General features: G+C 52.7%; 1 protein-coding gene across 2 annotated transcripts; it reads left to right on the top strand.

Moving 5' to 3' along the window:
• The first annotated feature begins 524 nt into the window (after nt 1-524).
• FGD1 (FYVE, RhoGEF and PH domain containing 1) lies at nt 525-53,367 on the top strand. Of its 2 annotated transcripts, XM_055003570.1 has the most exons (18): nt 525-654; nt 29,766-29,939; nt 31,538-31,712; nt 33,188-33,653; nt 36,164-36,253; nt 36,621-36,769; nt 39,162-39,318; nt 39,908-40,046; nt 40,664-40,722; nt 42,277-42,423; nt 42,533-42,625; nt 44,176-44,255; nt 46,299-46,329; nt 47,011-47,100; nt 48,067-48,192; nt 49,949-50,107; nt 52,086-52,229; nt 53,069-53,367. In XM_055003570.1, exons 1-18 carry the CDS (start codon nt 525-527, stop codon nt 53,318-53,320), a joined length of 2,661 nt encoding a protein of 886 aa, XP_054859545.1. In that variant the 3' UTR covers nt 53,321-53,367. The 2 variants fall into 2 exon arrangements, with proteins under 2 accessions (XP_054859545.1, XP_054859546.1); XM_055003571.1 differs by lacking the exons at nt 525-654; nt 29,766-29,939; nt 31,538-31,712 and adding an exon at nt 35,862-35,966 and having other exon boundaries at nt 33,590-33,653.
• Nucleotides 53,368-53,996: the final 629 nt, after the last annotated feature.

Here is a 53,996-nt window from a genome sequence, read left to right as displayed (position 1 = left end):
AGCCTATTATTCCGCTGAGAGCTGGGGGGGGGGGCACGGAGCCAGGCGCCCCCGGCCCGCCTTTGCGCCCACACCCGCCGCGGGGACACCGGGCCGCCGCCCGCTCCGCTCCGCTCCGCTCCCCTCCCCTCCCCGCGCCGCTGGAGCCAATCGGCGCTCGGGCTGTGCGCGGCCGTCCCGTCCCGGCCCGGCCGAAGGAGGCCGGCGAGCGCCCGGCCAGCCCGCGCCTCTTCGCTCCCGGCGGGCGCCCCGACGTGGCTCGGCCCCCCGGCCCGCTGCGCGGGACATGCCCGGCCCCGGCGCCGCCTCCTCAGTCTCCGCCTCCGCCGCCTCGGCGCGGGGCTGTGCCTGGAGGGCGGGCGCGCCGCGGAGCCTCTTGGCGGGCCGGGCCCGGCCGCTCCCCGCTGCCCGGCGGGCGTAGCCGCGCTCGGAGCCCCGGCGGGCGGATGGCGAGCCGCAGCGGCCCGGCGCCGGGCGGCCCCTCTCGGCGGGGCGCGGGCGGCCAGTGAGCGGCGGCGGCGGCCATGCAGCGGGCCGGCGTGCTGGGGGTGGCCGGCCCGGAGCCCGGCGGGCCTTACTCGCAGCAGTGCCGCGCCCTGCGCTTCTCCTACCACCTCGACGCCGGAGCGGCCGCCTCGCCCCCCAGCCGAGCCGGTGAGTGCGGGCGGGCCGGGAGGGGGCCCCGCCGGCGGGCGATGCCGCGGGCCGGCGTGGGGAGAGGCGGGGGCCGTGCGCGCCCGGAGCCCGGGGCTGCCCCGGACCGGAGGCCTCCGCGCGGGAGTGCCGGCCAGTGGTTAGAGGGGCGGGCGGCGAGAGCGCTCGGGGGCGCCTGGCGGCATCAGGCCCGGGGGGGGGGGGGTCCGGGGAGAGGCCCCCCCCCGTTGTTTTGCAGCAGGTTCAGTCCGTGAGGAGGAGCTGCCGCGCCGCCCTGCCCCCGCCGGCAGATGTTCTGCCCCCGAACCAGCAGAGAACAACAGGCCCCCCCCCACGCCCCCACCCCCGAGGGCCCGGGCGCCGGTCTCCTGCCCCAAAGGGCTGCCCGGGCTCTTGCCGCCTTCCCGGCGTTGCTGTCTTGTAATCCTGCCATTTTGATTCTTGGCTTTGCAAATCCCCAAATCTGTAACACGATCGGGAGGGCAGATGTGGAACAAAGAGAGAGGCGCTCCCGCCTCGGGGGCGGCGGTTCCGAGGGCATCTCGCCCCCCCCCCCCCGCGTCTTGTCTAACCATTCGGGTACCCCAGGAGGAAGCTTGAGACTTTCTGGCTTTGTCGGGGCAGGACACTTGGGGGTCCCCAGCCAGCACGTGTGGCTGACCCTCCCTTTCTTGGTCGTTGTCATTCAGCCGGCTGCTGTTGCCTTCCTTGCTCTACTCTGAATCTGCATCAACTGTCCCAGCGGAACTCATTGCCACTTGTTCATACTAAGGCTCAGAGCAGTGAACAGAATTAGTACCGAAGGGGTTGTTCTTTCAACCACGTGTTTTCAGAGATGTTGTGAAAATTCAGGCCAGGGTTTGGGCCTGGTACCCAAAATACATCCTCTCAGGATGCGGGGAGGAGAGAGGGGAGGAGTAAGCATGGGTGTTCCTGCCTGCTGCGAAGAAACCCTCGTGGAGACATTGGCACATTTGAGTCACTCTTGCAAGTCTGGTATTCTTAGAAACCTTGGCGAGAAAAGTGATGGCAGAAATGATCTGGGGGGGGGGGGGGGGAAGCAGAAGCGCCTTCCTTGACAAATGGATGAAACCGGGGGCCCTCTTCTCATCCCCTGTGGTAACAGGATACAGGCCACACCAAGCGCTAGGCCTTGGGTCTGGCGCTTCACAGGGCCCGTGATACCTGGTTCCTGCCTGGCCTTGGGCATCGGGGCAAGTGATGCTGTCTAAGTGGGTGGAACGGGATGAGGGTCTGGATAATTGGATTCTGCCTGTCGCTGCAGGAAGGGAGTTGCATCTGACGAAGAGAGCTGTGATTCTCGAAAGCTTATGCTGCAATAAAATTGGTTAGTCTTAAAGGTGCTACTGGACTCTTTTTGATTTTGCTGCCACAGACTAACACGGCTCACTCCTCTGCATCCAAACCGTGTGCTTTCCTGGGCCCGTTGCATTCCTTGATGCAGAGCAAGCCTTTCCCATCTCTGTCTCTTTCCTCTGTTGAGTCAGAGCGGGGTAAACTGCTGCCTTGCTCTGTGCCCAGGCCAACACCTGATGAGATCAGGGCTCTGTGTGCAGAGATGCTCTTGCCACAGTACGCAAAAACTGTGCCGGCGATGTGCTGATTTCCTTTTGCTGTTCTGCTGGTAGCAATTTCTGTTGTAGGGAACAACAGTTTCTGTTGTTTCTGTTGTGGGGAAGACCTACACGTCCTCTCGTTTTCCTCTTTTCTTCCCTCCAAAGTATGGTTTGGGATCAACTCCTGTCCTTGGCTAGCCTCCCCCCAGCTTTAATGTTACAGGGCCACACACTGCTTCCATGGGGCTACCACAGGGGTCCAGGCCAGGATGGCTGGGGGGCAGCTAGGGAGGCAAGTCAAAAGGGGGCAGTTACTGCTGGGGAGGGGAGGGACTCCTGCTTTGCTTTGCTTCTCCTGAGTCTGCCTGCCAAGCTCTGTGTATTTTATGCTCCTCGGCTAAAGAAACCCAGATGCGTCCAAATGCTTCGGCTGGAACATGCCTGTTCCTAAAGAGTGCACCTCCCTGGGCATGCAGTTGTGCTTCCATCTTGCGACAGATTTTTCAGCCAGAAAAGGGAGCCTTTTTTTATCGTTGCTGCTTGCAGTAGGAATTGGCTGACTTGCACTGCTTGAAAACAAAATGCCCTGCGTGAAAGGAAGCCTGCTGGAAATCCTGGCTTCTCTAGAAGGTAGAATAGACCACTGACTAGATGCTTTTGCTAGCCAGACGGGACTCCTGCGCCCTGCTTCTCTGGGGTCTGGTAGGTTATTGTGGAAGGATGCGGCTGACTCCCTGGAATGGTGTGGTTAGAGGAAAGAGGGTCAAGGGATGGGGCTCAGCCTGAAAGGAAGAGGGTAGGATCTAGGGAGTGTGTGTGTGTGTGTGGGGGGGAATCAGACATATTTCCAACTAATATTGTGATATTTTTCCACCCGTGCACGGCAGACGTGTGGGAGAGGAAGCGGGAGCTCTTTTGGACCAGGCACCAGCCATTTTTGTCGCTTGCCCATTTCCCGTGTTAGCGTGGGTCTCCCTCTCCCTCCCACCTTCCCTCATTCCAAAGCCCTGAGGAACGCTGCCGGGCTGACATACAAGCACAAGCCACATCCTGGCTCCGGGGAAAGCCACAGGGGGGCTCTCTGGGGGCCAGAGCCAAGCTTGCGATACGGCTGGAAGGCCACATCCTCCTCCTCAGCCTGGCCGTTGTGGGTGCAGGTGGTCCGAGGGGGCTAGAGGGACCCGAGTCACTCAGGTGCTGGAACAGGGGTGGGGGGGGCGCATGCATGCTGAAAAGCAATGCCCTAGCAAGGTGGGCATTCCAGAGGGTTAGCTACGGTAGTCTGGAGTAGCAAGATAAAGCCGAAGTCCAGTGGCACCTTAAAAGAGAGGGGGGATGAGTTCGGTTGTCTTTAAGGAGTCACTGAACTCCTGTTTTAATTTATTAATGTCCTAGCCGGCTTCTCTAGGTCCAGGGAATCACAGCTGAACAGAGCGGTTCCTTTGTAGCACTTGCGCTTCTCTTTAGATCAGGGCAAATAGCGAAGTCAAAGGGGTGCGAGCAAAGGACACAAAGGGGGGGCAGCTCCAGAAATGGCTTTCACTCTGTGAACAGTTCACAGGTGATTTTTATACTGATTTGGTAACTACATTGCAATAAATTTGTATGTTATTAAACATAAATAAATAAAACCTCCTTGCAATATCAAAGGAGATATAAATTAAGTTTTAACTAAAATAAAGCATGCTTTTTTGTTTTTTAGCAACGGCTAAATGTCTTTTTCCACTCCTTATAACAGTAACACACAAAGCCCCAAAAACACATCAGTTAACAAACTAAAGGCTTGCTTGCATTTGACTTAAAGATTCCCCATTCTTCTTGGGAGAATTTTGGAAATGGTTATGTTAATGAGAGAGTGCCGTTTGTGTGTGTGCGCGTGTGTGTGTGTGTGTCTGTGTGTGAATGGGTAGGAGGGAAATCCCAGCCTGGTGTAACAAAGAAAAAAGACAGAATGAGGGAAGGAAAGTAGTGGAATTTGGAACTGGGGACCCTCAGAAGATACAAGAGGAACTTGTGGCCAAAAGAGTTGTAGGTCCTATGTGTTCTGGGAGATCCATGTCTGGAAGTCCCTGCAGTTTATTAAAATAACAACAACAACATTCAATTTATATACCGCTGTTCAGGATGACCACCCACTCAGAGCAGTTTGCAAAGTATGTCATTATTATCCCCACAACAAAACACCCTGTGAGGTGGGTGGGGCTGAGAGAGCTCTGAGAGAGCTGTGACTGACCCAAGGTCACCCAGCTGGCTTCAAGCGGAGGAGTGGGGAATCAAGCCCGGCTCTCCAGATTAGAGTCCTGCCGCTCTTAACCACTACACCAGACTGGCTCTCAGTCCTCAGTCACAAGAGGGCCTGTATCCTTTCCCCAGTGGACAAAATACTGGAACCCGGAAGCTGTTTCAGGTTGGGAAGCAGTATGGGGGGAATCTCAGCTCCCCTCCCGTTGTGCCTTGGTCTCGATCTGAATCGAGCCTCTGTGTGCCTGAGGATTCAGTTTCCAAAATTGTTAAGAGCTCCATATATGGAATTCCTCGCACATGACGGGTTTGACTCTGAGGTAAAATGAGGTAGCTGCCTCAACGGGTAGAATTCAAGGCTTAATGGCGGGCAAAGCCTACCTAGTTTGGGTTTCATTTAAATTTTTATGCATGTTAGGTATAAAGAAATAGTCTAGAAAATTACATTTTTAAAAATGAATTCAAAAACTCCTGTTTGGTGCTTGTGGCATGTTATACTCTTCTGGATTATCCACGGGGGGCGGGGGGGGCGACATGCCCAGGATTCTGCCTTGGCATCTCGGTTTGGGGCATTATTCACGGTGGCAGAGCGGGAGCCTGATAACCTGACTGAGGGAGCGCCGCTCATCCCGAAGTTCTGCTGTGCAGGTTAACAGGAGCCCCCGGGTGGTTTGTACAGGATTTATTCAGGAGAACTTCCCTTTGTGATTTGCAATTCAATCCACTGCATGTTGACTCCAGTCTAAGCCCACTGGAGAGCCAGTTTGGTGTAGTGGTTAAGAGCGGCAGGACTCTAATCTGGAGAACCAGGTTTTACCCCCCCCCCCCCACTCCTCCGCTTGAAGCCAGCTGGGCGACCTTGGGCGAGTCACGGCTCTCTCAGAGCTCTCTCAGCCCCACCCACCTCACAGGGTAATTATTGTTGCGGGGATAATCATAACATACTTTGTAAACCGCTCTGAGTGGGCATTAAGTTGTCCTGAAGGGTGGTATATAAATCAAATGTTGTTGTTATTATTGATTTTAAAGGGTTTAGAATGAAGTCGCTGAGTGCAGGATTGCGGCATTTGTGCCGTGGTTTTTCTGCTTCAGATGCCAAAAGATTCTGGGCCTGCTTTGATGACAGCGGGGTCGGAAGCGACCCAAACCGGAGGGCACACCTGGGGGACTGCTGCTCCTTCTCCTCGCTTGCAGTCTTTTCAGGCAAGCCTCGCCATTTTTTCCATCCATCTGGGTGAGAAGAGCTATCTTTAGAAAGGGGCCGGGCTGGGGAGCTGTGGGGCGGCCGTAGTTCACTGTGTCAGCAGCAGCTGCCAGGCTGCGAGAGGGGAGGGGAGGGGAGGGGAGGGGAAAGCTTGGCTTGCAAACGGCCAAGGCTTGCAGGGTCAACGTTATTGGGAACGGGGCTGTGCCTACCACTGTGCCAAGGCTGCACCGTTGCCCTGGCAGGGCAGCACCCTTCCCAGCAGCCCTGGGACCACCTTTCTGCCTCTTAGTGTTTTCCCCTTTCCTGAATTTTCATGCTGTAGGAAGATTCAGAGCTGAGAAAAGAAAAGAGTTTGCCCATTACTTTTCAGAATTAACTAATAACTCATAGGGTGCAGTGATGGCTGCTGGTTTAGATGGTTTTAATAGGGAGAGGCAGTGTAGTGCAGTGGTTAGAGGGTTGTCTAGAATCTGGGATTTTGGACCCTGACCCAGTGTAGGTTGTTCCTATGAATTATTCCAGAATGCAGCCCTTATTGCGCTGCTGATAAGGCAGTGTTGGGCTATGAAGAATAATTTAAATGTTTTAGAGCTCAAGAGCTGGGCTCCGCACAGACTATTCAGACTCAGCCGTAAGTAAATGGCAGTCTTCTGTGTGTGTGTGTGTGTGATCTCTGCACCTGTATTATTTATCTCCTAATGAAATTATAATGCCACGCATACTTACTTTTAAGTTCCAGTGAATTCAGTGGGGACTTCCCCATTGCATAGGGTTGAATTGCAAATCGCGTTAAGTACAAACAAAATAAGTTGCATGTATAATACACATTATTTATTAGGAGCCTATAAATAGCTCGGTGCCGCACTGGAGTAAAATCAAAGACCAGCCACACCAACAGTCTAGCAGTCTGTGAAGACAGAAGATGAAAAAAACAATGGGGAAACTATCTCCATTGTTTGTATATAATTGTTTGCCCGGTTCTGGTCGTTGCGTATTTCTCCTATTACACTGTGTGCTAAGAGAATGGAAGGAGCGGAAGAGATGGAATTTGGGGGGGCTAGAGTGGGAGCCATCGTAGGGGTGGGGAAAAGGGTCACTGCAGATCCCACTCTGGAGTCCTTATCCCCAGCCCCAACTGCCGTGAAGCCACAAGTGTGTGTTGCTGCTAAGGCTGCTAGTCCCCCAGTGGGGGCAGGGGGTCCCCTGTTCCTAGCCCCTGCCCTCCACCGCCACTCATCTGGCCAGTGGGGGGTGGGAGGCCCCAGAGAATGGGCCTAGGAGGCAAGAAGCCTCCCAGGGCAGTGCGCAGCGGGTGTGCTCCCCATGGGTGCAATGATGTCACTTCCGGGTGTGATGTCATCACACCCAGCCGCAGCTGGCGCGCCCCCCGCCCATCGCAGGAGTCTGAAAAGGTCAGGGCCAGATGATCCCCCCCCCCTCTCCCACTAGGAGGGCAAGGGGGCTGGCCACCCTAGCGGCTGCGTTTTGCTCACGTTCATCCCAATTTTACTTCTCGTCCTTCCCCTCTCTCTCTTGTCCCTGGCTTCTGACCCCTTTCTCAATTTGGGCTGTAAGTTCCTTAGGGCAGAGGCCTGTTTTTCGCTTAAACTGCTCTGAGAAGGGTCCTGATGCCCTTGTCTAAACAATACTAGTCTTGCTTGGCCCATCTTTGTTGTGTTGAGATTTCATTGCTGGCTCATTGCCTCTATGTCTGCAGGACTTGGGGGGCCTGAAAAGCGCCGCGTCCGTTCTGCTCCTGTGGGGTGAGATCAGGCAGCGCAGGGGAGGGACCCAGAAATATGGTGTACTTAATGCTAAGCTAGGACTGTGGAGCTTAAGAAGTGGGGGGGGGGGCAGGCCTTTTTCTTACTAGGCCTGCTCTTCCAAGACTTTTGTGAGATGTTTTCCCCTCCTGCTGCTGCCTTCTGCTTCCTGTCCTGTGAGATGCCAAGAGTTAACACCCCCCCCCGCCCCACCCCCCATCACCTACTGCAGAGCAGGGTGAGGGCAGGATACATCCTTCCGCACCGCCCACCCTTGGCTTCTCTTCCCTCTTTGCAAGCTTTTTCTTTCTTGCCGATCCCTTAATACGTTCCATATGGGCCCGTGATGTGGACAGAAGCTTCCGATCCGCTCAGGGGCCGTAGATGCTGGTGGGATGGACAGGAAAGGTACCCAGAACCACCCCTTGCCCCCTTGGCTTCCACCCCCCGCCCCGCGTAGTGGGGCCTTCTTGTTTTTATGCTGAATTTCAGTTGCCTGGGGAGGGAGGGGTGCAACCTGGTCCATGAAGCTCTCTTTGTCCCCACCAAGGGCTGCTTATCCTGGGTGTGCTCCAGGACGGTTCTTGTGTGTTCAAATCCCTTTTCGTATTTTGACGGGAGATTGGGCACCAGAGGTCAGCATGTGCGTTCCCTCTCTCGTTCCCCTTTTAAGGGGGGGGGGCTTCTTGGAAAGCCTCCTGTGGGGCTGCTGCTCCAGGCTTCCCGCACAGAGTTAACGATCCTCTCGGCTGCAGCTGGGCTGGCCCGCTTCTAAGTCGTCTATCTGGTCCACTTTCCTCTTCCCGGCTCTTTGTGCATTCTGGACAGATGTTCTATGGCTGGGCCGCCGTCCTGTGTTAGTCCTGCTTGGATTTTGTGCTCTGTAATTTTTACAGGCGGGCCTTTAATTTGCTGGAGGCTGGACACAGTTGGAAAGCCAGAGAGAGACTGGCAGGGTGGAGTCCCCAGAGAGAGACTGCAACCTGAGGCGGTTTTTAAGTAAGAAGATTGCTGTGGCCTAATGGGCGGTGGGGGGAGCCTGCGCCAGCTAGACTCCTTGCCCTGGAGCCCAAATCCCATCCACTTTGGCTATTTTAGGGAGCCCCGTGGTGCAGAGTGGTAAGCGGCAGGACTGCAGCCCAAGCTCTGCTCACGACCTGAGTTCGATCCTGGCGGAAGCCGGGTTCAGGTAGCCGGCTCAAGGTTGACTCAGCCTTCCATCCTTCCAAGGTCGGTAAAATGAGTGCCCAGTTTCCTGGGGGTAAGGGGTAGAGGACTGGGGAAGGCAATGGCAAGCCACCCCGTAAAAAGTCTGCCAAGAAGACGTGATGCGACGTCCCCCCCATAGGTCAGTAATGACTCGGTGCTTGCACAGGGGACTCCCTCTACCTTCACCTTTTTTGGCTATTCTGGGTCCCCCAAAGTAAAGGAGTATTTTTTCTTGAGTTGGCTTAACCTATGAAGGTCTTGGAGAATAAATGAGGAATAACTTTTCCGCGCCTGTGCCTGGGGCTGGGTCCCCCAGTCCTGCACTCTGGCAGGAGAACAGCAGAGTCCATCCAGCTGCCCTCTGGCCAAAGACATCCTGGGGCGGTGGAGTTGGCCCCCATCAGGGCTGGGGAAGCACCAGACTTCTGTACCAATCAGGAGACAGCTGGAGGACGTGGACGCTCTGCAGCCAGCAGAGGAGGCAAGGGTGGGGCTGGCGGCAACAGGGCTCTTCTCCCTGGGCCCCCAATGGCCAACGGCCAGCCAGAGGAAGACCACCCAGAGATGGACTCCCGCCTGTCCCCAGAGCAGGTAGTGGAGGTGCAGCGGCTCCAGAGGAGGGCCCCTAGGGGGTTCTCCCCGTGGCTGGGGGAATCCAGTGTCATCAGCACGTCATACCCACTGGCCCCAGCCAGGTGGCGCAAGCGCAGTGCTGGCTCCCAAGCCTGCCGACAACATCTGGTTCTGTGCTGACTACCAAGAAGTAAACAAGGTTGCCTGCTTCGAGGCTTGCCCCGGCCTCAGGGCTGATGTGTTGATCGATCAGCTGCCTCCTGCCTGCCATTGACCTCATTAAGGGCTATTGGCAGGCCCCCCAGCGCCATGAAGATTGGGCAAAACTGGCACTCGCCATGCCCCAGGGCCTCTTCCAGTTCAGAAGCCTGCCTCTCAGCCTGCATGGGGCAGTGGCTGCCTTCCAACACCCCGTGGAGGCTGTCCTGGCCAGATGCCCCTCCTTCGCCCCAGCCTCTGTAGATGACGTGATTCTCTTCCGTCCTGGCTGGGCCACCCACCTGCCGCACTTAGAGGGTGCTGGACCATGCTGGGCTCAAAGCAAGCTCTGCCGAGAGCCATGTGGCTCTCAGGGAGCTCTGGCACTTGGTGTTTGTCGCAGGGATGGGTGCCTGAGACCCTGACTGGGAAAGGTGTCCTCCTTGACTGCATACCCCCGGCCACGGACCACGAAACGGCTCTGCTGGTTCTTAGGGCTGCTGGGATACTGACGTTGCTCTGTCTCCTGCTTTGCTTCCTGTGCCATGCCCCTCTCTTTCTGCCTGTGACGGGGCCAGCCAGGGCAGACACAGGGGTGACCAGACCAATGCAAGGCTTTCTGCTCCCTCAGAACAGTCTTCTCCTAAGCCGCAGACCTCTGGAACCGCGACTGCAACGAGCCATGCCTCTTGCGGGTGGAAGCTTCCAAGACAGGGCTCAGAGCGGTCCCGTCCCAAGGGTGGGAGGGCCCCGTACTGTATCCCGCAGACACCCACTGTTCTACGATTGAGAGGGAAGTCCGAGCCACCAAGTGGGTTTAGGGGGTGCTCCAGTACTACCTCACAAATAACCCCCCCTTTGTCCTCATAACTGACCACCCGCCCCTCCAGTGGTTTTCGAAGATGAAGGACTACAACAGCTGGGTCGTACGTTGGGATCTATAATAACTGTGCTTGTATACCACTCTTCTAGACAGAGTAGTGCTCCACTCAGAGCAGTGGACAAAGTCAGCATTATTATTATTATTATCCCCACAATGCAGCTGGAGAGCTGGGCTGAGGGGAGCGGCTGACCCAAGGCCACCTGCACTCACCAGTCTGACGGCAGGGCTCGTCTGGATGCCCCGTGGCCAAAGACAACCTGGTGGCATGAAGCTGGCCCCCAGGAGGGCTGTTGGAAGCGCCAGCCATTCCCCTTAGCGAGGAGGTGGTGGGATGGTGCCAATGCTCAGTAGCTGGCAGAGGAAGCGAGGACAGGGCTGGCAGCAAGGAAACTACCAATGTGCCCAACAGAGATCAACCCCTGGCAGCAAACAGGACGCTCGAGAGGCCCGTAGCCTGCCTCCCAGGGGCGGCCAGAGAGAGGCCTGCGGTGATGTGCTTGAGGGGTGGGACCGCAGGAGGCAGAGGCACCAGCAGACGCAGGTGAGGTGCAGCCCTGCCCCACGGCCTGTGAAGGAGCCCCGGGGAACGGTATGGAAGGTGGAGGGAACAGGATGCCCCATAGCCCCCAGCCCTGTTCTTCCCTGAGGAACGCTCCTGGGAAGGGGTAGATTTGTCTGTCTGTCTGTCTTTATTTCTCACCGAGATTCAAGGCAGATTTCAAAGTGCAAGTGAAATACAATCTCCATCCCATAACCTGGCCTAAAACCAAACTGAAAAGGGTCCAAAGCCCCAGACTTGTCCAAGAAGCTTGGAGTTGGTCAGCTCCTGCTCTCTCAGCCACGTTGCTCAGAAAAGGTGGGTTCGAGATTGGGCACATCATTTTTGTCTGCAGACGGTTTTTCCAGTAGTGGGTGGATGACCGCCTCTTTGAGAGGCTGAGGGAAGGTGCCTTGGGTTAGGGACATAGAAGGTGGATGGCCGTGTCTGGGGAGGCCCCTTCTTCTGGGGAACCCTTTGAAAGGCTGGGTGGGGAAAGGCCAGGGAGGAACGGCAAGACCATGCCCTCAAGCCCCGAGGGAGGGTGCAGCACTGGGGAGTGTGAGGGGCAGAAGTGCTGTAGGAACCCCCTCCTTCCTTCCCCATTTCTGAGGCCTGCTCCTTGCCCAAAGCTGGAGAAGGCGCCTCTGGGAGGGGGGAGGGCAGCAGCCCCAGACTCCAGCCCCAGTCCAAAGGAGCCCAACAACCTTGCTTACAGTTGTCGTGCAGAGGCTATATCCACTATGGATGGATCAACAAGCTGTGCATGTGTGCACACATACTTAGTCTGCCACAGAGGACGTACATGTATGCTGATTTAATTAATACGGACCGTTTCCATCCCAAAGCCCTTTGACCAGCATCTGATGCTTGCTTTCTGAATGGTTCGAGGATGGAATTCCCTCTCATCCCTTCAGCGTGTGCTTAGAAGCAGTGCCGAGAGTTCCACTCCATGCTTGTGTGGTGTGAACAGGGCCAGATTCGACTCCCAGTCGACAGAGGAGTGACGGGTGTTCTTTTATGTGGGTGGCACCCTGAAAGATGGGGCCTGAAGCAATCCCGGGCTGAGCCTGGGCACAGACTGAGCCCCGCCTACCTCAACCCACAACCAGAAAGCCACCATCTCTCCCCAGAGCTACTGTGCATAGACTTGGCTCCCCTTCACTCCCCTGGCCAGGCAGATTCTGGGCCCATAGAATTCCTCCCCGCCCCCTCGTATCCGTAGTCGCCACAACCGCCGCCTTACCTATCAGAGGTGGCGCTGAGGCAAGAAGGGCAGTGGATCCTACGAGGATGTTCCTTCTGCCCTGGCTGGCTGGCAAGGGGGCCTGAGGGGAAGGGCATTCCCTACCTGAATGGTGCCTGAAGGGAAAGCCAGCCAGGTTGGAGTCAGGCCTGGAGACAAGAAGGGACAGAGCTTTGCTATAGGATTCGTCAAGGAGCAGTTTTGCATCCAGGCAGGTGGGAGCCGTTCTGCCCCCAGCTGCGATGGCTCCAGTTTATGGTAAGGGATTAACAGGTCAAATAAGAAATCTTGCTTTGCTGGATCTCCTACCAAAGGACATGGTTGGCATGTTTGTTTTCAACCAGATTCCTTTGTATCTTCTCCCCCACCCCGCCCCGGGCAACCTGACGGCCTCATTTAGGTGGCTCCTGAACAGATTTTACACAAATCCTGCTTGACACGTGGCCTTGGGCGGGTAGGGAGACCCGTCGCCTTCTGAGATGCTTCTGCGCTTGGCTGGGAATTGTTTCGGGCTCCCTTTCCCTTCTTTGTGAGCCAAAGGCACTGTTACGCCTCTGATGTTCTTTAGGTGCCAGGCGACCTTGCAGCTTCGAATTCTGGTGTCCCTCTGTGGGGAACTCATTTCAGTCTTTAACCCCCAATGTTCCTTCTCCCTCCTCCATCTGTGTGTCCATTTGTGCTAACTGAGAATGGAGCTTGCTGTGCGATCACAGTACAAACACTCTCCTAGGCAGGCAGTCTCGGGATTTTCCTTGTGACCCTCGAGGACCCATGCTGGCCCCCTGGGGGCTTCTGAGTCCTTTTAGTACCTCCCCTCAAATGCTAGGCCTTTGGCGTATGCATAGCAAACTCTTACCCTTGCTTTGAAACTCATTGATCTGTTTGATTCTGTGCGGTTTGTGTTGCCACAAGGGGGCTGGGGGGCTGCTGAGTTGCGAAGGGGGATCCGAAAGCCCTGCAAACAGAGCCGCTGGCTGAGCGTGGTGGGGAGGGGAGGGCAGTGAGCGAGCCGAGACCCCCCACCGCCTGTTCCTTTCCATCCACCATGCAGATGGCATTAGCACTTTATGGGGCAGGCAGCCCATGGGGCATTGAGCTAGCTGAGGGAGGAAGGAGGGGGCTGCCATTTGCCCCTGGGATTAGCCGCTCCCATCGCCAGTGGTTAGATTGGCATGGGGGAAAGTACAGTGATTTCCCCCTTTCAAACTCTCATCCCCCCCCCCCCCAATAGTGCTTATCTTCCACCATAACACCAGTCAGAAGCAATGCACCTTCCACTTTGCATAGCCATAGAAGCTCAAAGAAAGTCTGGTCCCCTGTCACAAAGATTATAGATTTGGGGGTGGGGTGGGATGAGCCGGTGCAGCTGTGTGTACTTGCCATTCATTTCAGATGGAGGCGGCCCTTAAAACAAGAGGCATCTGGTCTGAATCTTGCCTAAAAGTCCTGGAAGCCTGTCCCTCCTCCCAGGTGGCGTGTGATTCCTCGGTGCTGGAGGGAAGAGGGCCCTTACCTTGTTCCAGGGTTCAGGGACTCCTGCCGTGGCCCAGGCTGGTCCGAGGCTCAGCCCCAGTGAACCCCGCCCTGTTCCTGCCAGCGTGCAAACGGAACGGCCCCGCAGGGTGGTGTGTCAGTGCAGGCAGGGCCCTGCCCACCGCGTTCACCAGCAGCATGGCCGAGTTAGGGTGGAACGAGGCGCCTTGGGACCGAGGAGGGAAGACCCTGTTGCCAATGGCTGGCAAAGGGGACAAGCCCCGTGCCGCGTACCCCGCAGGCCGTGCTGAAAGGCAAGCAACCAAGGAGAGGCACAGAAGTTTTGTTGAAGGGCTGTGAAAAAGATTTATAAATCAGGCATGAAGTGGAGAAAGTGGATCGAAGAAAGTTCTTTGACTCACCATCGTTTAGGGGAGGAGGTTGCTCATGAATCTTGGTGCTCCTTGGCTCCTCCCAAGTGGGTTTCTTTCGGAGCTGGATACTTAATGCTTAATTAGCAGGGTATAGCAAAATTGTGCATTGGATTTAATGACAACAGACACACACACATTCCAGTTTAGCTCTATAAAAATGCTTTACTACATAAGGATAAAAATAGGGTTACATTGTTAGAAAATAAGAAAATTGCTAGCTGACTGCATCTTGCTAAGGGAAATTAAACTTAAGACTGAGGACACTGAGACAAAGAGCAATAAAACTTCAGTATGTATCTTCACTTAATTCCCCCCCCCCCAAAACAGGTTGCCCAGTAGAGAATCCCAAGTCCATTAAGCGGGAATCCTTACTCCAGGCCTAAGTGGTTGCATGCAAATATGTTTACTAACTAAGTAACACAAACAGTTTAACTCTTTCGTGACTGAAACGTTTGCTAAATCCCAACAGTTGCTCCTATTGAGGGAGAGGAGCTGCGTGGTGGAGAACGGGGCCTCTGCATCCTTAGGTGGGGCAACCAAGAGTTTCCCAAGGAAAAGTGGCTTTCGTGGGGCCTTCTGTTCTCGTTCTTGAAGAGATTTTTGATGCATTTTAGTTCCAGAGTGTAAGATGGTTTTAGGGGGTTGTAGTGCCTTCACAATGGCTCCCTAAGGACAGTCCCCATTGTCTCAATTTACCCCTGGGCTCAGGATGGTGGCCAACCCATCTGTGAGAACGTACCAAGTGACGAGTGCGCAGAGGGCGACTGGAGCATGGATCATCTTGAATTCATGTCAAGTGATTTAAAGTGGAGATGGTAGCAAGCGCTGTGGGAGTGCGGAACCCTTCCCCTTTACCCAGCCACAGCGGCTCATTCGCCTGGCAAAAAATGCCCAGGGAGGTGCAGTGTGAGAAGAGGGGAAAAGATTCTGGCGATGTTGGTGTAGGAGTTCAGAGACCTCAGTGAGGTGTTCTTTGTTTCTCACTGGGAAATGAATCATCTTGGGGCCTGCCAAGAGGAGAAATACCTCCCCCCCCACCCCACCCCCCCGCAACGATGCGTCTGTATCTCAGGTTCCTCCACCTTAAAGGGGCAGGTAGGTTCCTGTTTGCGCAGTGTTGTTTGAAACTCTTTTTCCTGGCATTGCTAGGAACGGTCACTCAACAGGAAGAAAGTATTTTAAAGTCCTCAGGAGCTGCGAAAAGGGTAAGTGGGTTGCAAACCCTTTTGTACCGTGATCTACGGGCTGAGTGACACCTTGGCTTCTGCTCTTTGCTTGAGGGGGGGGGGAGAGGGGGGGAGAGACGGTCTGCCGTGCTCGGAGGCAGAAACAACTTTAATATGAGGGGGCAGATCGTGGCATCACTGAGGGTGGCAGAGTGAAGCCAGATAGGTGGGATCCAGGGGATTCAACCTGTGGTTCTCCATTGCAAGCCCCACCGAAGAGACTGGGAGCTGGGGAAGAACGGCAGTTAAATTTAGTGGTGTAGCAGACGTTCCTAGGAGATTGCATCCCATGCACGTGAAAGAAAACTGGGTGCTGCGGGGGTGGGGGGTGGGGTTGCCCAAAGCACCTCTGCTTAGCTTTGCGTGAAGGGTTTGGGATCCCAGTTCTGTCTCCTAGTTTTGTGCATGGTTTTGGGCTGGAGGCAGGATCCTAAACTTGCATTACTAAAAAAAAAAAAGGTCCAGCTCACCGCGTTTCATTCTCTCTCCGCCTTACCCTGAGGCTATTTCAATGCACTGCTGACTTGAGTTTAATAATGAGATTTGTCAGATAGCTGTGTAGAGCAAGTAAGAAAAAAATAGGATAATCATTGCTGAGAATTACAGTTCATAATCTTCTTAAATACAGACCTTTAAGCACTTGGATCCTTAAAACAATCTGCAGTTCCCTGCTGGTTGCACTTTGTGTTGCTCTAAATCTTGTTGCATTAACAATGGACCCTATGCACAAAGAACGTTGTTTTCTGGATTGGGGCCTAGAAGCGCATGAGCAGGTCCACTGTCGGTATAACATGCCTCTGTACGTTTGTGACAGAAACTAAAAACGTGTGTGCCGCCCACTCTCTTTGGCGGAGAATTAGTTGTGCTCCCATGACTCCAAGCAGAGCGCTGCATACTCTCTGGTTACGTTTGAAAGAGAGGGGCGCTTGCTCTGAGAGACCCTCTCCCCTTTAACCCCTGGACATTTGTGGGAAGGTTATGGTTACTCAGTGAAGGGAGGGGCCGTGACTCTGTAGCAGTGCGCCTGCTTTGGGTGCTGAAGGTCCCCAGTAGGTGATATGCACAGAAATCACTCTTTCAAGTCATTACCATGATTTGCTAGCATGGTAACACAAATCCGAGATGCTGGGGAATAGCAAAAACCTCTCCCCAGTCCTGATGCCTACCAACACTGCAGCACGAGCTCGTGGCTTTCTTTGATCCTGCTGATTTCCTGGGTCGCGGCATGTCTCCCTGCCAGTCGGATTCTTGCAAGGGAGGAGCACAGAACTCTCCCAGGAGACATCTGCAGGTAGCTGGCCTTCCCTCTTGCCTTCTCCCTTGTTGGGGGCGGAGCCTTTTTCTCTCTGCGAGTAGCAGCTGGGGGCGTCTTGTTCAGGGGCCTGTAGAATTGGATCCCTTGGTCCCATTCATTTGAAACTTGGGTTTTTTTAGTGGACAGGCAGCACTTCCCCCCAAAAGTCCCCTGTAGGAAATAATAGCGGACCTATGGGGCAGGGGGCGGGGGATGTGCAAAGGAAGCGTTTCGCACTTTGTGAAAAGAAAAAAAACATCAGACCACAAGAAGGGAGGATGTTTTCAGAGGAAAGATAAACATCAGGTAGGGAAATGAATGCAGAATGTTGTTGTTGTTTTTTTTTATGTTGGAGGCCAGCTAGAGCTCTCCCGCTGGGCTGCTGCTTGACTGCCATTTTAGGAATCAGTAGAGAGAAGTGTGGCCGCAAAGAGAGTCGTCTGCTTTGGGGGTCTGTAAAATCTAACCCCTTGAACCGTAGGGAGTCTTTAGAGGGAAGGGCAAATTTGGTGCCATTATCTTTATGAACAGCTGTCCCACATCCACTAATAGGTTCTCCATTGAAAATACCAGAACCTGAAAAACCACATGGATTTGAACCCCAAACCGGCAATATCTTACGTGAATATAAACAGAAAAGTCCAGTTCTTGGTTGCTATAGTCTAACAATAGTGATGTGTGGCAGCAGTTCCTGTCCCATTATTTGTGTGATCTTTTTGCCTCTTTGTGACTCTGGATATCAAAGGAAGGTCCAAAGAGTGTCTTAGATAATTCCTTACTTCTCTAATGAATTTCTGTGCATGCAGGCTCTTGGTTTTTTTCTCACTGGGGTGGGAAGGGGGGGGGGGCGCTACATGAACGGAGCATATTACAGTGGTGAGCCAGGATGTGTGTGTTTGAGTAGCTGCGGATGGGATTGTGTGTTGGAATTATCCTCCCAGTAAAATCAGCTGATTTTAAGCAGAATAGACCTGCGAGAGGGCCTTCACTTCCTTCGTTGACGTCACTCCTGGTGCGACAAGGAAAGCTCCGGAACATGTGGGAGCACTCTCTGGAGCTCCCGGGCCCATTCCCCGTGGATGCCCCCCCCCCCCACTGGCTGTGAGTGGTGGGGGGTAGAGGCTGGGAACGGGGGGCGGGATCCTCTGCCCCCACCAGGGGAGTGGCCGCCCTCCTCCTCAAAGCATCCAGAGGAAGGACATTTTCAGTGCTTCTCTTTAGAGGTTCTTGCTGTTCAGATGTTCTTAGTAGTTCACTCATATCTAAGTGGGGCTTAAGAGCAACCCCCCCCCCCAAATCACAGCCCCACTTTCTTCTCTCCTTGTTAATGGAACGCTGTTCTCCCTCTTTTGTTCTTGAATGACAGAGTCTTCTCCCATATCTTAGGGGTGCTGTTAGGGTGCATCTCTTGCCTTTCTTGGTCTGTGTAATATTTGATCCCTGGCCTTAAATGTCTTGTATCTAAACTGTTTCGTTTGTTCGTTTGTTTATGCTGTTTGCAGCCCCTGTTCCTCACTGAGACTCACAGTGGATTACACAGTGCAGGTCAACACACTCAACAGCCGGGACGTCCAATACACGTTCAATAATAGGTTAAGGATTGCACAAATTTGAAAACAATCAGAAATCCGATACAGAGCTGAAAACAAAACGTAAGCGAGCTGACATGACGTTACAAGGCGTGGAACCATGCAGTAGGAGCGTACTTGCAGCAACGCAGAGAATGTCCTGGGTCCCCATCCCCTTTCAGTGCTGCTCTGAACTATTTCCTTACAGCACAGTCTTATTGCCTGTGTAAAAAAGCCCTCCTGAATAATTCAGTTTTGCAAATTTTGTGGCATGCCAGGAGTGTGGGAGCTTTCCTGACCTCTTCAGGCAGGCCGTTCCATATGGTGGGGGCCACCACTGAGAATGTGCACGTACGGCAGCAGCCAATTTTGCCCGTGTGCACGTGCAGAGGGCCTTGTTCAGTTGCGCGGAGCTGCTGTGGTGGGGCATAGGAACAGAGGCAGTCCTGTACCCCTGAGGGACTATGAAGGGCTTGGAATGTGATAACCAAAACCTTGATTAAAAAAAAAATTACTTCATCTATACCCTGCCTTTCTCCCCTTTGGGGACGCACAGCAGCTTACACGGTTGTCCTCTCCTCCACTTGGTTCTCACGAGTCCGAGAGTGCGCATCCGGTCCAAGGACTCCCAGACAGCTTCAGTGGCAGAGCGGGGACTCCTGCTTGGGCCATCCAGATCCTAGTCTGTCACCACATTGGCTCACTGATTTGAGCTTGGCAACTGGTGGGAAGCCACGGGAGTGACTGCAGAACGGGAGTTGATTTTGAGGGAAGACCTGTGTAGAGTGTTACAGTCATCCAGTCTAGCACCGCGGTGTGTGTAATGAAAATCCCAAGCTGCAAAAATCATGAAAATAACTGTTTTTGGTGTCTGTACTTGTGACTGACTCTCGGGAATGGAAATGCCGGTCCAGGTTGCTTGGTAGTTACGGAAACTCCTCCCCCGAACATTCTGTGATATTTTTCGATTTCCAGGGCTTTCGAGTGCCACTTCGTCACAGCAGCGCGCAGGCACTTCTTGGTTATTGTGGGTTTCCTTTTTCTAATCCTCCCAGGCAACAGCCTGCATTTATTCTGTCCAATCAGAGAAATCAGCACAGAGCTGTAGCAGCCAATCACTGCAGCCTCAGGTGGGTATGGCGGGCAAAGCACACCTTGTTTTTCTGTTCTGGTTTCTCAGGCAACCAGGGGGATGTTTGTTTTGGGGGGACACCCAGGCATGCTGGAGAGTCCGCAGCTGAGTGGCAAATGGCAAGAACAGAGAACAGGTGCCCCCCATTTGGTGCAGAAAATAGAGCTTCAAATGTAATTGGACATTTTGCATCATCACGTGCAAGAACCACACGTGGCAACTTTTCTGCCTTCCTAAAGGGACTTCAGCTACAGGATACTACTAATTAACCATTTTATGGCCACTGTGACAGTACAAGAGGAAGGAAAAGGGTGACCTGGACCCCACTGAAAGCGGGGAGCAGAGCGTCCCTCGGGATCTCTGCCTTCCCAGCCAGCATCGCTTCCATCTGGTCTGGTTCAGTGTCACTGTGTTCACTTTCAGCCATTTGCCCACAGCTGCCAGCTAGTGGCTTGAGGCCTGTGCTGCCTGGCCAGGGGGCTGCTGTCGTCTGCTCTGGATTATTAGAATCATCCTTGAAGTGGGATGCTCGGCTTTGTGAGTGAGACAGAGAGAGAGACTCGGTGTTCAGTTGTGGCCCAAAGTCCCTTATGTGAAGTCTGTATGTGAGTGCCAGTTCCATTTTGTTGAGTAAAGGAGGGTCACTGTATAAGCAGAAGTTTTCTTTGGTAATGGTTTTCCATAGATGCCAGTAACTAATCCTAGTGTAGTATGAGCACATGTGCAGCATGTGGAAGCGAGCATTGTCACATGTCCCTTCTGTATGCGTGCTTCAGTGTCTTTATCCCAACTTGATGTTTCTGTAATTGCTGGAGTAGTTGCTCTCTGCCAAGCGTCCGGGAGACGTTCCACTGCCGCCTCCATAATGCCTCCCTCGCGCTCTTTTGAACAGGAGTGGCCACCACAGAATGGAAATGGATGGCAGGACCTCCCTGAACTGTGTTCTGGCTACTGGTTTAAACATCACAGGAAAGGTTTCCCTCCTAGCCACCAGGCAGGGCCTCCTAATCCCTAAGCAGGTGTCTGGGCAAGAGCTTGGAAACGGTGGCAGAACAGCCCTACTGGCGTGTGAGCACTGCCTCTTCTTGCCCTCCAGGGTAAACAAGTGGCTGTCGAAGTCTCTGCCTGGCATGTGCCACCCATGTGGTGCCCCCCAACCCCCAGAGGGGCTTTTGCTCCGTGTCTCTTGCACCCACTCCCACCACTTGGCTTTTGTGGGATCGAGGGCCAAGATGCCCCACTCCCCTGGGCAGGTTTGCTGTTCTGAGCCCTGCCTTTTGCCTCTCTCCGGTGACCCTGCACCTGGTTACCGCAGTGCTTACTGCACCACTGGGAATCAGCAGGTTGCCCACAGACCACCGTGGCACCTGTTTTAAAGAGCACAGTTGAGCTGTGGAAGTCTGTGTGGTGCAGAGAACAGCTACCAGCATTTAGGAATTAAAAAAGCATTTATTAAAAAAAAGAAGAAAATGTCCCCGTCCATACTTTTAGGCAACAAATGCAATTCCTCTGTCCCTCCAGCTGTTCTTGCTACCTTAGGTCTTCGGTTAAGTCAGGTGCTCTCTCTTAGAAAGCGCCGCCTTACAGAGAAGTCTTCACGCCTTCCACGGTCCAGGCCTTCAGCCTCCACGTGGCCGATGGCGCCGCCTGCAAGGGGCTTCTTCAGCTCCCAGCTCCGACCAGCCAAAGAGAGACTTCCTCCCTGGGCCAGGAGGATTTATTCTCTCCCGTTGACCAGCCCCTGGGCACGTCAAAGGGGCAGGTCAGAGAGGCTTTTCCTCTCTGGCATTTTAGTCCTACAAACCTTGTCCCCACCCCTCACATTCTGGTAAGCTTCGAGCAGAAAGCCTTCTGGCCTCTTCTGCATCACTAAAGCCCAACGCTACGTAGGGTAGGTGCCGCTTAGGATGCACCTGGCGTTCCCTCCCCCTTCCTCCCTGTTCTCAGCTAAGAGACACCTTCTTAAACGGGGTGGGGTGGTGGTTTTGATACCCTTCACACCTATAAATAAAAAAGCATTTCTCCGCAGAGACTCAACGGGCCTCCTGAGTGGGGCTGAAGTTCTTTCCCTGCACGTGGAAAACTAGCATGTCGGCAAGAAGGCCAGGCCTTTGCTTGGTGTTTTTAAACATTTGGGGGTTCATGCAGTTCCTCACCCCTCATGCTTAAGTGGGGCCACTCAGGAAAAGCTCTGCTACTTTTGCAGGTTACATGAGATGGCATGTGTGTGTGCAAAGTGCCATCAAGTCCCAGGGGACCCCTGCTGGGATTTCCAAGGCAGGAGAAGCTGTTGCCTGCCTCTGTGCGGTGCCCTCGGACTTCCTTGGTGGTCGCCTGTCCAAGTAACAACCAGAGCCGTCCCTACTTAGTTTCCAGGATTTAACTAGCCTGCACCAACCGGGTCAGGGCCTGGCCCTTTTAGGGTGACAAATTATTACATTTACTCACTGGTGCTGCAGAAAATTTAATGTTTTAAAATGAGTGTCTTCGGTTCTAAGGCAGTGATCTTTCCAAATGCGAGCCCTGCCTGTAACCCCAAGGCAGCAGTACGGGACCCAAAGAACTGCAAGCACGCTTACTTCATTTATACCCCTCCTTTCTCCCCAAGGGGGACCCAAAGCAGCAAGCCTCTCCGTTTTTATCTTCCCAACAACCCTGTGAGATAGATAGACTGTGTGACCAGGCCCAAAATCCACCTAGCCTCGGCAGAGTGAGGATTTGAACCCAGGCCTCCTAGGCCCTAGTCTGGCACTCTAACCACTGTACCACACAGGCTTGCATGTGGTTCACAGATCATCATAATGCTGGACTGGAAACCGGTCTCCGTGTGATAACCCTTCTACAAGTGGCAGAGAACTTATCAGGCCTTTTGGATTCTCACACTGGTTGTGGTCCATTTCACCACCTGTTCTATACCAGTGAAAATGCACTTAACGTGTTGATCTCTGGTTTTATTTATTGCTTGTTTAACCTAATTCTTCACTGTTCCCCCCCACCACCTCTATGTAGGGATCCCAGGTCCCCTGGTGGGAGTGGGGGAGCCCCTCTTCTCCATCCCGCCACCACTCACCTGGTTGGCAGGGGGGAAAGGTGGGGGAATAGCCCTCCTGGGCATGCTTCTGGGGTGGTGCGACAATGTGATGTCATTGTGTCACCCTAAGAGCTCATGCACACTTCGCAGTAGCCGATTTGGGCTGAATCGGGCCTGTTTGTGGCCCAAATTGGTCCACTGTGAAGCACGGGAGCGCTCCCAGGCCCTGCGCAACAGGGCTCCCAGGCTTCCCGGAAGTGACATTGCTTCCTGGAAGTGACATCATCACCCCACCCCCAGGAGCACGTGTGTTTTGCACCCATGCAAAGACATCACAAAAGGTAAATGCCGGGGCCCCCCTCCTTCCCACCAGGTGGGTAACGAAACCTGGCAACTTTATCTCTAGGAATTCTCGTCTTATTTTCTATAACTGTGTCACATGGATTCTGTCTACGGTCTTCAAAACAAATTGAACTTGGATTTAAAGTAGGGTTCGATAGAGTCATGGAGGAGAGATGGGTGGCTCGAGAGTGCCACCGCCAGAGGCCGTGAACCTCTGCATCCCAGTGCTGGGGGGGGGGGGTCGATGCCAGGGGAGGGTGTGGGCCTCTGTGCTCTCTTCTGTTGGCCCTGCAGGGCAACTAGTGGGCCACTTTGTGAAGCTGAATGCGGGGTTGTCAAGAGACATTCTCTTGCTTTCTCTTTACACAGTTTCTCCCTGGGATCCAACAATCCATTTCTTTTTCGGAATGTTTAGGAATTTGGAGTGTGTTTCTAATCAATTTTGTTTGATCTTTGAGAAATTTGAACAGAGGAGGGGGCAGGAAGGGAGGTTCTGAACAATTTCAGAATGTGGGCTAGGGCGCCCCTCCTGGGTGCTGGAGAGACAAGGTGGCTCCCTGGTTGGCCAGGCAGTCCAAAGTCATACACATGCGAGGCAGTCCAAGAGGAAGTCGACAATCACGGTCAGAGCACAGGTAAATCAGTCCAACAGAGAGGTAGGCAGGCCTACGAGGGTCCGAAAGCTAAGCCGAGGTCAGAAACCGTGAGTTCAGTCCAAGGAGGAGCGAGGTACAAGGCAGGGCCACGAGCTTCCAGGCACAAGGGAGCGGCGAGCTAGGTTGCTTCCAAACCGAGCCCTGCTGGGCGTCCTCCTTATATATTCAGTCCTGGTTGAGAGGGCCAGGGCCGGATGTTTCCTTCTTCCCCTGAGTGCTGCGCCTCGCTCTCCGAGATCATCTCCGCCCGGTGCCGCGCTTGCAGGCGCGCACTCCTTGTGTCTTTCCCACGCATCCTCCCTCACCCGGTCCCTCCATCTTGAGGCTGGCTCAGGTGGCTCAGGCCTGCCAGGTGCCAGTGTCTCCTCTGCCCTGCACACACCCTTGCCCCCAACGGCTTCTCCCGAGGACCCTGGCTGCGTTCCCTGCCGCCTCATTGCAAGCTCTCCTGGGGCCACGGCTGGATCCGGTGTTGGCTCATCTGGCCTCGGGGCCGGCTCCCCTGGCTCCTCGTCCTCTGAAGAGGACTCGCTGGCAGGCGGTAAGGTGATGGGCCGAGGCTGGCCCGTGACGTTGATTCTGTAGATGCTCAGAGGCCGCAACGTCTTCCTAACCCTTCCTACCTTTCTTCAAGAGCACCACCACAACTGCAAGGACTGAAGTGACAACGTGGCGCCTTGAGTTCTCTTTGAAGAGAGACAAAACGAGAACTCCTGCTCTTAGAAGAGGAAAAAGTGAATAAAAGGAACCAATGGCTATATCTAAAAAAGGAATTTCCTATCCCATCATTAACACAGGACTACACGGATCTCTAGTCTCATTTATTTAAAATATTCACATCCCACCTTTCCACAATGCCTGGGGCTGTTCTTACATCTTTAACTCTCGAGCCAGGAGGTCTGTTCATATAGACGCTTTGTGATTGCTTTTTCGGCCAGTAGCAAACTCTGATACTGATTCCTGTAAGCTAGTACCTAGGGGTGTTATATTGGGCCATGCCAAACATCTTGCTGAATTAAAAATAAAGAAAAATAAGAGTACGTCTCCCACTTTCTGGCAAATAGATTCATTATCTTAAACACAAAGCTAGTTACTTCATTAAAGAAGGAAATTAGACCGTGTGATAATTCAACACTAGCAGCCAGCAAGCGTGAAGGTTTCCTCATGGTGTCTGCAAACTTTTTTGAAACTTGTTTCCATGGATTCCTAGTCTGCCATGATTTCATTCTCCCCATCTAAAAAGCCCTGGTTTTATTCTTTTGTTGTGAGTAGGGTGTGGTGTGTGTGCCCTGGCTCCCACAGGAATAGTCTGAGCCCCTTCCCTGAATGTAGTTCTGCCAGAGATTACCATCCTAAGCAGAGTTATACCCATCTCAGTGCGGTGAAGTCAGTGGGTGTGGAATGGTTTAACTCTTCTGCCTAGGAATGAACTGTTAAGTTTCCAGCCTGCTTATGCAGGGTGCGCTCGGGCAGAGCCTCCGGCCGCGCCTGCACTTACCTGGGGCCATGACTGCCCCGGGCAGAGGTGGTGTAGGGTGTGCAGAGGATGGATTGGCTGCCACAGGAGCACGAGCAGATTGGTCCCTGTGGCAGTTGGCATCCTGTGCTCCACCAAGCTGCTTGGGCAAGGATGGGCATTGCAGGGGAGAACAAGTTTTCCCTGTACAGTGGGCGCCTAAGGGCTACATCGCCGTCTTTCGCGGCACAACTTTCCGCTGCTGAGGGGGGCGTTCCTGAGCCTGGAGTGGCTGAGGAAGCTGACTGCCTCACGCTCTGCGCCCTGGACCCCCCCCCCCCCGGGTGCTGGCGCAGGGTCATACCGCACTTACGCCCATGCCCAGCTGCCATGGCTAGATGCCAGTGGGGGTGTGTGGTGAAGTGGTGCCGCAGCTGGGCACCCACGTAAGGGGGGTTATGTTGGCATAAGTCTGGCTTATGCTAGCATGACCCTTAGTCTGTTCCCCGAGCGCTCCCCCCCCCACCCTTAGGATTGAACTGTAATTGTGCTTAATTACATTTCAGAGCGTGGTTTTGGGTCCTGGATTCGGGTATCCCGACATACTAAGTAGCCTGCGTTCAGGAGATCATGCTAACCATAGCTAGTTGGATAAAACCGTGATTTATAACAAGAACACGCTGTGTCACGCTTTGTCTAATCTCCTTGTCATGTCGTCTTTAAGGCTGTTAGATCAATATATACGTATTGTGTCTTTTCCTGCTCTTTACTGTTGCGTTTCACACACCAGGTGGCTGGTTTTGCTTTCCTCCCAGTCTGGGGCCACCTTGCCAATGTTCTGTTCATTTTGGCTGAGCCAAAGTCCGCACGCCTGCCTCCCCCTCCTCTTGCATCCTCCCGCCTGGGAACGCTGACTCCCTAGAGGGCACAGGAGAACCTTTCCCGAGGGGGAACCGCTGTTTGCATGTAGCCGCATGGTTAGCTGGCTCACAGGCAAGAGACAAGGACGTCTGCCCGCCCGTTGAATGTGTCTGTCAAGCAATGGTTTGGATCCACCCTGAGCCTGTGCGGGGGGAACTGGCATGTGGGCTGGGGCTGCGGTACCCGAAGGATGGCCCCTGTCTGTGCACGTGCGTGTGTGCGCGTGAGTGCACATATTCCATTCTCTCTAATCATCCAAGGAGGCTGTGATGCAGAATCCCAGGAGGATGACCGCCTTCTTCCTCATCTGTCTGGAACGTCCTGCTTCTGGAAGTATTTTGCCCCCCCCCCCCCACTGCAGACTTCCATACGTCAAATAAATTTGGTCTGTATGTGGGGGGGGGGGGGGGCGTGGTTCCTGGTTTTTTGCTTGGTTTTGAACAGCGTGGAATAGATCTTATTGTTTTAAATGCATTTTAATTGTATTGTTAGATTGATACTTGGATTTTATTGTGAGTGCTTTGGACACTTGTTTAAAAAAAGGTGTAAAAAAGCAGCTGATAGCTGGTCTAAAATTTAAACACTTGCATGTACTCCCCCCTCCCTCCCTGCGCCTCGTGAGCCGTGGGAGGGAGGCCTGGCCCTTCTTCAAGTGTGCCCACGGGCGTGCGAGTGGCCTCGGCCTCAGCAGAAGGACCCGGCGGGCAGCTCTGAAGGCTCCCTCTCGTGGGGCGATCCCCCTGGGAGTCTCCTTGCTCCTGGGCAGGAAGCCCCAGCCCTGGCCAGCAAGGCTCCTAAGGATGCCCAGGGGCCACGAGAGGTATGAGGGCCACGGGCCCGACTGTCTCCACCCTTGCTTTAAGCCTGCCTTTAGCCACGTGTCTCTCACTGCCTGGAAGTTTCCTTCTTGCAGATGAAGCTGCTAACGGTTCCGTGTTTCATCTGGACAGACAGACTCGGGATGCGTCTGCGTGGGGGCTGCCCCGTAACAGCTGTGCCAGGCAGGGCTCCCTGGGTCTCGGCCTCCCTGGCAGGCATGGACTGTGCATGCTCGCAGGCTGGGGGGGGGTGTCACACACCCCTCCCTAGCAAGCCTCATCCAGGTAGGCGGGCCACCTGTGAGGGGGGCGGGGGCTGGTGCAAATGACTGAGATGGAGCCGCCGACTCCCCGGTGCCTTCTTTCTTGTCAGTGCGCCCATGCCCCTCCCCAAGCCGGGAGTCAGGAGTCAGATAACCTGCAATGAAACTTGGGTGGTAGTTTTTAGATGGACATCCCCAACTAAGCTCTCCTTCCCAGAGTGCAAAGTACTCCCCAGTTTTCTCCGAGTTCCCCCTGTGCACTCTTGCCTCGCCACCGTGGGTACCCTTTCCCGCCTTGTGCTCCCAAGTCCCCGCTGCAGGGGGCTGCCAGGCAGATTTTCCAGCCACCCCCCTACTTACTAGGTTCATGGGCACCCTGGCCGGAAGTTATGTCGGGTGCCCAGGGAGCTGGTTGGGAGAGGGGCTCGGCTGTCAGAGGCTAGCACCTGCCACAACTGGCACGGACGCGGGGAGGTGGAGGCTCCCGTGAACTGACGGTTTTCACTGACCTGCTCCTAGCGCTGGGAAAGGGGTCTCTGTGGTTTGTTTATATGTAGTCTGCCTTTCTCACTGAGACTCAAGACTCAGCTTCTTAGAGATATGATGATTGTTGTTCGATGGACAGGAACGCTGGAAGGGAAAGGAGTGAGTGGGGGGTGGGGGGTGGGGGGGGCTCTCCTAATAGAAGAACTCCTGCAGGCTCAAGCCGTCACCATTCCAGGGAGATGGACATGTGGATCTAAGAAGCCAGTGAGGATGAACAGAGAGCTTCGTGATGAGCTAAGGAAGAAAAAGCGAGATGTTCAAGAAATGGAGGGAAGAAAATGCAGCTCTAGTGGAGTATCTGGGGGTAGCTAGGCACTGTAGGACAGCCATCAGGGAGGCAAAAGCTCAGAATAGCTGAGCCCGGCCAGGGGAGCTTGCCCCAACAAAAAGACGTTCTTCAGATACATGAGAGGAGCAAATGGAAGGTAAGGGGGTGATAGCCCCATTGCTGGGTGAAAATGGAGAAACTCTAACAAAGGGCAGAGAGAAGGCAGAAAGGCTCAATGCCTATTTTGCCTCAGTTTCCTCCCTGAAGGTGACAGCTTGTCCCCCTAGAGATGGTCGTGGGCAAGGCATGGCTTCGGGGCTGCTGGCTGACATGGGCAGAGAAGTTGTGGAGAAGCACCCTGCTGTGCTGGACGTGTGTACAGATCCCCCGGGCCTGATGGGCGGCACCTGTGGGTGCTTCAGGAACTCTCAGAAGAGCTTGCAGACCCTTTGTTGATCATCTTCCAGGCCTCTTGGAGGACAGGTGATATGCTGGAAGACTGGAGGGAGGCAAATGTTATCTCAATCTTCAAGAAAGGGGAAAAGGATGATTCGGGGAACGACAGGCCAGTCAGCCTGACTTCTGTCCCGACTTCAGACCTTTGTTTCAGATCCTGGCTTGACGTCTCTAAGTGGCCATAGTTAGTGCTTTGGCCAATGCTGAGATGATCACATAAACCGGTTAAAGTAAACCACAGTTTTGTGTGACGCCTAGGAATATCTAGTCCTCGGTGGCATTGGGGAGAATATAGAAGACGCAGCCTTTTCTGCTGGACTCATCCCGCCGTTCTACAGCAGATCAACATGGCTACTCCTCCTAAATCTCAGCCTTTTCTATTCTTTCTCTTCCCTCCTCCCCACACTCTCATCTATTTATAGAAGTGAGCCCGTTTCTCCCAACACATCGTCTCTGGCACTAAGCTACTGGGAACAGCTGCCTCTGATTCTCTAAACCAGGGGGGGTCTCAGATCTGGCCATTAGAACTCCTCCTCAGTCAAGAAAGCAGTTGCTGTTATAACAGCTCATGTCTTTGAGTCATGGCGCGTTGGCTGGAAAGCGATCCCTTAACTTCTGGGGTCTGGAGTAAGCAAGTGAAACGATGCAATCGCAGGAGAGTCTAGAACGGCACGTGGCGGGGTGCGGGGGGGCCATTCACAGTTGCCGTTTCATCATCCAGTGAGGACCTTCTTGTGCGTTCTTATAGGCATGCCTCAAGCTTGATTTGATCTAAGGCCCACTTACTTGTCTTTGTGACCATCCATGGTATCCATAAAACTCTCCTCCAGCACCACATTTCAAATAAATCAACTTTTCTTCATTTTCTCTCTGTCTTCATTGTCCAACTTTCACATCCATACAAAATAATGGGGAATACCATAGTATGAATTGATCTTGCTCTTGGTCCCAAACAACACATCCTTTATCCGTAAGGATCTTTTCTAGTTTCTCCTTGATTGCCCTTTGTACGTCTCAACCACCTTCTGATTTCTTGATTGCGGCGTTTGTTCATTTTTATTGTTGTTTGTTTATACCTGCCTTTCTCACTGAGATCCAAGGTGTGGATTACCTACTGCAATATAACCAATAGCTAGGACATTCACAGGGCAAAAATGCAACAAGCGCAGCAGTTTGACCGTCAATGAAAACAGTTACAATAGGGCATGGTTGCCACAGATTTGAAAAACTGAATTTCAGGTTTATGTAATTAACATGACATCTTTAGCAACTTAAAAGTACCCAGTGGGACTTGGCAGCCCGGGTCATGCAGTCACCGTAGACAACAAAAGTAGTGACAACCAGGCACTGACCACCAGAGGCGGCCGCGTTAAAAATCCCTCATGGATAATTCTGGTTTGTATAACTTGCAGAATTTCAACAGGGTGGAAACTGGTAGGTCTAGGTTGGCTCTGTAGTATGGCTGGGCTAGGAAGTTGATTCCGGTCCTGGGAGAAAAGCTATATTGTGTCCGGTTTTATAATCAGCTGAGTTGTCTGTTCTGCAGAATATAGTTTTATAATCAGAATTCCTTTCAAATCTAAAAAGAGTAAAAGCAAAAAACTTGCGATCTCTACGCCTAAAATTAGCTGGGGCTGTTCGAATCTTTTCTGTTCGGTGCCTCCCAGCCCCCTTCCGGGCTGCATCCACACACCACTGGGTATTCTCGTCGCCCCACAGTAATCATTAGCAACTGGACTGGAAGGCTTTGCTTAGTTGAATGGTCTCCTTTCTCCTTTTGTCTTCCTTTCAGGACCTGCTCAGACCCCTCGGCTCCTGGTCAAAAGCCTCTCGTTGGAGCCCAGTCCAGAACCCCGCTTTCTAGAGGTCCCCCAGCGGCTCATCTCCGATCCAGGACCTGATAGCAGTGAAGCAGAAGCAGCTAAATTCCGGCTTCTGAAACGACCCTCCGGACCAAAACCTCAAGGTACAAGCTGGTTTCTGTATGTTCGTTAGGACTTGCCCGTGCGGGCTTTTTATGGAACTTGGCAGGAACAATGGTCTGGGAGCATTATTTATATAACAAAATAATAATGTGAAAATTGAATTTTAAAAAATGTTGATAGATGCGTTTACGGAGATATGTTTATGGAGTTCCCACCATCACGGGCAAGTTTTGGCCCGCAGTAGCCAAAACCTTTACATGGAAACAGTGGTTTTGGGAAGTGATTTCAACGAAGTGAGGGGGCGTATTCTGAGGGCAGAGCTAGGGATGACTTCTGGCAGGTGTCAGCTGAGACCATTTTTAAATTATTTGTAGTTTCGTAAGACAGAGCTGTGAGGCTCTGTCCAGCATGGCCTTGTCTCCTCACTCCAGTGTTCCAGTTGGGGGAGAGAGGGATAACAACAACAACAACAACAACATTATCATTATCCCCACAACAAAACACCTTGTGAGGTGGGTGGGGCTGAGAGAGCTCTGAGAGAGCCGTGACTAGCCCAAGGTCACCCAGCTGGCTTCAAGCGGAGGAGTGGGGAATCAAACCCGTTTCTCAAGATTAGAGTCCCGCGCTCTTAACCTCTACGCCAAATTGGCTCTCCAGTTGTCCCTCAGCCTTCTGTCTGGCTGCGAGAGGAGGAAGAAGATGGTAGTGGGCTGCATGGACTTGCCTGTCAGGTCCCCATCTTTCCCCCGCAAAAGGAGGCGATGGCAGGAGGTGCTCACACTCCTCGAATGCACGGCAGCCACCACACTGCCACCTGGCGCATGCGAGGAGGGGGGAGCTGGGTGAACAGGCAGTGGTGGCAGCAGGAGAAAGGCGGCAACCCTGCCAGCAAATCCACACCGCTCTGCCACCCAAACAAACAGGACACCCGGAGATCTGTAAACGGGCCTCTCTAGTGTTTTTAAAAGGAAACCGGCCTGGTCCTGTGCATCCCGTTAATGATATTGGCACTGCGTGGTGTGAAGGGGACAGGCAAAGAGAGGGCACCTGCCTTTCCCCTCCCTTCCAGAAATAAGAACAGCATGGGGTAGTAGATTTGGAAACTGTGCCTGAAAAACTGTGCAAAGTTGTTAAACCCCCTCCCTGCCAGGTGCAATAGTTCTCTGGAACGAGGGCTCTGAGTGGCTGCTCTTACCCTTTTAAAAAGGCTGTGTGAAGATCTAGCACTGGCATGAAAAGCCGTAAGTTGGTGCTTGGATTAATGCCGAGTGGACAAATCTTTTTTAAAAATGGGGACTCTTCTAAGTTTCCTAATACAGGTAGTGGAGGCAACAGGAGAAAGATGGTGACCCAGCTGGTGAGTCCCTGTGACCCCACTGCCACACCCCGCTTCCCTCCTGCTGTTGCCTCCATTTGCAGAAGACAGGCCCCACCGGCCGGGGGGTCCGTCTGACCTACCACCTGCTTCCTGCTCTCACGGCCAGGGGGCAACCTCCCCTCCCACACCAGAGCAAGGAAGCGAGTTTGGAGGAGGTAGAGGATACCTGGCGCTAGTCAGTAGAAGGGAGGCCATGATTGCTTCCGTCTTTATTCGGTGTGTCTAATATACCACGAAAGCATTTTCCATTTGCCTTTACAGTCCCTCCAAAGCCAGCCCATCTTCAGACCATCCAGCCACCGCGGCTCCCTGAATCCATCCCTCCGCCGCCATCGCGACCCCTCCCGGCTGACCCCCGCCAGAGCCGTAGCCCCCAGCCCAAGGATGGAGCAGGGCCACTATCTGCGGTATCTTCCCTCATTGAGAAGTTTGAGAGGTGAGAGCTGTTTACCTTACCTCTTTCCTACCTCTGGGAATGTGGTTGTTGCTGCCACCCTGTTGTTATGCTGCAAGCTACAGAATTGGCACCCCCACCCTACAGGAGTCCATCTCACCTAGCCTTTGCAAAGCACTGTGTATGTCCTTGATGAGCGACACGGGAACGTTCTTGCGGGATGTGTCCCGCCCAAGGCCATCCTAAACCGAGTGACACCCTTCGTAGCCCACTGAATTCAGGGACTTAGAAGGGTGTCGCTCCACTTGGGGCGGTTCTGTGAGCCTGGAAACTTCTTCTGCAGCTGGTTCGGCTGCCCTTGTAGGATCTAGACTAGAGCCAGTAGAGACCAGATACAGAAGTAAAGAAAAAGAAAAAAAAAGCCACTGGTCAGGCCCTAAACCAGATGTGCAAATAGGAATGTTCCATGGTATAATTGTGCCGTAATGTTGCACCTCTATGTCAGGTAGGATCCCAGGGCTTTTTTGAAAGTTGTATTTGGAACGGCACAACGGTGCATGCTGCTACAACACACCTTTGTGTTTCCTGTTGTGTGTGCATCACTACCCTTATCATAAGTCTGGCAACTCAGCATGATTTGCTGAGAAAGGGGTTTGCATGTCCTAGAATGATACTCTTCCTGTTTGAAATATTCTTGAACACTCCGAGGTAAGCAGTAATGGAGGCTTTGCTTGGGAGAGAAGGAAAGGGCCCTCGTCATCAAGGACCGGCGTTCTAAGGGAGTCTGGAGTCTATTCACTTTACTTCCCGCTGACATAATACAAATTTTGCAGGACTTGAATCCTTGAACTTCACAAACATGGTGTTTTGGAATTGCACATTTTCCCACGGAACAGCTCATACAGTCTTGGCAAATTGTCAACGTGATGGGAATTCAGGAACAAATTTCAGACTCGTGTGGCTTTCTCTGCCATGCATCTAACAGGGGACTGTGCGTGGGTGTGCTTATGCAGGCGAGCCTTATTCTTGTAAATATTCTGTCTCACACTTTTAAAACGTGGCTGGAACTTCTGAGTGTGACAGCTCCATGCCAAAGGGTATGTGCGTGGAAGGAGAGGGAGCGCGAGCCTGAAGCACACTCTTGAGACCCACAGTATCTCAGTTTTACCTCCCTCACGTACGCACTGAAGTGCTGTGTGTAAGGTCACCATATCTTTGATTTTTAGATTACAAAAAAATGACATTGCCCTACCGATCACTTCCTTGGGCTTCTGGCTGAACCTCTGAGCGAGACCGCAGAATGCCTGCTGAAGTTGCTTTGTTGGGTCTTGATGTCCTGTTTTTAGACGTGGCTGTTAGTCCTCTTGCTGCTGCTGGTTCTGCTGTTCTGGGCACGTCCCTTCCCGCCTTGTGGGGTAGCACTGAGGGGTCTGACCACCCCTGACCTGCGGTCTGCTGGCTACCTCCCAGACAACCTGAGGGTCCCGCTCTCTGTATGTTTTGCTCTTTTCCTTCAGGGAGCCCGTCATCCTGACGGTTGAGCAGCCCCCTTCACCGTGCCCCAGCCTGGACCTCCCGACCCCCAGGGCAGGTTCCATGGAGCCCTCCCTGGATCGGCCGGCTTCGATGGAATCGGCGGATTTCGCTCACAGACTCTTGGGCCTCCTGGTGCTGGAGGAGGGGGCGGAGGCTGTGGGGGGTGCTGCCGCCTGCCTGCCGCCTCACGATGGGGGGAAGCTGGCCAACAGAGACAGCGGCATCGACAGCATCAGCTCGCCCTCCAATAGCGAGGAGATCTGCTTTGGCGGCGACGAGGGCACAGGGGAGGAGGGGGCAGGGGCAGCCCCTCCCTCAGCGGCCATCAAGCGCCGCTCCACCCGTGATTCTGAGGGGGACAGTGACATGGACGACGGCAGCGGGGACGAAGCAGAGCTTCTGACTGAGCTCCAGCCCCCACCGGCTGAAAGGCAGGACTCCGAAGAGGTGAGGGGGCCAAGGGTTGCGCATCCAGGCCACGAGGGGACGCCCACCCAGGCGGAGTGCTCTGGCTGAGCTCCCGCGCCACTCATTGGATGACCTTGGGCTGGTCTCTCTCTTCCTCTGTCCGCCCAGCTCACCTCACGGAAGTGTTCTGAGGAGAAAAAGAACCCAGGCAGAGTCCTGCTGGATCGGACCAGGGGTCTGGTCCACTCCTGCTCCAAGTGGTGGCCTGCAGCAAATTCAGAAAAGATAGACCCAGTAGTATAATTTAAAAATTGCACGGGAATTCCACCTAGAAAAATAATACCATGTTTTCAGCCGTGTATATTATGCCACAGCCCTACAGCATGTTTGTTTGTACCTCCACATTCATCACACACACCCCTCCCTCAAACAGAAAGCCCAAACTCAAGCATTTTCTGCACATGCGCAGAAAACCCACCTCCCCCTTCCTGCTGTGCCCTGTGGCAGGGCCAGTGAGTCTGGGCTGGCTGGGCAACAGCGAGGTGAGCTGCCCTGGGTCCGTCCAGCACCACCCCTTGCTGAGATGGGCCTCCCTGGGCCTCCCAGCACCGTGGTGAGGCCTGGGCACGCAAGGCTCAACTGGACTGTTCTGGGAGAAGGTAAGGGAGGGGGGTAGGAAGGGGCAAGGGCGTTTGTGATGGAGGGGAGAGCTTTGGGAGGTATTCGGTAAGTTGAGGGTGCCTGGGAGGGGGCCGAGCAACATGGAAGAGGGAGGGAAACAGTAACAAGGAGGGGTGGCTGGGACAACTGTCTCCACCATCTGCGATGTTTTGTCAAGGGACCCTGCTTGTGTAAGTCTGTCGTTTCATACCATCTGCACTGACACGGAACCTTTTAGTTAATCGTCAGTGTATTTAAAGGGGATCCTCTCCTGATGTGCAGGCTCCCATTCCAATTAATACAGCGAAGAATGTCAGTTTTTCTGATCTGACGTATTATGTGCATATGCAGATACGATAGCAGTATGTCACAAGTAATGGTACTGGTCCCGGGCGCACTGGAAAACACGCCTCCAGTCTGCCACATCAGATCGTTCGAGAAGCACAAACAGCAGCCCACACAACGGCCAGCCAGTTGCCTTGAAGGGCCCGCGGGCAGGACAAGGGAGCCGCGTCTCCCTCCTCGGGCTGCCTCCTGGCGCTGCTGTTCAGAGGTTGATGGCCTCTGAATAGGGGAGGTCCCTTTCTTAACCAGTCAGGAGCCATTGATGGACTTCTCCATGAACCTGTCTACGCCCTCTTTTAAAGCCAGGGAGGGGGGGAGGAGGGAACCACGGGCGATGCCCTGGCCTGGCCGGAAGGGAAGGATGAGAGAGAGAAGGATGAGAGCGAGAGAGAGAGAGAGAGAGAGGGTTTTCCTGTGCTCTTTGCAAGCAGGGCGGGATAGAGGAGGGCAACTAGAATGATCTAGGAGCTGGACTGAAGTAGCCGTGATCGTTTCAACTGCCCAGTTGTACTTATTGGCAGGGTGGTTAAAACCCTCCCACTGCATGTTTGTGGGAGAGGCATAGATTTTTCACCCCCCTGCCAGTGCCTATGAGATTTCAATCAAGAGATGAGACAGAATGTTGACTGGGAAGCATTTCTAGGCTTGCCTCTTAACTTGGAGTAGACGATTGAGATAGGCAGGGGGTGTGGGATATGAGGAGGGGGCTGTGGCGAACAGCAGGCTCTCCTACCCCAAAGGGTAAAATACATTCCTCTCTGAACCTATGGGACTTCTGCCCCACATCCAGCCATGGTCTTTTGGGGGGGAAGGGTGTTGTAGGGAAAAGCAGCAGCAGTTCAGTTGGTATCTACCTCCACAAAACAGCAGACAGTATCAGGTTGCCTCTGCCTGGTAGCGTGGCAGAGTGGGTTTGCTTTGCCTCTGGGAGAGGACAGAGTACCCAGTCAAGAGGCCTGTCCCTGGTGAGGAGCAAGCCTGGTGCCCTTTAGTCTGACAGTTGGGAATGGGCAGGCTGGTGGGGGGTGGAACCCTGTGCATGTGTGAAAGGTTCTAACCTGGTAGCTAGTCAGCAAAAACCTGTTTGTACATGGAAGGGAATTAAAATCACTCCTGGAGCCATATGTAGCTTAAATTTATGTGCCTCAGGCAGGTTTCCTCTTTTGAATGTTGGGAGACCTGGGCTGCTGTCCTGTTCTTTAAAAGCCACCTGGACATAATTAAATCTTCTTTGTTGTATAGTTGATCCACCTGCTTCAGTGATCTGTGTATCTTCAAATGCAGTACAAAACTTACCTCACGGCAGAGGACCCAAAGCCTTTACATTTGCTGCCGAAAGAACATCTGGTAACCGAGGGGAAGGTGCCCATTTCAAAGCAAACCCAGTTCCCCAACATCCTAGTAGGCAGGGTGGGTTCCCTCCGCTGAAAGAAGGACCAGTCCCACGTGCTTGTATGTGCCATCCTGAAATGGGGTGTGAGATTTGATGTATTTCCCCTCTAGGGTTTTAAAAAAGAAACCCACTCCTCTTCTCCTCTCAATAGATGACAGTTCCGCAGAAGGTTTTTCAAATCGCCAACGAACTTCTCCAAACTGAAAAGGCCTACGTGTCCCGTCTATATCTGCTGGACCAGGTAAAGCGGCTGCTCAGGAGAACCCCAAAGTGGCTGCTGTGTGGGCCCTGCTTCTTAGGGAGTCTTGAGGCAAATTCAGCACCTCGCCACAAATCCGCCTCCACTGGGCGCCCACTGACAGGGCTGCGGGGTGTGCCTGGAATGCACGCTCCTGCGCAGAAGTACTCCGGGGCGTGGCCCACCTCCGCAGGGGACGGCAGTGTGACTCTCCCAAATCCCTGGTTAGGAGTTGGGTCTAGAGACTCAGAACGTGGGAATGGGAGGTGAGCCGCTTGCTGCTAGATGCTGCCTGTGACCGAGATTATCCTCCCGTCGGAGGCAAAGCTGCCTCCCTCCCATGTCGCTGACCCATGGCCCTGTCTCCCAGGTCTTCTGTGCCCGTCTGCTGGAGGAAGCACGCAGCCGAAACTCCTTCCCCGCTGAAGTGGTGATGGGCATTTTTGCCAATATCTGCTCCATCTACTGCTTCCACCAGCAGTTCCTGCTCCCAGAATTGGAGAAACGTATGGAAGAATGGTGAGGCAGTTTGGTTTGGGGAGTTGGGCTGCAACGGGCTGCGCTTGCAAAGAGAGTTGCTTGCGTTAAGTGTGGGTGAATTTGTCACGGGGGAGGGGCTGTCTCCCCGGCTGAACCTCCCATTCCTTTGGATGGACTGCAGATCCTGGTGCTGACGGGCGCCCTCAACGTGGGGGGGTGGGGGGGCTCTTCTGATTGTTGGCTTCCTTGTACTTTGAGACCAGCCTGAATGGGATGCTTCGTGGCATCTGTTCCCCACGTGGTTCTCCTGGAGTGACGTGGCTCCGCTGGCTGAGGTGCTCACACCCTCACTTCTGCCCAGGCCATCTGTACTCCTGAATTCACCCCCCAAACCAAAACAGCCTTATGGGGGACAACTCCCAGGCCATTTCCGTAACCACCAGGGGAAGGTGAGGGTGGCTTTGAGAGGGACCACGGTGCGATCTCTCCCGCAGGTTCCGTGATGCTTCTGATCCAAGCGTGGTGGTTGTTTTAATACCTTGATTGTCTTTCCGCCATGTGCTCCCATTTGGTTATGGCTTTTCCATGCTCTGATCCCATCCAGGTCAGATTATTGTCATGCGCTCTATGTGGGGCTGCCTTTGAAAATGGTTTGGAAACTTCAGTTGGTCCGAAATGTGTTAGCCAGGCTACTGTCAGGGGTTCCTTACAGGGTTCGTATCTCCCGCGTGCTGAAAGGGACGCACTGGTTGCCTGTCGGTTTCCAGGCACGTTTTTTACCTTCAAGGTCATAAAATGGCCTCGCTCCTCCCATACTGTCTAGTCCACCAGTTAACACCTGCCTCTCAAGCCCTGGTCTCGGTGCCTTCAGAAGTGAGTCCGATCCAATGCAGGGAATTGAACAAAAGGTTTTTGTAGCTCGGCTCCTGGTTAGTTCCCTTTGTTATCCCTGAGAAAATGAGCTCCTGCCTTAATAATAGCAGCGGCAGCAGTATCAGAAGGACGGGCACGAACAGCGGCATCCACACACGCCCTCGCCCAGGCTGCCTGCTGCCGCCACCTTCTTTCTGCCTGCTCTTCCCCCCTTTTGTCCAGACGCGAGGGCAATTTCTGCAAGATCCCTGCAGCCCGAAACCTTCCCTTCCCGCTCCCTTCCCCTTTTCTTACCTAGCCACATTGTAATGATAGGACGGCTCAGCAGAAGAATGGGAAACGGGTCTGTAAAGGGATAAAAGGGAGGATTCAGAGTTAGATCTGCCCCCCCCCCCTTGTGATGAAGGGGGAGCATCCAGACGGACCCTCCAGCCACAACCGCTCTGCAGTTTCCTTTTTACTTCAGAGAAAACGAGGTGGGTAATTTCGCCTCAGAGTAAACAGATAAAAACAGTTTCAAGTAGGTCTGCAGTAGAGCAGGATTTGAGTCTACCGGCAACTTAGAGGCCAACAGGATTTTGGGGGCAGAAGCTTTTGAGAGTCAAAGTTCCCTCAAATATCTTCATCAGATGTCTGAAGAAGGGAGCTTTGGGCCTTGAAAGGGTAAAAAACAGGAGTCCGATGAGCTGTGTCCCGACTGGGCCCAGTTCCTCATAGCTGCTCGCTTTTACTGTAGGGGCCTCCCGTGGTCCATACAGGGAAAATTCCCCACATGCAACACCCATTTTCTTAAATACTCCTGACTTTCAGAAGCCAGAGCTCTCTGTAAAGATGCGTGTCCACATATTAAACACGTTGTTGACAGAAAATTTAATATCTCTCATGTCCCCGACTGGTCTTCATGTGTCAAAGCTTTATCATCTCATTTTAGAATGTGGTTCAGAATTATGGATCTCTTGATGCTAGGATTCTTGAGATCTATTGACTATTTGTTCGGACCCGACTCCCCTCCAAGTGATCAGGTGGTCTTTGCTACTGAACTTGGATCCATCCTTCTTTTCTACTTTGTGAATGAGAGAGCTCAGCTTCTCTCTTGGGTTGCAGTTCAGACATCGCGATAAACCCTGATTTGTTTAACACATGGTCTGTACAACAAACTCAGTTTAGTCTGTTTGGTGTAATAAGCCGTCTCAGTTTGTGTGTCTGCTTCTCTCTCTAACCTCTCAGCAGCGAGGACTTCTGTAGCCAGATGTCTGTGGGCAGTGGCATTACCTAAAGAACTCTGGATTGTGCATTCAGATATCACAATAAGCCCCAATTAGAACGAACTGGGGTTAACAAACCAACTCCAAACTTGAGTTTGAAATCCTTGGTTGGGTGTCAGCCAACAACCCCTAGTTTGTTGGGCTGTCATTTTGGGCTCTGCAGCCAACTAGGGTTTGGACAAACTGCTGTTTATAAATAATAGTTTATCACAACATTTGAACCCAGCCCAGTTCCTTGGGCATTTCTGTTCTGCAAGCTGTTTTCCTAACCTGTTCATCCTTCGGTCTCACAGGGACCAGCATCCTCGCATTGGGGACATCCTGCAGAAACTCGCTCCTTTCCTCAAGATGTATGGCGAGTATGTCAAGAACTTCGACCGCGCCATGGAGCTAGTCAGCACCTGGATGGAACGCTCAGCACAATTCAAGAGCATTATCCATGAGGTGCAGGTAAGCCGGATTGTCTGTGTTGTAGCTCAGAGTCTCAAACACTTCTCACAACTTAAAACTCCATGTCTGATTGACGAGGCTCCCTGTAGGAAAGGACTAAGTGGTTGGCACAACTTCTTTTTGTTTTTCAAGCATGGGGCCAGACAGATCAATGGAAAAGGGATGGGCATGGGATCCTAGGGATATACCACAAGCACACTTAGCGTTTGGGGTTTCCCCCCCTCCTATGTGCTCAAAGTTCATGAAAAATTAATGCACTGAATTGTGTGCCTTAATATAAAAAGAGGATCTAGGGAAGTAGGGACCCCCCCCCGCCCCGCATTGAACCTTTCTCTCATTTCGCTTCTCCCCCTCCACCCAGCACTTTTGCTTTATACAGGTGAGGGGGGAAAAACCCCTAGTTTGAGGAGGTCAGAGTGGTCCATTCCTGCTGGAAATATGATCTAAACAAATCTGCGTGTCGAGGCCCCTGCATGTGAGGGGGGCTCACCCAGGACTCCTTGTCTCTCGCCCACGGGGTCTCTGTGTCCTTCCGGGGCAGAAACTTATCAGGCCAGGGCCACTCTCCTGAGATCCCTCTGTGTTGCAGCGAGAAGAGATCTGTGGGAATCTCACCCTGCAGCATCACATGCTGGAGCCTGTCCAGCGGATCCCTCGCTACGAGCTGCTGCTGAAGGACTATCTTCTCAAGCTGCCCCCGGACTCGCTCGACTGCAAGGATGCCCAGAGTGAGTGCGCGAGTGCTGCCCTGGGGGCCGATGGGGAGCAGGCAGGGAAGGCCCATTGGCACAGGTGCTGAGCATCACGGCAAGCACTGGAAAAAGGAACTGTGGCGGTGCCAAGCCGCATGCTGAATCAGTTAAGGACACTGGATCCCGCCCCCTCCCCTCCACACACACTGCAAATTCTGCAGTGACAGTTGAAGAACGGAGGTGGGGCAGGGGAGGGTGGAAGGTCAAAAGACCTCTTCGTGTGGGGTAGATGGCCAGCCCTTTGGCACCTCATTAACTTGCCTTTTGGATCAGCATCTGGGCAGCCAAGGGACTCCAGTTGCTGATCTGTAGTCTAAATGGCAAACTGGATTCCAAGCACGTCCCCCCTCCCCACCCCAACCAGTGGTTAGGTGATTAGCTGTGCCGTTCTGAGCAGTTACACTCTTCCGAACCCACGGACTTCACATTTCTTAGGACGGCACTGTAAATAATGGAGTTCTGGGTGCTCTAACTTCCATGATTTGATTTCTGCCGATATTTGTGTCTGCTGTTTCTGCTTTGAGCTTAGGAAGGGAGCACTGCGGAGCCAGGCCCATGAAAATAACATTCTTTTCTCTTCTTCCCACACTCAGAATCCCTTGAACTTATTGCAACAGCAGCCGAGCACTCAAACGCCGCCATCCGCAAAATGGTAAGAGTTGAAGGCATCCTCGATGCCGAAGGTGGGGGATACCCCAGTTCTCCAAAAGAGCAGGGGACCCTTCCCGAGAAGGTCAGAGGCTGCAGTAGCCTGGGCCACACCTCTGCTGCACAGCGAGACCGCAACCCACTCGTGTGCCTGAGCCACCCAATCTAGATCTTCTGCATTATAACTCTTGACTCGTGGCCATACTGCAGCCCCTTCTCTGTTCTTTGTCACCACCTTACCTCCCACCTCATCCAGGCAGATGCATTGCAGGGAATGTATATGCGGTCTGTGCAGCGTCACAGTCTGGAGACCACTCTACCCTCCTTTCCAGTTCCCAGACCTCACCACCCTGCGCTTTCCCCATTCTTATTCCTGCCTCCGAGTTCTAGCAATGTTGCTTGAGGCCCCCAACCCTCCCCTTGAGAAGAATCCGTAAGGGCTGCAGGGAGCCTTGGCTTTTGTCTCGGGGTTGATCCAACCCCTTTGTGTTCCGCTGTGCAAAGGTGAGTGAGAATGGAGGGGTCTGTTGGAATCTGCTGGCTCCCTGGTGCTTTTTACTGGGACGCTGAATTCTTAGCTCTAGCCTGATGGTGGAGGGGTGAGCAAGTGTCCTGCCTCAGCTCACTGGCATGTGTCCTGGGGGCTGGCATTCTTTGTGAAGAGTTTTGGAAAACGTGATGCTTGTGCGTACTTCCTCTCTTAATTTTAGGGCCCCAAAGAACTCATACCGTGTCATATAGCCCTGCCTTCTTGATTTGTTAATAGGGAGTTCTTACTGCGTTTGCCTGCACCTTCTCACCACCCCCTGTTTCTTTTCTCTCCTAACACGTTAGAGGTTGCACAGAGCAAGGAGCTTCGCTCTCTGCACATGCAGTGTAAATTGACAACTTCTCATTGTCCAAATCAGAACAGAATCAATTTCTGAAATAGTAAAGAGTCCAGGAGCACCTTTAAGACTAACCAACTTTACTGTAGTGTAAGCTTTTGAGAACCACAATTCTCTTCGTCAGATGCATCTGATGAAGAGAACTATGGTTCTCAAAAGCTTACGCTACAGTAAAGTTGGTTAGTCTTAAAGGTGCTCCTGGACTCTTTACTATTTTGCTACTACAGACTAACACGGCTCACTCCTCTGGATCTAGAATCAACTACTGTTACTCATGCTGCATGAACTTAGCTTAGAAACAGTATGACTTCTTCAGTCTTTCCCCACTGACTTGCATTCGTAAGACTGGTAAATTTAATTACTGCCACTAATGGTATTTGACACGTAAAAATGTACAGATGTTGTACATTGTGCATACACGTACAGTGTTGCATTCATTGTAATCAGTCCTGAGAAAAATGGATATTCATAGATCACTTTTGGATCGCATTGCTTTCCAGGAAAATCAGGGTGGCTTACATGGGGCTTTCTTCAACATGCTGGATCCTAACCTCAGTCTTGTGAGGCTGGTTAGGCCAAGAGAAGGAACAAATTAACCACTTAGAGATGGGGATTTGCGCCTCTGTCATTTGCGCTCAGCTTCCTACCCCTACGCCTGTAACCCTCTTTAGGAGCGAATGCACTCACTGCTGAAGGTTTATGAACTGCTTGGAGGTGAAGAAGACATTGTGAATCCCACCAACGAGCTTATAAAGGAAGGACACATCCTGAAGCTTTCCGCTAAGAATGGCGCCACGCAAGACCGCTACCTGATCCTGGTGAGAGCAGGGGGGTAACGTTCCCCCCAAGGAATCTTTCCTAGCTCAGGAAGAGAGTGGCAGGAATCCTTCTGCTTTATATAGTTTCAATTTCTCCTTTTTTGTCCAGTTCAATGACCGCTTGCTGTACTGCGTTCCCAAATTGCGTCTCATTGGCCAGAAGTTTGGAGTCCGTGCTCGCATCGACGTGGAAGGGATGGAGGTAGGTGGGGGTTGAGGGCGAGAGGAGCAGAGAATCACCTCCGGGGAGATTCTCTAAGGTGAAATGGGGAATCTACCAGTTAGAAGTAGGTGGGAGGAGTCAGCCTCGCCCATCAATGATGCATGTCCGTCATCTGGTGACTCAGTATTTGATGACTTGCTATGGAATGTGTGAGCTCAGGCCCCAGAAGTGAGTTATCGGAGGAGATACAGAAAATTCTAAAGGTGGTGTTTGATCAGCAAAGATTGATTCACATGTGCAAGTTGTCCCTGGGAGTTGCAGTCCACCGAATCAGAAATATGCATGTATCACAGAATCATAGGGTTGGAAGGGACCTCTACGGTCAGCTAGTCCAACCCCTTGCACAATGCAGGAAATTCACAAATACCTGCCCCCCCGCCCCCCCACGCACACCCCCAATGATCCTTACTCCGTGCTCAGAAGATGGCAAAAAACCCTCCAGGATCCCTGGCCAAACTGGCCTGGGGAAAATTGCTACCTGACCCCAAGGTGGCAATTGGCATTACCCTGGGCATGTAAGAAGGGGCCACGAGAATTAAGCACTGATGCAGCCCTTCCTGCCCTCCCTATCATAATCTGCCCAGGTTCACAGAATCAGCACTGCTGTCAGATGGCCATCGAGCCTCTGCTTGAAAACCTCCAAGGAAGGAGCGCCCACCACCTCCCGAGGACGCCTGTTCCACTGAGGGACCGCTCTCACTGTCAGGAAGTTCTTCCTAATGTTTAGCCAAAAACTCTTTTGATTTAATTTCAACCCATTGGTTCTGGTCCGACTTTCTGGGTCAGCGGGAAACAACTCTGCCCAGTCCTCTATATGGCAGCCCTTTAAGTACTTGAAGATGCTTATCTTATCGCCTCTCAGTCATCTCCTCTCCAGGCTAAACGTACTGAGCTCTTTCAACCAGTCCTCGTAGGATTTGGTCTCCAGACCCCTCCCCATCTTGGTTGCCCTCCTCTGGACATGTTCCAGCTTGTCTATATCCTTAAACTCTGGTGCCTAAAACTGAACGCAATACTCTTAATTGAGGTCTAACCAGAGCAGAGTTGAGTGATACCATCACTTCTCGTGATCTGGACATAGGGTTGCCAGCCTCCAGGTAGTGGCTGGAGAGCTCCCGGAATTTCAACTGGTCTCCAGGCCACAAAGGTCAGTTCACCTGGAGAAAATGGCTACTTTGAGGGGTGGACTGTATGGAATAATGCCATGCCGAGGTCCTTTCCCTCCCCAAACCCCACTTTCTCCAGGTTTCACCCTCCAGATCTCCAGGAATTTCCCAACATGGAGCTTACAACCCTATCTGGACACCATGCTTCTGTCGATACAGCCCAAAACCACATTTGCCTTTTTAGCTACCACCTCACACTGCTGACTCATGTTCAGAGTATGGTCTACTAAGACCCCTAGATCCTTTTCGCACTTACTACTGCCCAGACAAGTCCCCCTCATCCTAAATTATGCCTTTCATTTTTCCTACCTAAATGCAGAACTTTGCAACCAACTCTGTCTCTCCATCTCTTCTACTCTGCAGCTGAAAGAGACGGGCAGCCTCAATGTGCCCCGGACCTTCCTTGTATCAGGGAAGCAGCGATCTCTAGAGCTTCAGGCCAGGTACGTTGAGGAATCCCAGATGCTCCTGTTGGCGGCCCTGATTCAGGGGCAAAACTTTCTTACTCCAGTAACTTGGTCTGTTTCTCTTGTCTGCTGTTGGGGCACCCCTGTAGTAACTCTGCTTCCCTCTCATTGCTTCTCTCCGTCTCCTCCAGTCACCCCAGATAAGGCTAACGGGCATATCCCTCCCAGAGTTCTCTGTGAATGCTCATTAGCGTATCTTCTAACAACTTTTGTTGGTTTTTTAAAAATTATTTGGAATTTGCTCATAGAAATGCTATTATTAGAAACAATTGCATCAAGGATATCATGCCTGATAAAATAGAATATGCTAATTTCTTCGGGGAGACAGAAGAAATATAAATAATATAAATAATAAGGTTTTATCAAGGTACTTTTCCAAGGAAAAGATTTCAAAGGTGAGGTGTTAGGGAGCTGTTATGAGCCTGGGGTTACATAGTGAGGCCTAGTGGCTCTGAGGAAGCCTGCACTAAAGTGACTGCCTCCATCTACCAGGTTCCCATTGGCCCCTGTGATTGGGTAAGGGGATTCTGAGGGGAAATTGCACCAATAGTAAAGTAGGGGGTGGTGCCTGAGAGAAGGGATAAAAGGCCTCGCCACAGTGGGAGAGGGAGGGGTTCACTCCCAGGGAGCAGAGGTGAGGGGAGGCTGCTGCAGATGGAGGGATCCTTGATCCAGAAGGGGTGAGACAGTGGGAAGCCAGTCGCCAGGAGACAGTTAAGGGCAGTCTAGTTAGATGCATTAGGGCGTGTTTGTTTATTCACCAACCTTTACTATCCTCTTTTATTTTACAAAGCTTTGAACACCAGTTATTAAGAAACCTTTTAAATAAAGTTCTTTATTATTCTTCATGGGTCCTCACGCCTCATTTGGTCACATAATAAATCAAACCTACTGGGAAAGAGTAAGCAGAAGAGGGTCGTTGGGGGCTCCGAGGAAACCTGTCCCAGAGTGGTGGCAGCCGACAGAGAGCCTCCCTGGGCCTCGGCCAGCTGGGACGGGCTCAGAAGCGTTGCACTCGGAGGGTTTGGATGCTGTCTGGCCCAAAGCCATTAACAGGTGCTGAAGAGAGGCGGCTGTTCTAATCGAGGTGTTTGTGGTATTGGGCCCTGCGGGGTTCCACCTTAGTAGCTGTGCTGGTCAGCATCTACATGAAACCGAGGAGACTTGGAGTCAGGCGCTTCAGTATGGTTACTGGCACTCAACTCCTCCTTTTCAGTGGAATCAGGAAAGGCAGTGGGTGCGGTGCTTGTTTGTGGAAGCGGTGATGGGTCAGGACCAGTAAACTAATTCAGTCCCTGTGGTTGGGATTACACACTTACACAGCCACTTGATAAGAGAACTGGAAACCTGTACCAAAGTGGGGGCAGCCTACAGAGAGCTTCCCTCGGCCCCGACCTGCTGTGACAGGATCCTATTAGTTGACTGATATACTGAGGTGAAAGGAAAATCTTTTTTTAAAAAAATACGTAAATGTGAGTCTTGTTCCAGGTATAATAAAAATGGCTGCCAATTTTCAAGAAAATGGCTTGTGTATCTTTCACTATCTTTGGTTATATTATAGTTTTATGGAGGATTGGAGGATTTGGACATGAATGTGTCCTGAATTTAAGGGGTGTGATTGCTGTATTTTATCCAAAATATCTTCTCTCAGTTGTTCCTCCTAAATCTTGTTCCTAAGCCTTCATACACTTTGATTTTTTTCTGGTGGTAAGATCTTAATAAGCAGTATACAAGGAGGAGAAGGCTCCTTCGAAGGGGAGTGGTTCTGTTTCACATTAGGATTTCAAAGGCAGCTATCCCTTCTCTCTGTTGTTTCTGGAGGAGTAAGGACTAGTATAGGAGTCTAACTTGCAGATGTTATCACTGTACATATTTTGGGTTGCATGTGTCAGCCTTGACAATATCTCCATGTTATGTATGACATCACCAAATCTATAGAGCTTGCTCATTGGAAAATATATTGACTGGTCTGGGTACTAGCCCTACAATGTGGGTGATTTATTTGTCATTCTCCTTTAGGACTGAAGAGGAGAAGCGAGATTGGATCCAGGTAACTGCCATTCTTTCTCACCAGCCCTATAATGTAGTTCTTTATCACTATGGCAGAACAGAAACCTGCCTTTGTCTCCAGCAATTCCTGTTAAATCTTCCATTTTTGACTAGTAATGCACCGTGTGGGATTCCTAAACCATGCCTGCATAGGTAGTTTATGCCAGTCCCTGTGAGAATGGAGGGTGCCTGGGACAGACTCTCTGTCATCAGGAGTGATGCCGTTTGCTATGACCTTGTGCCCTGTGGGCTCCTAACTGTATAGATTCTGACATTGCAAACTACCACACCTACTAGCAGCGTAGATCTTACCAGAGGAAGTAATCGGTGTGCATGCGTGGTGTGGATGGCACAGGTCTGCCACCCATAGATACGCATCTGGGGGTGCAAAAGACGTGTGGATTTGCATGATTGCAGGAGTCTCTTGAAGGTCAGGGAGAGAAAGAAGCTGAAAGTCAGGGAGCGGGGAGATGAGCGAGAGGTTGGGGAGGGGAAAGAACAGCCTCTCCTTTTAGGCTGTGAGTTCCAAATAGTAACTGGGATTGGAAGAAAATACGGATACTGGGACTCCCTAAGTACACTCGCCCTCTTCCCCCTAAAGGAGACTAGGAGCCCACTTCCCTTCTGGGTTCAGAGATCTGTTTCTCTGTGGCAACAAATGCAATCTTGTTCAAACCATCAGGCGATACAGGCAATGATCCAGAAGCATGAGCAGACTCTGGAGACCTTCAAGCAGTTGGTCAGCGAGGATGAAACTCCGCCCAGTTCACCCGTGAGTTGCTGCTCTGTGCATGTGTGAATCTGCGCCCTTCGTGGGGAGGGAGAGCTCTTGCTCCTGTAAAGAGTTTTAATTGGTGTGGGGTCGTGATTCAGCCTTGGGGTTTTGAGATTGCTTGGAATCCTGTTGGATTAGAGGCCAACAGCTTCGTGGTGCTGTGTGCACTCTGAATATGAGTTGTGGTTTTCCCATTTAATCCAGAGTGAAAACAAACCCTGTTTTCCTCCTGTGGTTTAAGGGGAGGTAACTGTGGACTGGGTGTAGCTGAAATGTGCCTGGATGCTCCACCCGTAACCACAGTTTGGGTACTGGGGAAGTTCACTCTGCTTTTAAAACGGGCTTCGTAGAAAAGGGGTTTCCCCCTATTTCCCTGCTGAGTTGGGCTGTAGCATTACAGCGTGGCTTGGTCAAGGGGTGGGGGAGTCCAGGCTTGGGCTTGGGAGGGGTGGTGGTGGAGGACCCTGGCAAAATCACTATTGCGCCTGTGCTTTCATGCAGGTGTGGTGGAGAAAGAAGGGGAGGGGCAGCGAGATGGGGAGGCCACAGCAGTCAAGTGGGGGGAGGTGTGTGTGGCCACCGTAGCCACACATTTTCCCATCGCTTGCTGCTGCAGCAGAGATCCACTTCCAGGCCCCCATGTGGATGGAGCCTAGCGTGGCTTCTTTTACTTCCCATAATTTATTCTGCTTCGTGGGGCAGACAGAGCAAGAAGTTCTTCAAGTCTCTGATGAGTGAAAATGTTATTCAGCCGCCCATCTGAGTCCAGCAATTATTGCACATTCACTTTCAAGTGTACTTCTGCAATTAGAAGGTCGAGACCATTTTTCAGAGAGAAATTTTCCTGAAAACATGGCCTGGATTTTGAGCCAATGCTACACTTCTCTGCACTCCCGGAAGCGGAAGGATACTTTTTGGTGTATGCATGAGATTAACCTTCTCAAATTGCTGCCCTGCCTGTAGGGGTGTGAGCTGGGGCGCCGGGCACCCACGCCAATCCGGGAAAAGGAGGTGACCATGTGCATGCAGTGCAAAGAGCCCTTCAACGCCCTCACCAAGCGGAGACACCATTGCCGGGCTTGCGGCCATGTGAGTGTTGGCCCCAGTGGGATGGGTTGGGATTGAGACTGCGCGTCCGCAACTCCCGTCTCGTTTCACATTTGCCAGGGCATTTGCCTGTCTATGAGGGCCAAACCAGCTCCGTGTGCCCGTCCTGCACTGTTTTTGTTTCTTTCAAACTCTGCCTTCGTTCAGGGAACAATTTCCACGGTGCCACCTCTGCTGAGTGCTCCTGGTGTCTGCCATGGAGCGTGACTGACCTTGGGAGATTCTGGGGCGCTGTTCTAGGTTTATTCGGGACACTTTTCAGATGTGTTGGGCTTCTGACCACTGCTCTGAATAAACTGCAGGCAGTGCCATTTCTACTGTGTCTGTTTTAATGTTTGGTTTCTTTTGCAAATATGAAAAGAGAGGAAGCCTTTAACCTTTTCCTCCTGGGTGTTTCCTTCCTGGTATAGTGGTTAAGAGCAGCAGGACTCTAATCTGGAGAGCCAGGTTTGATTCCCCACTCCTCTGCTTGAAGCCAGCTGGGAGACCTTGGAACAGTCACAGCTCTCTCAGAGCTCTCTCAGCCCCACCCACCTCACAGGGTGATTATTGTTGTGGGGATAATAATGACATACTTTGTAAACCGCTCTGAGTGGGCATTAAGTTGTCCTGAGGGTGGTATGTAAATCGAATGTTATTATTATGTTATTACAAAAATCACCCCTGAGCATTTTTGACTCCTGCTGAGGGGATAAAAGCAACTCCATGGTGGGGTTTTCAAAGAAGCAAACGGCAAGGGAGGGAAAGGGTTAAAGGCTGCTTCCACACAGAAGTTTTGTTCTGGTTTGGTGTCCAAATGGGAGCAGGTTGGTTTTGGGGATCATCCATAAGTGGTCCTCTCTTAATTGTCCACTTTCAGTGTTTATCTGCACTTTGCTGCAGTCTGTCCCACACCTGCTTTGATAGGATGGTGGGGAGGGGGGATGGTGGTGGCCGGGCTGAGGCCAGGGAAGTGGAGGGGAACGTGTGCCAGGTGGGTGTCCCATTGCCGCTCTCAGTGCCTCTCCCTTCACATCGGCAATGGAGACAGTTGTCACTTTGTGGAAGCCGTCAGTTTCCCTCTCATCCCACACCATTCTCCTTCTCGGTAAGGCGATTCCAGAGACTGTACTTGCAAAATAAATAATACTGTTTGAAGCATATAATGCTATTTGAAGGGGGTGGGGAGTAATATACAGTTTAAGACCTAGGACTGTAACACAACCCCCCCCTCCCCCATACCCTGGATTCTTTTGTGACAACAAATTTTAAGATAAGATCCAGCAGGCAGACTGCCTGTTGAGGAAGCTTCTCTGTCAAGACTGATTTTCTAATTGAGAAGCTCTGGATAAGCTTCCTAGAAACTCTTGAGTTCCCTAGAACACAGTCTGGAAGCCCTTCAGCCAGGGGATCTCGTCTGGTTTGTATGTTCAGTAAAATCAAGTGGAGAAGTTGGTTTTGTCTTGGATTGTTCCCATTTGGGCTGCAAGTGCAGGCGGGCGTATGGGGCAATCTGCCCCTTCAGAGCCTTTGCTCTTTAAAAGCGTATTTGTGGGAAGGCCAGGCTGGAGCGGTCTCCTTCAGATGTTAATATCGTGTGTGCAGAGACTGTTTTTAAAACCGCACCTGCAGCTCCCCACCTGCAGAGCGTTCCAGAGTTCTTTCCTGGCTTTATCACTTTATTCTGTGTGTGGTATAAACTGACTGTTGATCACTATGAAGTCACCACAGCTCATGTCCCCTTGCCCACTTCTTCCAGGTTGTCTGTGGGAAATGTTCAGAGTTTCGAGCTCGCCTGGTCTATGACAACAACCGGCCCAACCGTGTCTGCACCAACTGCTACACGACACTACAGGGCTCCCCTGCCAGTCCTGCCCCGCACCCCAACACGCCTCAGCGCCGGAGGTCCATCCTGGAGGTGAGGCTGGCGGGCGGGTCCTGCCCCCCCCCCCCCCCCGTGGAATCCTGCCAGGGGCGGAGGAGCCCTGCCAGTGGGATTGCGGAAGGGCTTCCTTCCCTGGCCTTACTCAGCTTCGGGGGGGGGGGTTCCTCCAGCAGTCTCTGAGAGGTTTCCTGCCCGGGTGGTCTTTTGCACGCTCGTCTCTCAGGGAGCCTCCACGGGATGCCGCTGAGCCTTGAAACGAGAGGCACACTTACCGTCCGGGGAAAACGGGGGCACTCGCGATTGGCTTTCCGTGGGCACCCTGCCTTCTTCCAGATCTGGGGGAAAGATGCAGAAAGTTTTTGGGTTGCAGAATTCATCTTTTGGTGCCACCTGCTGGTTATTCAAAAGCTTTTCCGGTTCAAACATAACATGTCAGTCCACTAACCCCGGATTGCCGTCTCGCTGGGGTCTCAGACCGGGGTGCTTTTAAGCAGCGAGCAACAGGCGCAGCTACCCCAGGCCCCATCTGGGGGGGCGGGGGGGGCTGGCTGCTCAGCCGCCTGCTCGACATCATTGCCAGCACCGCAGGCCCACTTGCTTCTGACTGCCAGTGGCCCTCCGGATCTTTCCTGGCCTGTTAGCGGAACGAGTGGAGAGGAACCTTTGCCAAAACACCCTCCTTCACCCACAGAACTTTAGGAAGATCGGAGAAAACCTCCTTGTGGCGGGAACTCTCCTCGCCCTTCCCACCAGCTCTGCTTATTCTCTGCTTTGCTGTTCTTTTCCTTCCTCTGTCCCTGTCCCAGTAGCACAGTTTTCAACAGGGGGCAAAGCACACAGCCTGGTATGTGTGGCAGTTGTAAAATGTAGTTTGTGGCAAGCGGCGGGACGCCTTGTCAGAGCCTGTGATCAGCGCCACACTGAGCAGCGTGACGGCACTCTGAGTCCATTATAGTCGGTGAGCTTAAGAACTCTGCTTAGGAAGGCAGTCGGCTTTAATGTTGATTCCGAGTATCAGCTGGCCTGCCTGTGTCTTGTTTCTCTTAGCTTCAACTAACAGAGCATCACCGGCCTTCACAGCGGAGCGGTCTTTTCTTTACAGAGCATCTCTTGAGGCTGCGAGTTGCTCATATGCGTGTGAATGACCTCCTTGGGGAGCTGGGTGCCAGGCCTGGCGGAGTTTGGTGTGAAAAGGACAGCAATTTCTCCTCTCATAATCTTGATAGAAGCAGATCGGTGTGCACTCTGCATACACAAATTCTGCACCAAAGTAGCGCAAATGCTAGAGCCGGTCTGTGTTACCCAGGTCCGCTTCCACACGGAGGTGATTCTTCTTCCGTAGTGAAGTTTTCCGTGCACTCTTGGCTCAGTCCTCTGTGGCTGTCGTTCCCTTCTTCCCGCTGGAGGGCTGCTTTCAGGCATTTAAAACAGTCGACAATGGCTGAATTGTTACAGTATCATACTGGTACGACACCATATAATGCTGTTAGCAGTCTGCAGCAACAAGGTCCTGGTTCCCAGCTTTAATTTTTCAGAAACCAGCTGTTTCATAGTAGACTTAAAGGAAGAGTAACATATTTGTCCTTATAACTCTGCAATGGAAATGGGTGTTTATTATTTACATTACTTACAGTCCACCTTTCTGATTGAGACTCAAGGCAGATTAATTCATGTCAGTCAGTATGAACCATGGCTGGAACTACAGTTGGAGACTTGTTTTTAAAAAATAAAAACTAGGAACTAGTACATAGTTGTAATAGATTATTATAATGTTATAATAATATAGTGATTTGCCTGTTGAAAAAGCACTCTGGTTTGGAGGATGGTAGTTCTGCAGAGAGGCCGGGGAAATGGGGGCAACAGGAGCAGGGCCTACAAAAACGCAGTCTTCCCATCACAGGCTGGAAAGGGGACTTTGACCACTATGCGCGTGTGCCTCTGTGGGTAAGGCCGGCTGCCTTGGGGGGGCCTTGCTCTGGGCCTGACCAGCCCCTCTCTGTCCCCCCTGCAGAAACAGGCTTCGGTGGTGGCTGAGAACAGCGTCATCTGCAGCTTCTTGCACTACATGGAGAGAGGAGGCAAGGCCTGGCACAAGGGCTGGTTTGTCATTCCTGAAAATGAGCCCCTCGTGTTGTACATCTACGGAGCCCCACAGGTACGGCAGCGCCCTGCCCCACATCTTAACTTAGAGGGAAGGCAAGTGGACCGGAGGACGGTAGCCGTGTATGAAACAATGAGTGAAGCTCAGAGCGTAAACACAGGAAACTTTATTCTCTTTCCTAATGGGACTTGGAGTGAATGAGTGAAATGGGTGAGTAGCAGGTTTAAGACAGTGAGAACAAATTTGTGATCCAAGCTTGTGGAACTCATTGCCACCAGGTGCTGAAGTGTCAATGTCAGGCAACAATTCAGCTAAGCATTAGAGGAGTAGTTGGAGGTGCTATGCTGTTGGCCCTTCTCTCTGCTGAGAACTGCGGGCAGCAAGGAGCATTAGTGAAAAAGATGCACTGAACAGGGAGAGAGAGCCCCCCCCCCTCCCCATACTCTACGGCTGAGCGCTTGCTCCTAACTACGCCTACAGGGCGAAGGAGCAGAGGGCAGCCATGCGGCACAGCCAACCTAAGTGGGAGGAGCTCAATTCCATACTCCCTCCACTTTGCTCCTCTTCTCCGTTCCATCCACTGTCCTTTATGTGAAAGAGCAGGCTGAGCCTGGAGCAGGACAGGGAGGCTGTAGTGCTGTTCCCCCTCCCCGCTTGAGAATGGAGTTGCTGGTTCCCCCTCCCCAGGGGACACTCGCCCTTCTCATCACGAGGGGCCAAAAGGGCCCATCCACCTGGCTGTGACCCTCCCTGAGACATCTTGCTGGGCGTGGGGTGGAAGGCACAACCTGTCCGCCCAGGCAGTGGAATCTAGTCTCGCCTGGCGCCTTTCCCCTTGTTTGCGCCCTCTCGTTTCCACCACTCACTCAGTCTGACTCTCAACCGTCCCGCAGGATGTGAAGGCCCAGCGTTCCATGCCCCTGATCGGCTTTGAGGTGAGCCTCCCTGAACCTGGGGAGCGGGTGGACCGCCGCCACGCCTTCCGGATCAGCCAGAGCCACCTGTGCTGGTATTTCAGCCCTGAGACTGAGGAGCTGAGGCAGCGGTGGATGGAGGCGCTGAGCCGAGCAGGCCGAGGAGAAGGCGGCAAAGGACCGCCTTCCATTCTGGAGGCAGATGAAGACACGGAGGCAGAGGCGACCTAACTACGGAGGCTGGGGGATCGGGAAGAACTGAATCTGCCCCGGGGGGGGGGGGGGGGGCTCGCTCTCCATTCTCTGACCAGGATACTTGAATGTTTCTCTCCCCCCAGCACTTTCGCCCCCTTGCCAACATCCACGTTCTGTCATGAGCCCCCTCCTGCCTCTTTCCTACAAGGACCTGCACTTAGCCACGATCTCCCCGGCCACCAAGAACTGACGAAGTTGTGCACCTGCACGGAGGTTGCTCGGCGCTGATTCTGTCCCACAGCAAACCACCCTTCAGCTGCTTCCACATGGAAGGATGCTCCACAGGGCTGTCAGAGCCAATGCAGTGCGTTGATGATGGAGCGGTTCTGCGTTTCTTAGTCTTTTTCCTTCCACACAGGCTCTGATCTTGGAGACGTGGTCATCCAGGCCACTGTAGTGGTTCAACGTCTTTTTAAAGGTCTTTTTTCATGCATGCACTATAGGGCTAAAATGACTCTTAACTGGTGGTGCTACAGCAGTTACCTATCTTTAAAAGTCCTCAAAATCCCTCTGGTGTTTATAATGCTATAACAATTAATGAAGGCCCTCTGGTGAACACTTACAGCTACTACAGATTTTTAAAATATACCCTCTGGTGGCACGGCAGGGAAAATGTTGGAGAAATGGTGCCTATGAGTAGCTGATAGTGGGG

This window comes from Eublepharis macularius, chromosome 19 (assembly GCF_028583425.1).
Source record: "Eublepharis macularius isolate TG4126 chromosome 19, MPM_Emac_v1.0, whole genome shotgun sequence".
Classification (NCBI taxonomy): domain Eukaryota; kingdom Metazoa; phylum Chordata; class Lepidosauria; order Squamata; family Eublepharidae; genus Eublepharis; species Eublepharis macularius.
This window is presented reverse-complemented; position numbering and strand designations above follow the sequence as displayed.

What these genes read in the sequence shown, in the direction of transcription:
- FGD1 (XM_055003570.1), top strand. Translation starts at nt 525, where the DNA reads ATGCAGCGGGCCGGCGTGCTGGGGGTGGCCGGCCCGGAGCCCGGCGGG. An exon ending in GAGAAACGTATGGAAGAATG is followed by an intron (nt 36,770 to 39,161) that starts GTGAGGCAGTTT and finishes TCGGTCTCACAG; the next exon opens with GGACCAGCATCCTCGCATTG. An exon ending in CGACTGCAAGGATGCCCAGA is followed by an intron (nt 40,047 to 40,663) that starts GTGAGTGCGCGA and finishes TCCCACACTCAG; the next exon opens with AATCCCTTGAACTTATTGCA.